At 34.1% G+C, this 72,089-nt stretch overlaps 1 protein-coding gene across 1 annotated transcript; it reads left to right on the top strand.

Annotated features, from left to right (window-relative positions):
• The first annotated feature begins 17,681 nt into the window (after nucleotides 1-17,681).
• On the top strand, nucleotides 17,682-21,203 carry LOC107863469 (xylan O-acetyltransferase 1). The gene is made up of 5 exons (XM_016709401.2): nucleotides 17,682-18,445; nucleotides 18,530-18,701; nucleotides 19,588-19,787; nucleotides 19,879-20,037; nucleotides 20,392-21,203. Exons 1-5 carry the CDS (start codon nucleotides 17,889-17,891, stop codon nucleotides 20,738-20,740), a joined length of 1,437 nt encoding a protein of 478 aa, XP_016564887.1. The 5' UTR covers nucleotides 17,682-17,888; the 3' UTR covers nucleotides 20,741-21,203.
• The last annotated feature ends 50,886 nt before the right edge of the window (nucleotides 21,204-72,089 follow it).

Raw genomic sequence — 72,089 nt, 5'->3', positions numbered from 1 at the left:
TATTGCACCAATGTGGTAAGCGATCCTCCATAAATAAGTAATATCAATATCCATATTCGTACTGGCATGATATCCGATCCTCCATAAATAAGTAATATCAATATTCATATTTGTACTGGTGTGGTAGCCGATCCCCCATAATCATATTATATATATTTTTTCAAATTCACACTATCTTTCATGATACAACACGACATACTAAATTTACAAGTGTACTTAAAATCATAAGGCAATTCGATCAAGTTCTTTAATTTATCAATATTTTGACCCTCTCACAAACATTATTTCAATAATTTATCATGATTATCAATAAGTCATTCATGGCATTACTTCAAATAGTTATCATTATCAAAGAAGCCTCTCAAAGGCGCAATTCAATAAATCATCATTATCACTAATTTATCTTCTCATGGACATACAATATATAAAGTATTTTTATCAATACCAAAGTAAGAATATCATAAAATAAATCACAATCTAACACTTAAGTATACAAGTCACTATTGGAGCCTTAATTACTCATTAATTATTAAAATGTCACTACCTTTTTAAATACCGCAACTTGAGTTCTAACATCACCACCTATAACTAGCACATTCAAGCATATCATTATCTTCTATCTCTTTCCACATAATACAATTCTAATAATGATTCAAGTCATTTATCTCTTAGATATTACCATGCTCATCAATCTTTGACCCTAACATAATTCTCCTCATCACATTATTGCATGATATGCACCTTAATATCTTTGTGACTCAACTAGATCATCACTAGACTAACTTAATGGCATCACGCTTGTACATTTCATCTACAAATAATTTTCTTTCGGATATAAAACACATAGTATCATAAAAGTAATATATAATTAATCAATAACATAATTTTCGGGATTAAAGTAAAGTTCTTATGTCTTTATCTACCTCAACTCGATGCCTGCAGGCCTAGACATGTTTTCTCTCATTAATTCTAAATTATGAAAACATAAAGTAATACAATATTCTTCTCATTAACCTAGTCTACCTAGACACCAAGCTTTTGAAAGAAGCAAGCTTCAACAAGGATGCTCTTTCATGTCCTTCGTGCCTTAGAATAATCAATCATTTAAAAATCAAGCAATAATAAGAGTAATTAAATAATTATTCTTCAAACAAACATCTTTGGGATTTAAACCCACTAATTCTACCTTTAATTCAAGGTTTATATCATTTTTCAAGATCAATTAGTCGTTAACTAGTTCTTTCAAGCTTTACCTATCTCCATTGGTGGATTTTTTGCGTTAAAGGCCTCATCTTTATGAAATTCAGTGTTCCTAACTCTAAAAATTAATAATCTAGTTTACCAAGTTCATGTTAGGAATCATTAATTTTTAATTTAGAATTTATTATAGGTGATATTAAGGCACCCATAAGTTTTTTCTAAAAACCTACCATTAAAGGTTGTAACCCAAAATTCCACCATTGAAGGTCTTTCAAATGATTCTAGAATGTTAAAGGATCAAAATACGAAGAAGATGATGGAAAAAATAAGCCTCAACGAAGGACTTTCATCCTAAACTTTAAAAAATTACCTCTCTAGTGTAGGGGTTTTTAGACCTAAAAAATGTTGAAAATGAGTTAAATACCACAAGAATTCTCACTACAATGAAATTTCCATTTCAGTTTGGATAGTTCTAGGTAAAATGGTCATAACATTTTACTCCGAACTCGAATTGACGAATGATTTATTTTGTTGTAAGAATACTCAGAGATAATTAATTTGGTGTGTATTGGACCCCTTAACTACTTATATTCTAGGAGATATGGTCATTTGAAGTTGGTCATAATAAAAAATACATATCAAAACTCTATTGCTAAGAAAGTTTTCAACTTAACTTTGTGTTAGAGATATTGTACGAGCTTAATTCATACTTAAAGAACTTACAAATTAAATGATTGATTATATTATCTTGAATAATTAAATTCATCTATCTAGACACATCGGAAGGCTAAAATCTTCACCGAAAAGCTTGAGGTGACATAATAAATAATATTGACTATTTTGGACTCAAGTTAATATTGAGGAATGAAAATTAAAAATTTTCATGAATTTATTATGGATAATTTAGTAATGGTGAAATGGGTCATTACATTATTAAAAAATTAAAAGTAAAATAATTTTTTTGTTCAAATAGAGGTGTCACTTTACTTTTCTAATGCCTAGCTTCATATATGTATTGATGGTGAGAATTGAAAGTTTGAATTTTTTGGAAATTCAGAGAATGTGAGTCCTAAAAAGATTTTTAAAAGCGTTAGACTGCATTTCTTCTTTGAAGAGATGAAGATAAATTTTATTTCATTTGATAAAGAGTTAATTCTTTTACAATTGATAAAGAGTTGCTATAAGTAGGGGTGTTCATGGGTTTAGTTAAAACCAAACCGAACCATGAATCGAACCAACCCGATTAAAAAAACTGACGTTTGGTTTGGTTTAGTTAGGTTTGGTTTAAATTTTTGAAAACTGATGCTATTTGGTTTGGTTATGGTTTTACTTAAAAACCCATGAAAATAACCAAACTGAACCGATAAATTTTATATATATATATATATATATATATTATAATTATTTATATATAATTTATAAATAAAATATTAATATTTTATTAAATTTAATTTTAAACTAAATTTTAATCTATGTCTAGCCCAACCAATACTTTAGCCCAATTGTCCAAAGCCCCAGACCCAAGCCCAACTCTACCTACTATTACTAATAAGTTAATCCTACGGTCCCTACCTTATTTTTTCTAATTCATCTTTCACAATATGTAGTACATCAACTAGTGCTTCTTTTATTCTTCATTAAAAGGCAGCACCACACCACATTGAAAGAAGTCTCGGCTAGCTATGATATTGCAATATTTTCTTGTTTAGTTTTTTAACCCCCTATATCTCATTTACGCTCGCTTTCATAGTGTAGTCTTATCTTCATTTTTTGTGGGATATTTTCGGCAATTAAATCTGATTCTATTCTATAGTAAAATTCCAAAGTTTTATGGAATGTAACTTTAGCCAGGTAATGATGCAGAGAGGTTTTATTAAATGTTACTGAATTTTTATTGATGTATGGTTTGTGAATAACCCAAGAGAGATGGCATGAATGATGACTAAACCTGTAATCCATATGCTGTTTCATCTTCGGTTACATAAACAAAGAATTTTTCAAATGAGTTACCATGGTCCCTTGTTCAAATGGTAGTTTTATGTGTCCTTGTTTATTCAATCTTTTCTCTATATGATTAGCTCACCTAGCTAGTCTATAAAGTAAACAGATTACTCAAATTTTTTCAACTCTGTCTCTTCTTGCAGTACACTACAACAGAATACAAAGCTCTATTTTACAATATAAATGTATGTGTTTTTATGTTGTTGGATAATCTTAGTGTCTACAATACAAAGCTAGTGCTTTTCATCTCAATACTGATTTTATTTAATGTGTTTGTTCTGATATTTAGGAGTTTATAGTGTCATTTGTCCATCACTGTATAAATATTTCATGAGAAATTGTTCAATGTAATACTTTTTTCTATGGGTTAAAAGGAGGAGTTTATTCTAGAGATGGTTGGAGTAGGCTAGTCAATAATCGAAAAAATCGAACCAAATCGACGGTTATTTTATTTTTGTGGTTTGGTTTGATTTTAGAAATTAAAAAACCAACTAAATTGGTTTGGTTATGGTTTTAACCATTAACCGATCCAAACTGACCTATCAACCCCCCAACCTATAAGTGTGAAAATTCTATCTAACCCATTAAAAATAACATTTATGAATCCTGATAATTTATTTTGTAGTGTCTTTTAAAATTAGATTTTAGATTTTATTACTCTAGCATAATATTTTTAATTTATGAACTTTTAATTATAATTCTTATATTTATTGTGTTTTGACATATTATTTATACACGTTGAATAAAATTTTTAGTAAAAACAATAAATTTATATCATTTACATAGATATGGATAAAATCCAGTATCCCTAAAAGATCATAATTTCTCTAAGAGTAAAAACGTTGAATAAACTACACAACTAATTATAAATAATGTTATTAATTTAAAGTATTAATTTTATTTTTTTGAATTTGAAAACTAAAAGAAATCTTAAAGCATTATTTACACTTGGATATTAGAAAAAATTACATACTTATTCAATAAAATATTTTATCACCGCGCAAAGCGTAGCTCATTTCACTAGTTCATAATAAAGGGGAAGGAGGCTTAGGAGGATGGTGTTATATATATATATATATATATATATATATATATATGATTGATTTTTTGATTCAATCCCAAATGTCACCGTTTAATTCGTCATTTTACCACGTCATTGCGAGTGTGTTGCACACATTTTATGTTTTTAGCTGATTGATAAAAAATGTTCAAATGGTTCAAATGTCAGGTAGATTAGGTATCCAATAGGTACAAAGGTCAGTTTAGCTATCCAAATGAAATCTCAAAATAAGTTTAAGGACCTATCAACAATTTAAGTCGATAATTAATTACACAATCTTTTACACATTCCACATGAATAACAACATTCAAAATTATTTCACGATAATACATGAAGCATTTATAATAACTACTTCCTTCATTTTTATTTTAGTTGGTCTTTGTTGACTTGACATACCTTTTAAGAAAATTTTAATTAGGGATAAATATTACTAATTTAACCTTTTTAATGAAGATTTGGACTGTAAATTCAACTACTATTATTTTATGTGGTTATTTAATATTAACGATAGAAAAGGAAAAAACACAATAAAATTCTCTTGATTTCATAAATTAGATAAATAAATTAAAATAACTATTTTTAGTGTGGAAATTAAGCTAAATGAGATAGAACGAAGTAAATTTATGGTTAAAAATAAAAACATTGCAGAAAGTTACTTAGGTATCTTGCCTTAGCTTGGAAATAAAGATAAAGGGATACACAAGGGTCATCTGTCAGACAAGTGAAATGAGGAGCAAACTGCAAGGATAGACAGACGTTGGACATTCGATTTGATTCTTGGTATACAAGAACAAAAGCTTCCGTAGCCTTTACTTTTCTCTAACATAAAGCTAACCATTATTCATTTCCTATTAACTTATTAATTCTTTGATCCTTACCTTAATTATTCATTAAGAAAATTAATGATTTATGATGGATCAACTCCTTCTCATTTTGGATTTGTTGGTGACAAGGAGAGCTCATTTAATCATCCATTTATCAAAACTACTTGCAGAGGATTACTAGGAATATAATAATTATGAGCATCTACCTGCTCCAACCTCATGGGAAATCAGGATTTACCTACAGGAGAGATAAAAAAGGCTAGATACTTTTCCTCCGTTCCTATTAGTTGTTCTTACTAAAGATAGATACTCTAATACTTGTCATTTCACAAAATCAAGACATAATTAGTTGTTTTTTTTCATTTTTACCCTTGATAATAAATTTGGAGAGATGATAATAAAGTGCAAAAAAGAAAAATATTAAATAAATATGAATAATAAATAAGGGTGATTTAGTAAAATTACCTTCTAGTTAATATTTTTCTTAAGTAATGTACAATTTAAAAAGGTGAAAAGTAAAAATAGGAACGTGTAATTAAGCTAGACAGTTGTAATCTGTTTTTTCGAAGAAGAAGAAGAACGAAGGAAGAAGCAGATAAGAGGAAGAGATCAGTAGAGATAGAGTAGTTGACTTGTATTCATTCTACTTGTTCAAATGTACACCTGATGCATATATATACACTTGATGCCTATATATAGACCTGCTTATAGGCTAACTAACTAATCAGTCGTTAAATAGTACATATAACTAACTACTCAAAAATAGTTATAACAGAAAAATGGAACTTAGTCTACTATGTTTCTTCTAAAATCTATAGAAGTTGTTTCAGTTGCATTCTTTCTATATTCAACACTCCCCCCCTCCCCGCCCCCCCAAGCTAGGAAGGTGACAAGATGTCACAAATTTCTAGCTTGGCATTGAGATGAACTTGTTATGATCTTTTCATCCTCTTAGTTCGCATATTTAGAGGATGGTCTTGAGTTGCAATATAGTGAGTTTTGATTATCCTTTGAATAATTTTTTTTCCTGATAAAGTAGCAATCAATATTAATGTGTTTTGTTCTCTCATGATATATTGAATTTGTTATTATTTCTAAGGCAGACTTGCTATCACTAACATATCTACAGGCACTACTTCACTTCCAACTTCTTTCATCAGACCTAAAGTCCACACCAACTCTGTTGTTACTGTTGCAAGACTTCTAAATTCTACCTCATCTAAGAACTTGGAAATAGTAGTTTGTTTCTTTGATTTCTAAGACACTATTGATTCTCCAATCTTCACAGAATATCCAGTTACAAACCTTCTAGTTTAAGGACAAAATGCCCAGTCTACATCATAATACGCACTCACTTTATAATTTGGATAAGTAGACAACAACACACCATGACCTAGTTGGTTTTTAACATACTTCACAACTCTAAGTGCTGCTTTCATATATAACTTCTTAGGATCTTGAAGAAATTGACTTAATGTCTAAACACAAAAGGCTATATTTGGTTTTTTCATAGTTAGATACAATAATTTACCAATCATTTTAAAATAAGCAACTTCATATATATAGACCTTCTTATAGGCTAACTAACTAACTAATCAGTCATTAAATAGTACTATAACTAACTACTCAAAAATAGTTATAACAGAAAAATGGAATGTAGTCTACTCTGTTTCTTCTAAAATCTATATAAGTTATTTCAGTTGCATTCTTTCTATATTCAACATCCCCCCTCCAAGCTAGGAAGGTGAGAAAATGTCACAAATTTCTATCTTGGCATTGAGATGAACTTGTTATGATCTTGTCATCCCCTTAGTTCGCATATTTAGAGGATGGTCTTGATTTACAATATAGTGAGTTTTGATTATCCTTTGAACAATTTTTTTTCCTGATAAAGAAGCAATCAATATTAATGTTTTTTCTTCTCTCATGATATATTGGATTTGTTATTATTTCTAAGACAGACTTGCTATTACTTAACATATCTACCGGCACTACTTCACTTCCAACTTCTTTCATCAGACCTAAAGTCCACACCAACTCTGCTGTTACTGTTGCAAGACTTCTAAATTCTACCTCAGCTGAGAACTTGGAAATAACAGTTTGTTTCTTTGATTTCCAAGACACTATTGATTCTCCAATCTTCACAGAATATCCGGTTACAGACCTTTTAGTTTAAGGACAAAATGCCCTGTCTGCATCATAATACGCACTCACTTTATAATTTGGATAACTAGACAATAACACACCTTGACCTGGTTGGTTTTTAACATACGTCACAAATCTAAGTGCTGCTTTCATATGTGACTTCTTAGGAACTTGAAGAAATTGACTTAATGTCTAAACACAAAAGGCTATATTTGGTTTTTTCATAGTTAGATACAATAATTTACCAATCATTTTACAATAAGCAACTTCATTTGCTAGTGGATCATCGTTATATTGACCTTGCTTGACACGCTCATCAAACTATTTAGATGTTACTTTGATATTGTAGTCCATAGGAGTAGTTACCGGCTTGGCTACTATTAAGCCTAATTCAGATAGAAATTCCAATACATATTTTCTTTGATGCATTAGTATCCCTTTGTCAGGTATTGCAAATTTTATACCAAGGAACAATCTTAGCTCACCTACATTTTTCGTCTTGAAGTTTTGATGTAGAATTGTCTTAGTTTCCTTTATCAATTTTAGACTATCTCCAGTAATCAGCATGTTATCCACATATACTAACACAAGAGTAACTCCTTCTGATGTATTTCTAATGTATAAGGATGGATCATATTGACTCTAAGTGAATTGAGATCTTAGCAAAATTTTGACAACTTGGTATTCCACTTCCTTGGTTTTTGTTTTAATCTATATAGGGATTTGAATAGTGTACATACTACATTCTCTCCCTGATTGGAAAATCCCTGAGGCAACTCCATGTACACTTCATCATTCAAATCACTATTTAAAAATACATTATAGACATCTATTTGATGAACAAACCATTCTTCCTAGATGCAACAACAAGTATAGTTCTAACTGTTTTCATTTTCACAATAAGAGAAAAAGTTTTACTGTAATCAATTCCTTCTCTTTATCCATATCCTTTTTTGACAAGTCTAGATTTAAACCTCTCAACATCATATGAAGCCTTATACTTCACTTTATATATTCACTTACAACCAATAGGCTTCTTTCCTTTAGGTAGAGTAACAATCTTCCAAGTATTATTGGAATTCATTCATTGTTTCTACCCATCTAGGATCTTTACATGCCTCAGAGTAGCTTATAGGTTTAGTAACAAGTAAAGTTTGCAATATATAACTCTTATAGGAGAAAGATAATTTATCATATGACACATGATTAGCAAGAGCATGAGGTACTTTCTTTGTACTTTTAGAATCAAAATGATTTATCTACACTGGAGTCTTTCTTTCTCTAATTGATCTTCTTTGATCCTGAGGTTCAGAACATTGAGTTATAGATTGTGCAGGGGTAGACACAACCTGCACTTGTTGCTCTGGCCGATTAACTGAATTAGGAACCCCTTGAGGTAAAATATTTACTAGAATCTGTAGAGGTGTCATAGAATCATCTATTACTGGATATTAATCTTCCCGAGCAAATATATGATAAGGTGATTGAGTTTGATTCTTGAGTTTCTTAAAAGGAAATATATCTTCCCTAAATGATACATTTCTATATATAGAAAGATGTTAGGAGACATATTATAGACCATATATCACTTTTGAGTGCAAGAGTATCCCATTAAGACACTTGCCCTTACTCTAGTCATAAGCTTGTCATGTTCATTTAACACTTTGACATAACACAAATACCCTATTACTCTTAGATGATCACAAGTTAGTTTCTTACTATACAACCTCTCATAAGGAGTTAGAAACTGAATAACTGAACTAGAAAATCTATTAATGATATACACTGTAGTTAGGACACAATAGCCCCAAAACCTAATTAGAATTTCAACCTAAAATCTGATAGCTTTTGTCACCTCTAGGATATGGCTATGCTTTCTTGTAGCAATACCATTTTGCTAAGGAGAATATACACATATGGTTTGATGAATTATACCATTATCTTGAAATAATTTTTTAGATAAATAGATGACAAATTTAGTGTCATTATCAAACCTGATTACTTTGATAGTCTTCTCAAATTGAGTCTTGACATACATAAGAAACTATTATATTTGAACAAAAATATCTGATTTAAGTTTTAATAAATACCCAAGTAAATCTTAAAAAATCATCAACAATTGTTAGAAAATATTTGTTGCCATTTATAGTTGGTACTTTGTAATGTCCCTACAAATCCATGTCCACAAGATCAAAATAATATGCACTTTGAATGTTACTTGACATAAATGGTAACCCAATCTATTTGGAACTAGGAAAAATACTAGATTGCTTTATTCTATCTTCTATTACTTGAGATCCTTGAGCTAAAACCCTTTTCATCATACCATTTGAAGCATGTCCAAATCTTTGACACCACAGATCCACTTCATCTTGACTTTTTTCCGTAGTAACTTCAGAAGAAGGTTTAGTTGCTACTGTAACTTCCTTATTTGACTGATCTACCAGCAAATTTAGGCCTCTATCAAACTTACCAATTCTCCCTACCTTTCTAATACAAAGATTCTGGAAAATAAAGAAATTAGTAAAGAAATTCACTAAACAATGCCATTCCGTAGTCACTTGAGACACTGATAGAAGACTACATATAAGCTACGGAATATGATAGATATTTGTAATGTTATTTCCTTATGATAAGAAATTAGTTACCACATGAGTGACCATTGTAGTATCACAATTTGGTAGATATACTTTCCTTGGCTTTTGTAACTTTGTAAAAACCTTGTTAAGTAATAATTCTAAGTCACCAACTATATGATTTATAGCACCAGTATCAATAATCTATTTCTGTCACTCAAAAAATCTAAAAAGTAGAAATACCTGCACTTGCTACATTTGTAGATGTACTAGATGTGTTGACAGAGTTGTTGTAATACGTCATATTTCTATCTAACTTTGATTCGTCTTTAGCATATCAAATATATTTCTTCATAGATGAACACCTTTTATTCCCTATGGTATTTCTAAGATTTTGAATTTTTATCATGTGGAAAATTGAATAAGCTTTCCATCGATACTAAATTCGCCCAAATTCGACACTCGGGCGAAGAGTTATAGCCAATTTAGTAAGACAGTGTAACACCTGGTACTTTAGCGCATCGCAGAGCCAGCCAAAATGGAAATTGTCAAATTCCAGTGAGCCTCCATGATTCCACCGCATCGCGGTGTATTTCCAGTTCACAATCAAGGTGGCAACGCGATTTCCACTGCATCGCGCCAAGGCTCAATTTCACAATTGTCTAATTTCTAGTAAGCTGGCGCGATTATGTCACGTCGGACCAGCGTGTAAAATCGGGATTTTTTCATTTCCGGATTTTAATTCTAAGGGCAAAACGGTTATTTTGCTACCCCTATATATACTCCTTAATACGAGATTCAGCCACATTAAACCCAAATATTGTTATTTTCTCTCAATTTTACTCAAGGACAAGAGCTAGGGTTCCAAAATCAAGACCCCAATCATCAAGGTTTCACCATTAATCTTTCGAGGATCAAGTAGTAAGGTATGCAGATGTTGATTCTTGTATTTCTTCCACCTAAGAAGTTCAAGAATCCCTTTTTAAATTTAAAGATTGTGATTTTATGAATTTTTCATGATTCATGTGAATTGAAGTTCATCTTTATGTTATTATTGAGTATAATCCATGCTTTAGAATACAAGTTGCAAGCTTTGATCTTGTTATGAGTTAAATTTCATTAAGTCCATGTTAAATCCCTAAATCTGCAAGTTGGTTGATGTAGTGCTTGTTGTATAACCAAAGCATGCTCCCTATATGTTTGATAAAACACTTATGTGAAAGAATTAGTGTCATTATAGCATGTTGACAAGAAATCCCCAATTATGTGTAAGTTTATGCATGCCAAGTGTTTGTTGAAAAGCCTTAGTGACTGAATTGTGACATGTTAGCATGAAATCCCCCAATTATGTGCTCTTCAATGTATGTTAAGTGTTTGTTGTAAGACCTTGTTGAATGGAGTATGAGCCAATAGTATGTCTCCCTATACTATCACATGTTTATGAGTTCCAAGTGCTTGAAGAGATGCTTTAATGATTGTAATAGTGAATGAAAGTCCATGGTCATGATTATTTAAGATGGTTATGTTTTACTTTTATGTTATCGAGTCCTGGGGGTATTTATACTCGACAAATTAGTTACAAGTCTAGAGCCAATGTCAGTTTTAAGATACTCTAAATCAAGCTACAATTAGTTAAACTCAGTCAGTTACAGAACTCAGTACTCTCAGACAGTTACAGAATTTAATAAATCTCAGTAATCTAGTATTATTAGCATTCCAGCTTCGGTTCAATACTCAGCTCAGATCTTAGTAGTATTCAAGAATTCAGTTCAAATCTCAGTAACATTCCAGTAAATAATTCAAAACTCAGTATCATTCAGTCAGATAACGAGATTCAGTTGAATTCTGTCAGTCTTCAGAATCAAGTAAACTCAGCTTAACTCAGTTACTCAGTATGATCAATAACAGATTCAGCTCAGTCTAATATAGTTTAAGGAAAAAAAAATCATTTTAGAGTCTTTCAGTTGGGAGTAGGACTTAGCACCGAGCAAACCTAGGGATGGGGACTCATCTGTTAGAGAGGACTGAGATCCCTAGGAGAAATCCCTAAGTTCCAAAACTACGTAACTAGCGTAGGTACGAGATGTCACCCATTAGATAGGAATGACATACTCAGGAATCACCCATTAGTATATTATATATATATATAGGACTGATCCCAAGGGTCACCCGTTAGATAGGACTAACTCCATAGCAGAAGTGTCTTTACCCGTGGCACGATACTGAAACCCTTCCAGCTGGGGTTACAGGTTAGACCCCATAAGTTAAGATTCGAGGTATGTCGGTTAGATGACTTCTTCCCACAGTCTCAGTTTTAGAATCAGTTTCAGTAAAGGAACTCAGCTCAGTAGTACAGAGTAAGGACTGTCAGATACAGTCAATCATTATGATTATCAACAGACTCAGAGATCACCTGCTAAATAGGACTGGTCTCAGCTTTAATTAATCAGCTTCAGTATCATCAGATTTAGAGATCACCAGCTAGATAGGACTGATCTCAGATTAAGTTAAATCATATTCATTATCAGTATATATAGAGATCACCCGCTAGATAGGATTGATCTCATATTTCATTGAGCATTGTCGTTATCATTAAGTTTAAGAGGTCACCCGATAGAGAGAACTGATCTCAACTACAGTGCTTAGTTATCAATATCAGAAGATTCAGTTATTCAGTATCTCAGTATTAGTAGTGAGTTCAGACGTCAGTAAAGAAGTATTCGAGTCTCAGTATTCAGTGTCACGATGATTTCATTATGGTTTGTGCATTCATGTATATGTCCTCATTCAGTACTCTCATGTTATTTAGTTAAGTAATTATTCATTCATAAGCCCTTGCATTTAGCCTTACCTCATCTTGCATACTCAATACATTCCCACATACTAATGTATTTGTGCTATGTTTTTTACTTTACACTATAGGTTCAGAAGCACGAGATCCAGAGCACCCTTAGCAACTCAATTCCAATCAGCAAGAGTAGGCCTAGCAGTGAGTCCTCATCATTTGAGGATGGTTCTTATTTTATTTTATTTCTAGTTTCAATATGTCAGTAGTTGGAGTTAGTTAGGGACATGTCCTATCAACTCCTTATTCAGATAGTTTAGAGGCTTTCAAACTACAGAGTTTTCAGACTAGTTATTCAGACAGATGTTTAGTTTTGATATTCATAGACTTTACTCAGTTGTATTTTCAGAATTTGAACCTTATGGCAAGTTTTTGCCAATTTTTTGCATTTATTTCAGTATATTATGCAGTGCTTAGATACAGATATCAGAAAGGGTTAGTTATGGTTCCTCGGGGTCATGAGCACTGTGTGGCATTTCGATTCCAGAAAATTGAGGCGTTACAGTTGTTTTTGTTGATCATTTGCAGAATTCACTCATATTGTTCTTTGGTAAATATTGCATTTCCTATTTGACTCAATTGATCCATCTAATTATTTGAATCTACTAGTTGTTTTGCATTATTAGAGCAACACTTTGTAAAGATTTAGTAAAAGAGCACTGCTTTTCATATGGATTATAACCACCTTGATCTACCGAATATTTATGAGAAGCCAAGGAAACATTATAAGTTGTGTTAGTTCCTTCATGCCTGAACTTCTTCTTAGCCTTATAATCCTGAGGATAGCCAACTAACTTCTAGCTTTTCTCCTTACTATGCCTTTCGAGTTTAAAAAATCACACTGCAGAGTATAATTTTTTCTGAACGTCTCATTCTGACTTCCGCCTATTCCATTCCTTGTATACATGGCCATCTTAAGATTCTTTCCACCAGTAACAGGATTCATTCCCAGAATCCCTACATGAGTTGTAACAGATTTATGACTTTCATAGTTGATTATCGTTGCATAAGCCTGGTTGACATTTGGTAGAGCGGTCATAAGCAAGATTTGACTCTTTTCTTGTATATCGGACTCATTCAGATCCATGAGGAACTGAAATAGTTTCAGATTTTGTAGATGAAACACATATTTCTTTGATTTTTCACATTCACACGTAGGTGCAGACACAAAAGCCTCAAATTCTTCCCATAAATCAATATGTTTTGAGAAATAGATAGACACAAAAGTAGTTCCTTGAGACAGTGTAGCAATCTCTTTATGTAGATTAAATGTTTTGGCCCAATCAATCTTATTACACCCCTCATACAGCTCATTCCAAGAGATTCCACTAAGTAATTCCTTAGAAATAGAGTTCATGATATAAGATAATACCATCGCATTTACCCTCTCCTGGTGATTACCCAATTCAATAGAGGATTTATCTTTAGAGCATGTTCCATTGACAATACCCAACTTATTTCTCCCTAACAAGGTTATACGCATAGACTTAAATCATATTGAGAAATTCTTAACCACTGTCAACTGAAAAGAGAATCTGAATATCACTTACATCGGATGGACTGAGAAAAAGGGGATAGGTATAATCCAATGCACTAGGAGTAGCCCTAGACAATACAGCAGACTCAACTCTACCAATCTCGTTCACCATTATTACAAACTTGCAACTATGATTCAAGAAATTTTTGAACTTCGAATCAACTCAAATATGAACTGAGTTGCTCTTCACAGACCAAAATCACATAATCAATTTACTTAACTAGATTTTCTAGCGAGTACGCTCTGATACCATGTAATTAAGCTAGATATCATTAATCTACAAGAAAGACACAAATAAGAGGAAGAGATCAATAGAGATAGAGTAGTTGACTTGTATTCATTCTACTTGTTCAATGTACACCTGATGTCTATATATAGACCTGCTTATAGGCTAACTAACTAGTCGTTAAACAGTACATGTAACTAACTACTCAAAAATAGTTATAACAGAAAAATGAAACTTAGTCTTCTCTATTTCTTCTAGAATCTATATCAGTTGTTTTAGCTACATTCATCCAATATTCAACAGAATGGAGAGAGTAAATTCTTTTCATTTGTCATTTGCCACGAGTAAGCAGATAGAGTTATTGAGGACATATGTTGGTGCAAAAGTAGGTATCTCATTAAATAGTATGCGAGTTGATCCAAATACAATTGTTATTGATCAAAAAAATATTTCAAAACTAATTTTCTAATTAATTTTGAGTATCGAAATAACCTAGCCGAAATAGTTAATTAAATGATCGATTGAGTTACTATACATAGACTATTAACGTATTACTATGATAATCTAATATGATTATATGAACATATAGTATGTAGACTAATTAATTGGGGCACATAATCACAGATGCTAAGAGCAACATGTTTTAGCTAATATCTAATTTTGACTTGGATCCGTATGGTGATTATTCGGGTATTTGTTGTTCACTTGCTTCATATTAAAGGAAAAAAGTGGTCAAGCTAAGACAACTTGCGTCTACCCCAGAATTTTATCTTCTTTTTTTTTTTTCCTTTTAGTTTCCATCGGTTCAATCATTTTTTATAGGAAAAAATGTGCTAAAAATAGTTGTACTTAGACGAAATTTGCAGTTACGCACCCTGAATTTTGCGGGGGTCTTATGAACCCCCTAAACTATTTTTTATCGTATTTAACAGACATATATTTTCCCTTTATCAAACATTTTTTTCTTACGCGCTCAATGTGAGTGAAATACACGCAGTGATTCAAGTGCTAAATATATGTCAGTTAAATACGATAAAAACTAGTCATAGAAGCCCCATAAAATTCAGGATGTGTAACTGTAAATTTTACCAAAGTATAAGTATTTTTCTCACATTTCTCCCTTTTTATATATTTTAATTTCAAAGGGAGTGTGAGATAAATAACATCTTTGAGTTTAAGTTTTTTTTCCAGTGTACAAAATATTCTATTGTCAAGTCAACTTGATTTACTAAGGCAGGTTATCCAACTTTTTACATAATAATTCAAAAAAAAAAAAATTGGATAATGTGTAATAGCATATTTTATTGCTGGTTAAGTTTACATGATAATGTAGAATATTTGCACACTAACAAAAATTTAAATTCTTTCTTTAATTAGTCTTACTCTACAGAAAATTACATTTATTATGTCATTACAAATAGGTGAAACCCATCGACATGCACTTAAAGTTACATTAATCTTTCACTTTGGCACCTAAAGTAAATATTATTCATTTTTGACATCTCAACTAGCATTTCGATGTGTCATTTTAATACTTTTTGCACAATCAGCAAACATATATGTTATGTGTGTATTACAGGCGCTATGACATGTAAAAGGACCAACTATAAGAGGACATTTCAAAATAATTTTTATATAATTAATTTAAATAAAAAATATTAATAACCCCACTCCTACCCTATATCATCTTCCTCAGCCACCCACCCCACCCCCCATATCATCTTCCTCCCCCTCCCCCTCCCCCCTCCCCCCTCCCCCGCCCCTCCCCTTACTCACCAACCCGCGCCCCCAAATCCCCGCTGCAACAACCCCCAACATTCCCCTCCCCCAGCCTCACCCACCTGAATCCAAAAACTTCCCCAGCTAACCTTAGTTTGGTGATTAATTGGTCCTATGACTTTTGCATAAGCTAAGCTGCAACAGGCCCCAAATTCTATGAATATCTCTCTTGATTTTATTTTTCTCTTTAACGTTCAATTAGTAAGATCTGTACATAAAATTAATATTTATTATACAAGCAGATCTATTTGATATATATAAAAAAAGTTATACTGAATTAAACTAAACCCAACAAGATCTTCTACAGATTGAATAGAAAAAATATTTGTCGATAAAATACGGTGGATTAAAATCAAATCCAACCAAATCAGTTCTTTTGTTTCTTATTTTCACTTTCATTGCTTTAAAATTATCTACTGAAATTTGGAGAGCACCATGTGAGGAATTTTCATTTGATTGTCAATCATACTAAATAAGTTATCTTGAAGAAGAGGTGGTACGACAATGGGCATTTGAAAAGATGACTTAGGTTGAGAAGCGGGTGGGGGTGGGGTGGGGTGGGGTGGGTGGGCTGGAGAAGATAGATTTTTGGGGGTGGGGGGGTGGGGGGAAGAAGATAGATTTGTGGGGTGGGGTAATTATAATCCTTTTTTTTTTTTATAATCATTTGGGTAAAAAAATTTAGATGTCAATTTTATTTATATGAGCGAATTTTTATAAATGATATGACTAGTTATTATTCAATTTTAGATTTAGTTTTATAAATTATATTACTAGTTAAATCTTTATTTTTAGATTCAATTTAGTTTTTATTCAACCAACTAAACTAATTAAATTAAATATTATTTGTAAATCTGATTCGTATGAGAGAGGTTGAATCCCTAAATTTATATCTAATTTTTAAATCTATTTCAATAATTTTCACTATTAAATAAGTTTAAGATTGGTAAAAATGGTGGATGAAAATAAAGAAAAATGTATAAATTAATGAGGGTGAGTTAATATATTGCTTGTCGGGTAACTTGGACGCCACATCAGTCGAAAAATACCTTCCACGCGCCTTTAGACAAGTGTAAATTTTTGTTTCAATATTGTTATTAACGATACTCCTTATAGAAATGACATGACATTGATTTATAAAGAATATTTTTGATATATCTATATTTTTAATTTAAAATTTTAATATTCAAAAATATTATTTATATTCTTGAAATTCGTGACCCGTCAAGCTAAAATACATAAAATAATGAATTGTAGAATAAATTATAAACTCAAAACGCCACTCACTCTTATCTAATTGTATGAATGAACTCAATCTTTAATATGGACACAATATTGCAACACTTAAGTCTTAATAAACAGTAAAATCAAAATAAAGCAAGCTTTAAGATGTCTTTCGCTCTCATCTGACAATAGTAGTTAGTTTTCTGGAGGAGTAGGAGGAACAAAGTAGTTCAAAACAGATCAGAAGGAAATTTCTAAAGTGGAGAAGGACAACTCTCCAGCAACTGATACTTGAATTTCTTACAGAAAACTCCATTTCACCAAATCTATATTAAACAACTCAATTAAACTCCTAACAGAAAAATAAAAAATTATTCAATATGTTAGTCTATATTTCACTCTTCTCTTCCTTTATATTTCCTATTGTTATCACTAATCTTTCCCTCATCACATATTCCTCTATTCCATCTCATGTATTCACTTCGTAGCCGGAAATCCCCAGTCCTCTTTTCCCCCAACTTTCTCAAGATGAAGCACAGTGGCAGGAAGAACAACAATTTTTCCATATTTGTAGTTGTATTCTCCATATTCCTATTTGGATGTTTCATGTACAATGAAGACGTCAAGACAATTGCTGAATTCCCATTTTCCATGGCCAGAAATCAAGATATTAGCAATGAATCGTTGAATCAAGAAAATGGAGTTAAAGAAATTATTCCAAACATTGGTGATCATGAGAGCAAAGTCTCATCCGTCGTGATGAATTCAAGAACGGAGAAAGAAACAGAGCAGGCGAAGGAGGAAAAGATTGAAATGCCTACTGAAGAAGAAGAGGAGAATATTGAGTTGCCACCGGAAGATTGTGATCTTTTTACAGGGGAATGGGTTTATGACAATGTCACACACCCAATTTATAAAGAACCAGAATGTGAGTTTCTCACAGCACAAGTCACTTGCATGAGGAATGGAAGACAAGACTCCATGTATCAGAACTGGAGATGGCAACCCAGAGACTGTTCTTTACCCAAGTATGAACGAATTCTTGATTCTTTAATCCTTCTTTATTTCTTTGTCCAATTTTCTTACTTAACATTTTGATATTGAAATTTCAGATTTAAACCAAAATTGCTGCTTGAGAAACTGAGGAACAAGAGACTTATGTTTGTGGGAGATTCGCTGAACAGAAATCAATGGGAATCCATGATTTGTTTGGTTCAATGCGCGGTTCCTCCCGGCAGAAAAAGCTTAAACAAGAATGGTTCTTTGTCTGTTTTCAGGATTGAGGTATATATCTATCTTCACTTTTCGATTGTTTATCTAAGTAGCATTAATTTTTCAATTATCTCGTACTTCCCTCAATTACAATGATAATGAATTATTAATTGCTTCCTGTATTTAAGTGACCTGCATTAATAACACCTTATTAATTGTTCCTTTATAAGTTCATGATAGTGCAAACAATTTCCTAACACCTTATTAATTGCTCCTTTATAAGTTCATGATAGTGCAAACAATTTCCTTACTAGACAATCAATCTTATTAAGTTTACTGATTTACTATCATCATTTAAAAAAAAATGACCTACTTTGACTTAACACAAAGTTTAAGAAAATAAAGAAATTTTTGAATCTTTTAACCTCTAGTTAAAGTTGTGCCAAATATGCCAAAATGTCCTTTAAATCTTGTGATCCTAAACATATCATGTGAAAAATTAAAATTAAAGTATTGCCAAAAAAGAAATATGGTCATTCTTTTTTAAACAAACTAAAAAGGAAAGTAGGTCATTATTTTTTAAACAGAGGACTATTATTTTTCAACTGACTAGTTTCACTTATAATGGATTGTTATTTTTTTAGAGACCTTATAGTTTAAAATCATTAGTTATAAATCACGATCCTGTAGTTTTGCTTACATTTGAAGTCAATAACTAATGTTGCTTAATGTTTAATCTTTGATTGGTTGGATTAGATTATGTATTATAAGTTCAGTAAGAAGATAGACTGATTCTCTATATAACTCCACCTAATACGGGTAAAGCGGTTAGTCCATCTGCGAATAGTTGTGGTGCTGCTCTCAGCATACGTATCCCTTGAAAGAAGCTTTTGAAATAATTTTATCTCTGTATATGTAAATTATAATAATAATAGATGTGATATGAACATGCATGAAGGATTATAACGCCACAGTGGAATTTTACTGGGCTCCATTTCTGGTGGAGTCAAATTCAGATGACCCAAACATGCATAGTATATTGAACCGAATTATCATGCCCGAATCAATCGAAAAACATGGGAAGAACTGGAAGAATGTGGATTATCTCGTCTTCAACACATACATTTGGTGGATGAATACTTTCGCCATGAAAGTTCTGTAAGTAATTAATACTCAAAAAATCCAACTTGATATTTTTTTCCTCTACAGAATTCCACATTTATGTTTTGATATTTTTCCTATAAAACAGACGAGGGTCATTCGATGAAGGAGCCACAGAATATGATGAGATCGAGAGACCAGTTGCATATCGGAGAGTTTTGACAACATGGTCGCAGTGGGTAGAAAACAATGTGGATGTCAATAACACCAAAGTCTTCTTCATGAGCATGTCTCCCCTTCATATAAAGTATAATCCCCTTTTCCTTTCATGTTCTATATTAATTAACTTAGAAGCTACATTTTCCTTCATATTTTAGTATTTGATACATATCATATCAACATTTTAACTCTCAAACGTTATGAGATGATAAGTAGTAACATGTAGTGTCCACTGTCCATACAAGTGAGATGGTAATCTGATAAATAATGCTGGTTACCCAGCTAGTACATACAACATAGTGTAAAATTATTCACATTGTCTTTTTCACATTGTCGGTCTACATAAGTTAAGTCCCTCGTATCAAACAAGCCTTAGAGTTAGCGGACATTACGGACCAAACTGTGACAATTTTCTGAGTTTTTCTTGGTTAACCCTTTGCAGGAGTTTGGATTGGAACAATCCTGATGGGATAAAATGTGCAAAAGAGACAACCCCAGTGTTAAATACATCAATGCCGCTTAGTGTTGGTACAGACAAAAGACTATTTGTGGTAGCAGCAAATGTTACTCAATCCATCAATGTCCCTGTTTATTTCCTCAATATCACCACCCTATCTGAGTACAGGAAAGATGCACACACCTCTGTCCACACCATTCGACAAGGAAAAATGCTGATGCCGGAGCAGCAAGCTGATCCAGCTACCTATGCTGATTGTATTCATTGGTGCCTCCCAGGATTGCCTGATACTTGGAATGAGTTCCTCTATTCGCGTATTATATCCCATTCTTGACACTAGGCATATTTTTCCTATAACAGTGATGTCGATCATTTTATGCGCATTTCAATTATGATCCTTCATTGTGCAGCTTCACTCCAATTTCTATATTTTTTTTAGGGGGTTTAAGAACCACAATTCTAATTTTGGTGCTTTCTTGTTAAGTCCTTGTTATCTTTTCCTAAAGAAAAGGAAAAAAATCTTGTAGCTGTGATTGCCCATTTGCCCTGAGTTTTATGGTGGTCCCAAAGATCTTGTTGATGTGCCTGCTCTTGGGCTTTGGAGTGGTTCCCATATCTTTGTATAACGTTGGGCTTTTGCTTATCTTTTCCATTTCATAGGGCCTCTGATGAAGAAGCAGGTCACACACAAGAAAGAGTCTGGCGGTTGGGTAAACATCAATCTAATTACAACCATTGTACAATGAAATTCTATTTTGAAGAAAATAAATGAATAATATATACCGAACTTAACAGTGCATTTACGTATCTCTGCAGAAACTTGTGGCGTTCTTTCTTTTCTGTTTTTTTTTTCGGGCGGGGGGGGGGGGGGGGGGGGGGGGGGGGGGGGAGGGTGCCAAATATCGACATCTAATTCGTTGTAGTCCTATACCATTGAGCGTCAGAGATGCAATTTTTCTTAGACTTTTGGTGATCCCCCAGAACAACAGCTTAATTTGGAAATTGGTCAATAGGGTCCCTGCTGCACACAATTTCTGAGAAAAATCATTCAAGACAGATGCATTAGAATTAGCTAGAAAAAATTGGCTTCCCCCTCCCCCAAGTATTATTCAAGACAGATGCACCGGTTGGTTTCGATTCGATTTGATGCAATTTTATGTATTATCGACCAAATTAATAAGATATTTTTTTATCGATTTTGATTTATGAATTTTTAGTTCTTAACAGTTCGAATTTTGATTTAACCGATAAGAAAATACCCATAAAATAGAAATAATAGCAACTCACGTGAAAGGAAACTAGATTGACGCGCGGCAGCTCCGAAAACAAGTTTTGGCGAACAATTTCATCATCAAATTGACGGAACCCAACAACTCGACCAACATCAGTCGCTCCGGTCAACGTCACCAACGGCGGCAACAATAACACCAGCCGTCCCTCAATTCTCCTTTCCAGCCATTGTCGTCTCCACCAGCGCTTGGCCTGAGAAACCTTTTTCGGCGTAACATCGGCACAAAATCACCGTCAGGCACCAGTTTATCACTTCTATTCCAGCGTATCTACGACGATTTAGCTCACCATCCGGTCATACTTTCGTAGTTAACGAACAACAACAAGAAGAAGATAGGCACCATCATCATCATCTCTTAAAGAAGAAGAACACAAAACATGTTGAAATTCGGTGACAGGAACACTATTCCGGCAACACTATTCTGGCGACCAATTTCTACTGTAAATTGTCGGAATCCAGCGACTCAACCAAGTATAAGGACACAACTCAAATTCGATCAGGTGAACTCGATCCATCTTTTCTAGTTGTGTATAGTTTTCTTAATTTTTAGGGGCTGCTACTGGTAGTGTTCTACACTATTCTTGTTGTGATTCTTGTTTCGTAGCGTTTCGGCTGATTATCTAGTTGTGGGTGTCGAATTTCTTGTTGATTGGTTACTTTGTAATAGTGTTGTACGTGTGAATCACTTTATTATTCTTAGTAGTTTTGGAGTGTGTTACCTTGTCTGATTACTGTTACTTGATTTACTAGCATATCCATTAAGTGCGGTAGTATTAGTTCCTGCTATTGACTATTGTGTATCAAAATTTGCGTTATATTATTGGTTTTGTTACTCCCTATCTATTATAGATTGTTGTCTTTGTCCCTAGCTCCTTTATTGACTTTATTTTAACTAGTGTGCCTTTTACCTTATCTTGATCCCCTTTTGTTATCTTTCTTTCCTTTTTCCTTTCTTTCTTTTGTTGCATAGTGGCTGTGATTGGCGAGAGTAGACTAGGGGCATGGCATAGGTCGTGGTTGGGGTCAGGAGATTTTGGGTCTGGCCCGGGGTTTAGGGGGGTTTGGTTTGGGCCGGGTCTAGAATCGAGTTTGGGGTTAGGGGTTAGGGGTAGTAAGGTTAGGCGGGATAAGAGAGCTTCTAGGTTACGACTTGGGTATTGAAACATTGGTACTTTGCAGGGTAAGTCTATAGAGCTGGTAAAGATTCTTAGAAAGAGGAGAATTAGTGTAGCGTGTGTCCAGGAAACTAAATGGGTAGGCACTAAAGCGAGAGATGTGGATGGATATAAGTTGTGGTACTCGGGTAGCATGAGATATAGAAATGGGGTAGGTATCTTAGTAGATGAAGATCTTAGGGAGCAGGTGGTAGAGGTAAAGAGAGTTAGTGATAGACTAATGTCTATTAAGTTGTTCATGGGAGGGTCTACGGTGAATGTTATTAGTGCCTATGCCCCGCAAGTAGGTTTGGACGAAGAGGAGAAGAAGGAATTCTAGGAGGTTTTAGATGAGGTGGTGAGGAGCATCCTGAGCACTGAGAAACTTTTCATAGGAGGGGATTTCAATGGGCATATTGGGTCTTTGTCGAGAGGGTATGATGATGTGTATGTCGGATTTACTTTTGGTGAGTGAAATGAAGGAGGAACTTCTCTGTTGGATTTTCCTAGGACTTTTGGGTTGTTGATAACAAATTTGATCTTTTCGAAGAAGGAGGATCACCTTATTACGTTTCGTAGTTTAGTGGCCAAGACTCAGATAGACTCTTTGCTTCTTAGAAAAGGGGATAGAGCACTATGTAAAGACTGTAAATTCATACCTAGCGAGAATCTCTCGACTCAACATAGGTTGTTGGTGATGGACTTGGTGATCAATAAGGGCAAAAAGAAGAGAAGTAGGAAGGCGCGGCCCAGGATTAAGTGGGGGAGCCTGACTTTGGCTAGTGCTTTGGAGATGGAAGAGAAGTTGAAGAGTAGGGGGCTTGGGAGAGTAGAGGAGGGGTGGATAATATGTGTGAGACGACTGCCAATTGCATTAGGGAGACCGCTAGAGAGGTGTTGGGTGTCTCGAAAGGTCGATCTGGCAAACATCGAGGAGACTGGTGGTGGAACGAAAAGATCAAGAGAAAGGTGGAGTCTAAGAAAGTGGCTTATGTTAAGTTGGTTTGGAGCAAGGATGATGAGGAAAGGCAGAAGAATAAGGATGAGTATAAGGTAGCTAGAAGAGAGGCTAAGTTAGCGATTATGGCGGCTAAGATAGCAGCTTTTGAGAGTTTGTATGCGGCTTTAAAGGAGAAAGATGAAGATAAGAAGTTGTATAGGATGGCCAAGGCCAGGGAGCGGAGGGCTCATGACCTTGACCAAGTGAAGTGCATCAAAGGAGAGGATGGTATAGTGTTGGTTGAGGATGCCCTTATTAGGGAGAAGTGGCAGTCCTATTTTCATAAACTTTTGAATGACGAGGAGGACAAAAGTTCTGTGTTGGGAGACTTGGAGATATCTGAGGAGGGTCGTGATTATAGTTATTGTAGGCGTATCTAGGTTGAGGAGGTCAAGAGAACTATTCACAGGATGCGGCGAGGTGTGGCGACGGGGCCAGATGAGATTCCAGTAAACTTTTGGAAGAGCACTAGCGGGGTAGGTCTAGAGTGGTTGACAAGGTTGTTTAACATTATTTTTAGAGCTGCTAAGATGCCTAAAGCGTGGAGGTGAATCACGATGATTCCAGTGTATAAGAACAAGGGAGACATTCAGAGTTGTAACAACTATAGAGGTATTAAGTTATTGAGTCATACTATAAAGGTTTGAGAAAGGGTGGTAGAGTTGAGGATGAGGAGGATCGTAACGATCTCTGAGAATCAGTTCGGTTTCATGCCTGGTTGCTCGACCACTGAGGCCGTTTACCTTGTGAGGAGATTAGTGGAGCAATTTTGAAAGAGGATGAAGGACTTGCACATGGTGTTTGTTGATCTAGAGAAGACATATGAAAGAGTATCCAGGAAGATTCTGTGAAGATGCTTGGAGGCTAGAGGGGTGCTCGTGGCGTACATTAGGTTGATTCAGGATATGTATGATGGTGCGAAGACTCGTGTGAGGACGGTAGGTGGAGGTTCGGAGCACTTCACAGTTTTGATAGGGTTGCACCAAGGATCGACTCTTAGCCCGTTTCTATTTGCCTTGGTGATGGATGTTTTGATGCGACATATTCAAGGGGAGGTGCCTTGGTGTATGTTATTTACAGATGATGTGGTTCTGATCGACGAGACTCGGGGTGGAGTTAATGATAAGTTAGAGATTTGGAGACAGACGCTTGAATCTAAAGGTTTTTGGTTAAGTAGAACAAAGACGGAGTACTTGGAGTGTAAGTTCAGTAATATGTCACAAGAAGATAGAGTGGTTGTGAAGCTAGACTCTCAGGCCATCCAGAAGAGGGAGAGTTTCAAGTATCTGGGGTCTATAATTCAGGATAATGTTAAGATTGACGAGGATGTCACGCATCGCATTGGGGCAGTGTAGTTGAAGTGGAGGCTCGCTTCGGGAGTCCTTTGTGATAAGAAGGTTCCTACGAAGCTTAAAGGTAAGTTCTACAGAGTGGTAGTCCGAACGGCTATGCTGTATGGAACAGAGTGTTGGCCAGTTAAGAACTCCCACATCCAAAAGGAGAAGGTGGCGGAGATGCGAATATTGCAATTGATGTGTGGACATACCAGGAAAGATAGGATGAGAAATGAGATTATTCGGGAGAAGGTGGGAGTTGCCTCGGTGAAGGATAAGTTGCGAGAAGTGAGGCTACATTGGTTCGGGCATGTGATGAGGAGGGGCCCTGATGCTCCAGTGCAGAGGTGTGAGACTCTGACTATGGATGGTTTTAGGTGGGCTAGAGGTAGATCAAAGAAATATTGAAGGGAGGTGATTGGGCATGATATGGAGTAATTACAGCTTACAGAGGACATGACCCTTGATAGGAAGGTGTGGAGGACGCGGATTAGGGTAGAGGGTTAGGGGTGGGAGCACGGCGGTAGTAATAGGGGAGTGCTCCTTTGGATCTGGAGTTTCTGGTTCGTAGTGTTGGGGCTGTAGTTTTTGGGGTTAGTGGTGTTGGCTTTTTTGCATCCTGTACTAGTTTATTATGCACTTCTATTTTGTGTTTGTTATACTGTTGGTTTGTTTTATGTACCATACTCGTTTGTATCCGCTTACTTTTTGTATTTGTTATACTGTTATTCGTCCTAAGCCGAGGGTGTATCGGAAACAGCCTCTCTACTTCTCTTAAGATAGTGGTATGGTTTGCGTACACTCTACCTTCCCCAGACCCCACTAGGTGGGAGTACACTGGGTATGTTGTTGTTGTTGTTGTATATATATATATATATATATATTGGACATTTTGATGTGTCATGCTTCTAAAGATAGGAAATGTCTCACATATAAAGTATCTGAAGTGTCATAGAGTTGTCAATGATTCGATCCAATTTTATAGCTTGTAAGGTTAAAATATAATTTTAAAAATGAGTTATTATATTAACTTTGATTAGCTAATTTATATCTATATCTATATCTATATCTATATCTATATCTATATTTATATATATATATATATATATATATATATATATATATAAATAAGAAGGTTATGAACATGCTGATATGTCCAGGGGCGGACCCACTATGGTTCAAGTAGGTTCATATGAACCCACTTCATCGAAAAATTACAACGTATATATGTGTATATATAATCAGTCTTTATAAGTATAACAGTATATATTTAATTTTGAACCCACTATGAACGAGTGAAATGGCTAGTCTTGTGGAAGTGGGTTCAACTCTTGATAGCCGCGCCGCGAGTTTGAACCCCTATAGCAGCAGTATTTTTAAACTTTGTTTTATTTCATTTGTTGCGCATTTATTTTTTTCATATTGAACCCACTTGGTAAAAAGTCTGGGTCCGCCACTGGATGTGTCTATATATATATATATATATATATATATATAAGAAGGTTATGAACATGCTGATGTGTCATGCTTTTAAAGATAGGAAATGTATTTATTTTTTCTCTTTGTTTGCTATTGTGTTCTTTTTTTTATGTTGCAAACTGCAATTTTTCTTCTATTCTGTGTATTTATTTGCCTATTAAATTAAATTCTTACTATTGAACACTTTGCATCAGTCACAACTTACAAATGATTATATACGATAATCACTATAGCTATTTATGTATCAATAAAGGATTATTAATCTGGAGGGAAGAAATACAGCTTTGATACCTTAAATATCTGTAATCGAAAACTGATGATAAGACCTAATTATCTGTACATCAAAATTATATGTGTTATTAATTAGTTAGTTACATTTGTTTAGAATTATGTGTTTATATATGACCACGTTGATATCTTTGTTACTTCCAAAAAGTTTCTTCTTTCCAATCCATGTCTCACTGACACAAAATCTTGAAAAATTATTTCAGTAGTAGATTTAGCACCCTCTCCGAGAAAATGTTCAAATATCCTCCAACCTTTACTCCAAATCTCAACTACACACTCAACTTTTAAAGGTGACCTATTACCCCCTGAACTTATCTTTACCGAATTTATTACCTCTCAGGTGCTGACGTGTCACTGGACGTGACTACACGCGCCCATAGGCGCGTCAGTTGACTTTTTTTATGCTGACATGACCAAAATTTATTTATTTTCTTTATTCATTATTAATTATTATCATTCTTTATTCTTTTTTTTTCTTTTCTTCTTCTTCTTCTTCTTCAAGAAATCAATAATGGCATCTTCAAGAACTCAACAATGGCATCCAATCCAAAATTAATTTATCAAACTTACATACTCATTAACCGAATTACCATACCAAGAATCATCGTTCTCATGAAATTACCATCAATTTTTTTCCTTCTTCTTCTTCTTCAAGAACTCAACAATGGCATCCAATCCAAAACTAATTTATCAAACTAATTCTCAGTGGTTATAACTTTGACAGATTTGAGAAGTTGAAGCCAAAGATAATAGAAGATGTTGACGATATGCTTGGTTATGACATTTTCAACTTCTCAAGAACTTGAGGAATACATATGACTGGTACCATATTCCATTTTGGTCTCTCACATTGAGAATTTTCTACAAACAATTTTGGGTTCAGCTGGTACCAATAAATTTTCTTGTGTTTCCAATGCAATAAAATCTCTTATAGTAGTAGTCTTTTTCTCATGTGTATATTACTTCTTGTGCCTTCTTATCTTTCTCTTCATTGGAGGTGCATCAGAATAAATGACCACTGCAACAGTTTGTGATTTTGATTCTGATTTTGCAAGTGTAACTGAGGTACACTGAAAAATTATGCAAGCTTGATGCATTAAGATATGTGAAATGGAAAAAAATGAAAATGGAGAAAGAATTAAGGAGGAGGGAAAAAGAACTTGAAAAAAATTAAGAACTTGAATTCTTGAATGAGGAGATGAGGAAGATGACAAATTAATCTTGAATGTCATTGATGAGTTCTTGGATGCTATTGAAGAATAAATGCCATTGATGGGTTCTTGAATGCCATTGAAGAAGAATAAGAAGAAGAATTGAAGAAGAAGAATTGAAAAAAAAGAAATAAAAAATAATAATTGTCATTGATGGGTTCTTGGGTGCCATTGAAGAAGAAGAAGAATTAGAGAAAAAGAAATAAAGAAGAAGAAGAAGAAGAAGAAGAAGAAAGAAAAAGAAGAATTAAAATTGAAAATTAGGAAGAAAAAAGGAAATAATAAAGTTAAATTAATAATTTTTTTAGAGTAAAAAAATAAAGAATGACATGGTAATGACGTGGCGGCGCGTGCATCACACCAGATTTGCAATGACTGGTTGTCAGTTTTTTGGGGTGTAATAATTTCACTTTAAAATAGTTCAGGAGATAATAATTCCACTTTAAAACAGTTCAGGGGGGTAATAGGTCACCTTTAAAGGTTGAGTGTGTAGTTGGGATTTAGGGTAAAGGTTGGGGGAGTATTTGACCATTTTCTCCACCCTCTCCACTTGGTCTCTCTCTCTCTCTCTTTTCTTTCTTCCTCTTCCATTTAGTTGTGTTATCTCTCTCATTAATTTTTTCCTAGGCTAATGAATGCGAAGATTAATCTTTTGATTTTCACTCAAAAGGAAAATATCAGTTTATTAATCTATTTCTTTTTATTCTGATTTTTCTATTTATTTCTCTTTTTTTCTAAAGAACTCTTTGCTATCCAATTTAATTTAAGGAAAAGCCATCGAATAAAAGAGTGAATTCCATCTTTTCTCTATCATAGGTTGTTTCCTTATAATCGAATCATTTTTTGATAAAGAAACATTTCCTGCCCTTAAATAGAAGGCGAGGTGGTCATTGAGTGCTTTTTCTTGGGAAAAAAAGATCACGATCTGTGGGGTTTCTACCTCCACATGGTATTGCTCTATTAAGCTTTCGCCCATTGCAAAAAATTATCAATTGCTTCCTCTTGTAGAAATCTGGATCGTGTCTCAATCTCAGTGTGGTTGTTCATCCTCTCAGACCAGCTACCAATCATCGCCTTGGTAAGCTATCACCTCACTAATTAGCTAATCAGACGCGATCCCCTCCTAGGGCGGATTCCTCTTTTTTCTCCTCAGCCTCACTACGTATACTCCAATTAGGGCTAGGAAGTAAGCCCCACAACCCAAAGCGGCAGAGAACAAATAGAATTTGCTACAAAAGCCAATTGACGAGAGTCTTTCTGCTTATGAGAATGTAGTAATGGATAAGGTAATAACTAAAATAGGATTTGTTTTGGATAGAGCGCCCAAATCAGCTATATATTTGACAAAAATTTGCCGTAATGCTAAAACTACACCAAATAAAGAAAAAACATAAGGAAAAAGAAATTAATGCAACATCTAGGATTTAATCTTTGAAAATAATCAGTGCATAACTTTTTGAGCTCTTGTCGATATCCTTTTCCATAAGTCGATTACTATTCAACAATCTTCATCTTATTCTTCGAGTCAAGTTAAATTATATATAAATACAATAATTATTGAAAATATAACAAGTTAAAAAGTTTATCTGGTTATTTCTACAAAATCTTATAATGTCTCTATTTAGCGTTCATTTCTTTTACTTTTCTGAAAGTATTTTTTTGCATATTGTTAAGCTACTCTGTTCATTTCATATAATGAAAGGAATGAAATTCATTGAAAAAGCTTGTGTATTAATACTAATTTTTCCTTTTCTATACTTAAAATATAAATAAGCTTATAAGTTATTAAAAAAATTAAGTTTATATATCTATATAATGTAAGTTTTGTAAAGTAAATGAGATAGAGTTAAATTTTTTTATTTTATCCCTGATTGATCACAAATTTTACAAATATACTTTTAGAGTTATGATTCGTTTAACGCTTTCATCTATAATCTGACAGATTACATTATATACTAATTAAGAAACAAAAATAATATACAAAAGCTCTTAACAACTTTGGAAACTACTATCCTTGAACATATATATAGTTTTGTACAAATGTTGAGGATTAACCAAACGGGAACTACTTGATTTTAGAAGAGTCTCAGCTGATGTCTCAGGATTATGTCTCTATATCTGAAGCACTACTTGATTTTTCTAAATTTCTATTACCTTCAAAGAAAATTTCCAAAAATCAATCTAAATCAAACGTTATTTTGAATTAATTTTTATATCAACAATAGAAATAACATTCTGAATGAGTTTTCATACGTAAGGTCGGGGGGAGGGGGGTAGGGCGTCTCCAGATCTTACTATTTTCAAGAGACCTTGGCCCAAGCGCGATAAATTTAAGCACAAGAAGAATAAAGCACGATGAAGAAATCATAGCAGTTAATGAGAAAAGCAATGTAGTAGCATACACGAAAGAAACAATAATATAATTGATCACTAAATAAAGCAAAACGTATTAGCATCAAAATCAATTGAAATTTTTTCTTAGTACGGTAGTTACAAAAACTGTGAGAAATATCAGCTTAACTCCAATCCTCTATCTATAATTGATCCTCTACTTTCCACAAAAACTTATAAGTTCAGGTATCTTGTATACGCAGTTGAATTACTTTTTTATATATGTGAAAAAAAAGCATACCACACCAAATATTAGAATATCATTAGATGAAGAGACAAAGAGTTGAATACTCTTAAGAAAAAAATTCTTATAGAAAAATGATGATTAGTATTTTCATAAAGAAGAATTCCTTTCTTACCTCTTTTATCTCTAAAACCTCCAATCTCCAAATCAGGATCAAGCCCATAATCACTAAAAGGAAGAGTATGATACACTTGTCCGTTCTTAGAATTAGTATTACTCAAAAATTTTCATGAAAGATTGTTATAAGAGAGAGAACACTTCTAAAGAATTAATTGTTAATAATGAAGTTGTTTCTCACTTGGTTGGGGCAGAGTTTCAACCTGCCTTCCATCGAATATCAAAAACCTTAGAACTGACTGACCTACAGACATCCCAACAAAGAGAATCATTATTTGTGTTACATCTTCAAATATATATATATATATATATATATTCTCATAAGCTTATAATTTCTTTTCATTCAAAAATAGTTACCCGTGTCTTTATTGGACATGTTTCTATCACCCCCCGCCCCATTCCTTTTTTGACCTTTTATTTCCTTTAAAATGTCTGATTAATATAACTTTTCATAAATATTCAATTATAGATCCTTCATTATAATCTTTAAATAACATTAAAATCTATAAGATAATGTCTTGAGTCTCTTGAGTTCCCATCTTTAATATAATCCACCACACAAAATATAGAGAAAACTTATTTCGAAAGTGTATAAAAAGACTTGAAAAATACCTAAATCTTAGCTTGAACAACCAAAAGAAGAATAACAACAACAACAACAAAAAAACTACTGCTCAACTCCAAATTGCACTTCTTATTTTTTGACAGATTTCTCCTACTCAAGAAATATGTCATTCACTCATAATTTAATGTAAAACTCAGTGATTTTTATTTTCATTATTCTCACAAATTTTTATCGTCATTAACCTTAAGAAAATTAATAGTCATATTATTCATGACATTGTAAGACTTTGTAGAAAATGACCACATTAGTTTTTTAAGTTGTTATGCTTCTGATGCTTATTATCGTCATATTTTAATTTTACTTGAAGAATAAGATAAAGCTTATTGAATTGTGATCGACTTGTGGGAGTAGATATCGACAAGAACTCAAAAGATTGTGTATTGATTTAACATTTTTTTCTTCTATTTTTAATGAATAAGGTCGTAAGAATAATGTGCATTATCCTTTTTTCATATGTTTTCTCTATGTTTTCTCTTTATTTTATATTTCATATTATATTAATAAAATTATTGATATTTTATAATTTTGTATAACCGCGTGAAGCACGGATAATTCTATTAGTTTAAATAAAATGTCAATAAGTCTCACACAAGCTTCATCCTGATCAACTGTTTTGAGAATTATTGTTTGATTAAACGTATTTATTGTTTGTCTCAAAACAATTTCAGAAAATCCCATTTGTAAATTTCAAATATAACTTGAATAAAATTTTGTTGAGTCTTACTCATGTAAATTATTTTATATTTATAACGTACTTTTATTGCCTTAGTAACATGTTTAGTCATATGTGTATTTTATGAGGAGATGAGAATACAAATAAATCTATGAGAATTTAGAAATAATGAAAATTATGAGAATTAATTATTCCTTTTCCATATGAAATTTTGGAACTAGTACCGTATATGATTAATCATTTTCCAGGTACTGGGAATGACATTAAAGAAACTATTCAAATTTTAGATGGAAGGATAAAAGTGTCAAAAATTAACCTAGTTAATAGTGTGAAAAGTATTATTATCGCTTTTGGGTTATTGTGGCAAAAAGAATTTGTTCAATGTTATCATGACCCAAAATTCATAGGTCATGATGACACTTGTCGTGGTGAACCTTGACAAGTAAGCCTATTACAACTGACATACAAGCGGAAAAAAGATAATATAACCCCAAGGTAAGGCTTCTAGAACGAGTCGAACCCTACAAGTGCAATAAATGCGGAAAGAAACATAATAATGCAACCATAACTCCCAAAACCAGGTGTCAATAGTATAAGAACATATCTAGTACAACTCGAATCCAAATGAAATATATGAGATATCCAAATACAAGGAAAACTCTATCTCCAAAATAAAAATAAAGACATAGTTTATAGATAAAGGCAGTAGAAGACATCCGGACGCCTAAAAATTATCAACTACCATGAAAGCTTCGACAATCGTCTGAGTCATGCAACATGGGGCACACCCGAATCTAAATCTACACCAAAAGGGTGAAGTAGGAGTGAGTACGGTCCAATTATACTCAGTAGGTATCATTGGTCGACTGAGCAAAGTAGAAAATAAAGTATACAAAATACATACTAAGGACACGTCCCCCGCAATCAAAAAATATCTCACAATGGTAGCCCACACCACTTGCACTAATGGTTCTAAATATCATAAATACAAAAACAATATAGCAAGTATAACACAAGTGTACAGTAGTTACAAACAGAGAAGAATATGTATATACAAGGTGGTCAAATATAAATAACATGATATAGAGCAAGTAGACATTTAACAATTCAATATGAAAATTCAATCACTACATCAGCAAAATAAAGCAAGTGCAATGTATAAGATAATGATGCCAATGATGATGATGATGATGTTGGCACACAGCCTTGAGATTGACACACAACCTTAAAAATTGACACACAGGCTTAAAAATGGGCACACAGCTTTAAAAATTTGCATACAACCTTAAAATTGGCACATAACCTTCTAGTGTTTCCAGTATTTCCAATGTTTTTTAGTATTTCCAATGTCTCTTAGTATTTCCAATATTTTCAAAGCACATACATAACATAAGAAAATAATTAAGTACATATACATGACAATAAGTATATATAAAGTAGTAAAACAAACAAGTGAGATGATGCGTATGATGACATGAGAATGAAGATGCAATATTTATAACTATTCAAAATGAGTATTTCCACAATCAATCCACAATGTATTTCCACAACCAACCATAATGTTACAATTCCACAACCATGTCAGCCAATATCTACTTATGATTTTCACTATCCATGAATTTTCCACATGATTTATATGCCCACAAAGTATGATTATATCACAACATGAAAAATACATCACAATAGACATTTCCAATAATACAATACAATTATTCACGTGTATTCCAGGCTACCAACATCACATAAGACCCCTAATGGTCACACAAATCACATAATATCTCAGATGTAATAATTACATCACATTCAGGCCCCCACATGGGCATAACATATAGATAGCCATATTTCATAATTGGTTCTCACCCTTAACATGCATTTTGTACCATCATTTACTATCCAACTCAGTCTGAAAGAGTTAGGCCATAACCTACCTCGAATGCCGAAATTGGTACGCTACACTAAAACCCACCATCTTAATTTTCATGAACAATATCAAACTCCTCTAAAAACATCAAATACGGAATCTACGCATGAAAATAAAACCAATGACACCCATATTGACTACTTTTGATTCGGGATCAAATGGACCCCAAAAAATCATAACTTTACTTCAAAAAATGTGTTCCTCACATTTTTTAGAATCTACAACTGAAAATCTAAGTCAAATTGAGTCAAAGACAAAGTTCAAATCGAAGAAAAACTATTTTTAAGCTTTACCGAGCAAAAATCTTTAAAATTCGAATTAAAATCAAGAATCAGAATTGTTTTGAAGGTTAAATTGATGAAAAACTAGTAATTATAAGATTAAAATATTATTCAATTGAAAAAGAGTGAAATTGGGATGTAAGATTAAGTCCTAAGATTTTTGAAGTTTTGAGAAATTAATCAATAAATTAATAAGAAAAGAGGTGATTTCTTACCTTAAATCCGTAAGAGAATCAAGAAATAAATGTTAATATAGCTTCCCAAGCACCCACAAGTTTCATTTTTAAACTCTCACACTATTTTAGAGTTTAACTTTCGAGAGACAAGATGAAAAATGAACAAAATTGGCCCAAAAAGCTGTTTTATAGTGCAGATTTTTCTACACCAACTATTGAAAAAACTGTTTTTTAAGTCTAACCTGGACTTCGACGGGGTGTTCGAAATTCGTTTGGAGTCCGATTTATGCAAATGAACTATGTAACCAATCTAAATTCAACGCTCTGGACTCAATGAAAATATCATATTTTCGAAAAAAATAACATTTTCATAAAGTTGATTCTCGAAACCCAAAATCATAATTTTTCAAATCGAGGGTTAATATGAGATTTAAAGCCATAAAATCACACCAAATATGTTGTCATCCTAAAATCAACATTCCAAACATATTGGTATAGTTGAATTTTCTATCCGAGGTCGTTTCAACTAAATATGGGTCCCATATTCATATTTTTAATTTTTTAACTTTTCGACCAACCAGTCCAAATGAGCTCGGACGCATCGGGACCCGAACCAAAGGTATACCTAGCCTAAAATTGATATTCCATAGCTACTTTGTAGTCCGTTCAGCCATCCATCACATGGATCAAAAGATATGCACATAAGTTCAAATAAAACTCTCGAAGCCATAAAAAACTACAATATCGCATAAATGATACTGTCTCCGTTTAAAAAAGAATGACCTACTTTCCTTTTTAGTCCGTTTAAAAAAGAATGACCCCTTTCCTTTTTTGACAATACTTTAATTTCAAATTTCCACATTGCATGTTTAGGACCACAAGATTAAAGGATATTTTGGTATATTTAACACAACTTTAATTTAAGGCCACAAGATTCAAAAATCTTCTTTATTTTTTAAACTTTGTGCCAAGTCAAAGTAGGTCATTCTTTTTGAAATGGAGGGAGTACCAAACTGCATTCAAAAACCGTGCCAATCACCACCATACCCCAAAAATACCATAATGCAACTATGGGGAGGGGTAAAATAGCCAAATCACATAAATGCACACATCTCACATATTTTATTGAATTTTTAGGTCGTTACATCATCCACCACTAAAAATCTAGTTCGTCCTCGAACTAAAGGCAAAAGAGATACATGAATCAACAAAGAGCTGGGATAAAAACCACGCATATCAGACTTGACCTCTTAAGTAGCCTCATCTATAGGTCGATGTCACCACTAAACCTTAACCACAAGGTTTAATCTGGAGCGAAACTGCCTCACATCCCTAGCCAAAATAAAGACCGGCTCCTCAACAAAAGACAATCACTCATCTAACATAACTGACTCCCAACAAATAACATAAGACTCATTTGAAATGTAACGACGAAGCATAGAAATATGAAAAACTGGATGAATAACCGCTAGATATAGGGGCAAAGATAACTCATAGGCCACATTATCAACAGTTCAAAGAATCTCAAATGGACCAATATACTTGGGGCTAAGCTTGCCCCTCTTTCCAAACCTCATCACACCCTTTATGGGTGAAACTCAGAGGACAACATGATCCCTAACACCAAATCTCAAGGCACAAAGTCTACAATTAGCATAGCACTTTCACCTACTTTGAGCCGGTCTAAGTCTATCCTAGTGATTCAGACTCTATCCAAATACTCACAAAGCATGTACATACCTCGAGGTATAACCTCAGAAACATCAAACCAACCAACTGGAGAGAGACAACGTCTATCGTACAATGCCTCAAAAGGAGCCATGTAGATATTAGAATGGTAGCTATTATTATTTGCATACTCTGTTTATGCCAAGTGCTACTCCTACTAACCATCAAAATCCATCACACATTGATGGAGAATATCCTCCAAGACCTGGATAGTCCGTTCTAACTGGCCGTCAGTCTGGGGGGCAAAATGCTATACTGGGATCAACCTGAGTACCTAACTCATTTTGAAGAGTCTTCTAAAAGTGAGATGTGAACATAGAACCTCGATTTGAAATAATGGACACTGGCATACCATGAAGACTCATAATCTCATGGATGTAGATACGAGCCAAACTCTCAGCACTGAAGAAAACCTAAACTAGAATGAAATAAGCTGACTTGGTCAATTGATCCACAATGACCCACACACTGTCAGAACCATAAGAATTATGAGGCAACCCAGTTACGAAGTTTATAGTGATCTATTTTCACTTTCACTTGGGAATACGTAACCATTGAAGCAAACCACCAGGTCTCATATGCTTCGCCTTCACCTGCTGACAACATGGGCTTCAAGCCACAAAATCTGCTACATCTTGCCTCATACCACTCTACTAGTAATACTATCTCAAATCCCGATATATCTTAGTCACACCTGGATGGATGGAATATCTAGAACAATGGTCCTTTTCTAAGATCGACCTAATCCAGTCACCCACTCTCAGCATACAAACTCGTCCTCTAATCCATCAAACTCCATTTGAATCAAGTGAGGCTTCCTTAGCTTTCCTACATAACACTTTATCTGGAATCAACCTCAATCTAATATCATCAAACTAATAAGCTCAAATCTGCCCCATCAAAGAAGATCTAGCCTCCATAAATGCCAAAATATGCCCAGGTGTCAAAATATCAAGCCTAACCATCTGGTTAGCTAAAGACTAAATCTCTATGGCTAAAGGCCTCTCATGGGTCATAAGATACACCAAGCTACCCATGTTAGTCGACTTTCTGATCAAGGAATCCGTAACCATATTAGCCTTGCTCGAATGATAGAGAATAGTTAAGTCATAATCGTTAAGAAAATCAAGCCAATGACTCTGCCTCATATTAAGATCTCACTGGGTAAAGAAGTACTAAAGGCTATGATGATCTGAGAAGATCTCACAATGAACTCCATACAAGTAGTGCCTCCACAACTTTAAGGCAAATACAAATGTGCAGAACTCCAAATCATGGGTAGGATAATTCCTCCCACAAGGCTTCAACTGACGAGATGCATAAGCAATCACCTTGCCCTCCTTCATCAACACTACACCCAATCCAACACTTGAAGCATAACAAAACATGGTAAAGCCCACACCCTTATTGGGAAAAGACAATATAGGAGTTGAAATCAATAAATCCTTGAGCTTTTGAATGCTCACCTCACAAACACTGAACCACTGAAAGAAAATCTTTTTCTGAGTTAACTAAGTTAAAGGTGCTACAATAAAAGAGAAATCCTCAACAAAATACTGATAATAACCTACCAAGCCAACCAAACTTTAAATCTTAGTGGACGAAGTAGGCCTAGCCCAATCATGAACTGCTATAATGTTGGCTGGATCAACCATAATACCTTTCTTAGTCACCATATAACCCAAGAAAGAAATCGACTCCAACTAAAAATCGTACTTAGAGAACTTCACATACAACTTCTCATCCCTCAATATCTAAAGCACAATCGCAAATACTCCTCATTCTCAACCTCACTCTTAGAATAAACCAAGACATCATCTACAAATACAACAATGAAGGAGTTAAGATACAGTTGAAACACCCGATTTGTTAACTCCATAAATATGGCAGGGGCATTGGTCAACCCAAAAGACATGACCAAGAACTCATAATGACTATATCGAGTCTGAAAAGTTGTCTTTGGAATATCTGAAGTTCTAACCCTTAACTTGTGATAACTGGACCTCAAATGAATCTTTGAAAATATCGCAGTACTTTGAAGATGATCAAATAAATCATCAATGCAAGAAAGAGGATACTTATTCTTAATTGTCACCTTGTTCAATGTCGATAATAAATACACATACGCATAGAACCATCCTTCTTCATCACAAACAAGATAGGCGCACCCTAAGGCGATACACTAGGTTAGATAAATCCCTTATCTGATAACTTTTACAATTTATCCTTTAATTTTTTCAACTCGATTGGGGCCATCCTATAAGGAGGAATAGAGATAAGCTTGGTGCCCGGCTCAACATCAATAGCAAAGCCAATATCACGATCCAGAGGCATACTAGGCAAATTTAAAGGGAACAAATCTATAAACTCACAGACAATACAGACAGAATCCAAGAAAGGAGGCAAAATAATACTGGTGTCACGAATATGATCCAAGTAAGATAAAAATCCCCTCTCAACCAATGAAGTGCACCTTTCTAAGCTATCCTTGGCACACCTGAAGAAGTTAAAGTCACAATAATCTAAGATAGCATGATAACGAGCAAACCAATCCATTTATAAGATAATATAAAAAACAACCATATCTAACACAAGCAAGTCTACCAAAGTCTCACACCCGACAAAAGTCACAATATAAGGTCATGCACCTGATTCACCACTAAAGAATCACCTACCGTGGTAGACACATGAATAGGCATGGCAAGAGGCTCACTAACAAAATAAAAAATTAAAGAAAAATACACTGACATATAGGAGAAAGTCAACCTAGGATCAAATAACAAAGATGTAGGTCTGAAATAAATGGGGACGATACCTATAATCACAACATCAGACGCCTCTAAATCTAGCCTAGTAGGTATAGCATAACACTGACCATAACCACTAATTGGATGAATAGCCCCATGACCACCACTGCGAGATCCACTACCTCTACCCCTTGCACCTCTGGTAGAATCTTCACCTCTTACACCTATAATAGGAGTAAATCTAATCACACAATGGGGATAGTCATTGGCCAAATAGCAAATATCATGACACACAAAATAAGTCCTATGACCTACTTCATTAGGAGAAGGAATCACTGGACCAGAATGGCCACCTGGCACTGCTGAACCCAAAGATCCACCACCCAAACTCTGTAAGGCACCTGCACTGACCTGCCCGGATGTCTATGAGAACCCTTGAAATCTCAATCACGATAAACCTGACCTCTAAACTCATAATAATGGCACACCTTCTTGGAGCCTCCCTGTGATACCCTAAGAAGACCCTCTATCATCTTCGCATGATCCACAATGCTCTGAAAAGATGCTCTAAATACAACCATCTAAGATATGAGAAAGACATCCAAATCATTCATAAACTTTCAGATCTTCTCAGACTCGGTGTAAATAATGGCGTAGAAATATATGAACAAGGCATAAAAATTTACCGTATACTATGCAACGGTCATGGAACCCTGCTCCAGACAATCAAACTCATCACACATCTGATCCCTCAAATTGTAAGGCACGAATCTCCCCAGAAAGGCATTAGCAAACTGATCCCATGATAACTCAAGAGCATTAACAGGCCTACAATAAACAAAAAATCTCCACTAATCTCTCAAAGTATCTCTTAACTGATATGTAGTATAAGCTACACCATCCATACAGAAAGAGTTAAACACAACTCAGAACACAAGGTATGAAAAAACTTCACATGATAAAGAATAAAATAAGAAAGGTTTACTAAAGACGTCCTATAGCCTCTCAATAATAGATATGAGCATCTACATACCGATCTGCGAGACTCTATTAGACATCCCATTCTTACACCATCGAGACTAATAAACCTGGTTGCTCTAATAACAATTTTTCATGACCTAAAATCCATAGGCCATGATGGTAATTGTCGCAATGAACCTTGACAAGTAAGCCTATCATATAAAATGATACATAAGAAGGGGGGAAAACAATAATAACCCTAAGGTAAGGCTTCTAAAATGAGCCAAACTTTACAAGTACAATAAATGTCTAAAGAAACATAATAATGCAACCATAAATCCTAAATCTAGGTGTCAACAGTAAAGAACGTATCTAGTACAACTTGAATCGAAATGAAATACATAAGAGATCCAAATACTAGGGAAACTCTATCTCTGAAATAAAAATTAAGTCATAGTCTACATAGAAAGATAGTAAAAGACATTTGAACGCCTGAAAATCATCAACTACATTGAAAGCTACAACAATCGCCCGAGTTACATAACTTAGGGCGCACTCAAACTTTAATCTGCACCAAAAGGGTGAAGTAAGAGTGAGTACGATCCACTTGTACTCAGTAGGTATCATACGCCAATCGAGAAAAGTAAAAAATAAATTATACAAGATACATACTAAGGACACTTCACCTGTAATAAAAAAATATCCTATAATAGTAGCCCACACCGCTTGCACTAATAATTCTAATATATATATCACAAATAAAAAACCATATAACAAGTATAACACAAATATACAATATGTCACATACGAGTACAGATAGAGAAGAACACTCTCTTTTGGCAAGACTAGGAAACTTCTTAAAAATTGCCTTTAACAACTCGTACACTCTCTTTTCTCCCTTTTCAAGATCAAACAAGCACTTTTGAATATTCTTCTTTAATAAGACATGAAGATGAGGAAGAACAATATGAATATTCAAGAGTTGACCAAGTTTGACCACTAGGCAAATAAACTCCAAATTCAATCTTTCTTTTAGATCTAGGGTCCTTTTGCCAAGCCAGGAACAAATAATACAAAATCAAGTCCAAAACGTCCAAACCACAATATACTACACGAAATCCACCCTTCAAAAGCTTCAAACTCAAAACTAACAATGGCAGAATGCTCAAAAGAACCTGGATCTTGCTCAAAACTTAGATCTAGACTCTAATAGTGCTAGTGAGCAAGGATCTAGCACTAGAAACTATCAAAACAAACAAAAACTATGTAGATCTAATCTAAGTAGATCTAAAATGGATCAACAAGACAACACATGGTTTTTTTTAATTTTTTTGGATTTTTTGACTCTTTATGTGAAAATTTTCTTAAGGTAACAACAATCCAAGATTTAGAGTTGTAGGAACAACCCTAAAATATGGCTCTTGATACCAAATGATATAAGGGAAAACAAGCTAAAATTGAAACTATATCTAAACAAAGGAGATGGAGAAGTAACAATCATTAAAGAGGCAAGACACAATTTGAATTCAAGACAACAGCACAAAATAAGAACATGAAAATAAAGATAGATAGTGAGATATAACAACTACAATACCAAAGGAACTAAGGTATGTATCAAACACCAAGACCCACCTAAGCTGGTAATTGAAACATCACACTCTTACTTTGACACAAAAGGGACTCAAAGCACCCCAAAGCACCAACGTTTCTAAGCTGGATTGTCAACTCAAGTGAATCCACACTTAAGCTAACCCTAGTTACAATGACTTTTCCAAGTCCTACACTACAATGACTTTTCCAAACCCTACACTAAAGCACTCTCTCTTTAGAGAAAAAAGTGTTCTTCAATATCATTCAACAATTAGTGAAAAATAGAAGCCTAATTGTCTATTTATAGTTATTACATTCAAAAACCAAAATACCTTTAATGAAGGGTGCTCCTATGGAGTGTAAAAGAGAGGCATCAAAATACCACAATGACCTTAATGAAGCTTAAGTTGAGGCACCCCTTGAGTGTAATGTTTGAAGTGTAAAAGTCCTTCTTGCCCTTAATGAAAGTCAAGAACTAGGCGCCCTTGGAGTGTAGGTTTTGGGGTGTCCAACGTCCTTTTTCACACTTCATTTGTACACTCTAAGTCTCGGGTCAACACACTCTTTCACTCATCCATCTACGTGGTCGTGCCCGTATCACTTAATATGCATTTTGTACCATCATTTATTACCCAACTTAGTCTGAAAGAGTTAAGTCATAACTTACCTCAAATGTCGATATCGGTCTGCTACACTTCAAACCCATGATCTTACTTTCCATGAACAATCCCAAACTCCACTAAGAACATCAAATATGGAATCTATGCATCAAAATAAAATCAACGATATCCATATTGACTACTTTTGATCCGGGGTCAAAATGGACCCTTAGAATGAGTTTTTGAAAAAGAATAGAAAAATTGTAAATTTAATTCAAAAATGTGTTCCTCATATTTTTAGGAACCTACATCTGAAAACTCAAGTCAAATCGAGTAAAAAACGAGGTACAAATTGAAGAAAAATTATTTTTAAGTTTTACCACGTAAAATATTTAAAATTCGGGTTGAAATAAAAAATAAAAATTGTTTTGAAGGTTAAATTGAATAAAAACTAGTAATTATGAAAAGGAGTAAAATTGGGGTTTAAAATCAAGCCCTAAAATTTTTGGAATTTTGAGAAATTAATTAAGAAAGTATTAAAGAGAAAGGGTGATTCTTACCTTAAATCGGAAGAGAATCAAGCAATAGATGTTAATCTAGCTTCCCCAGCACCCACAAGCTTCACTTTTAAGTTCTCATACTTTTTTAGGGTTTAAATTCCAAGAGGCAAGATGAAAATGAGCAAAATGGGCCCAAAAAGCTGCTTAATAGTGAAGATTTTTTTTGCACCAACTATTGAAAAAGTTGATTTTTTAAAGTCCAATTCGGACTTCGACGGGGTGCCCGCGATTCATTTGCATCTGATATATGCAAACAAACTATGTAACCATACTAAATTCAATGCTCCAAACTCAATGGAGATATCAGAATTTTGAAGAAACGTCATTTTCACAAAGTTGACCCCTAAAATCCAAAATCATAATTTTCTAAATCGAGGATCGAAATGAGATTTAAAAGCCGTAAAATTACACTGAACATGACACCACCCTAAAATTGACGTTCTGGACGTGTTCGAAAAGTCAGATTTTCCATTCAAGGTTGTTTCGACCAAATGTGTGTCCTACACCCATATTTCTAATTTTTCAACTTTTCGACCAATAGGTCAAAATGAGCTCGGGTGCATCAAGACCCAAACCAAAGATCTACCTAGCCTAAAATTGATATTTCGAAGCTATTGGCAGTCCGTTTAGCCATATGTTGCACGGATCAAGAGATATCCGTATAAGTCCAAAATAAGGCTCTTGAAGCTATTAAAAATTATAATATCACATAAATGGTACCAAAATGCATTCGAGAACTATACCAATCAATCCCACACCACATAAATATCAAAATGCAAGTATGGAGAGGGGGTAAAATACTCAAATTAAATAGAAATATACATTTCACATATTTCATCAAATTTTCAGGTCGTTATAAATGTCCTCCGTAGTTAAAATACTACAGTCGGTTATCACTATAACAATTATGGGAAAACCAAAACTTCTAAGCGGCTATGTCCAAAAAGGGTCTAAAAAGTGTATAATGACATTGTTAAACCTTAACTCACTAAGTATAATTAGGTGCAAATTTTTCCCCAGCCTTAATTTTCCTTACAAATCTGACTTTAGCATTTCTTAATTAATTTAATCATTCATTCTAAGGAGATTCTTTAGGTATTCGTGATCAAGCTTGCCAATAACTAACATATTCAATATTTTATTAATTTATTTTTTTTAACTTACAAGTTAACATGCATTTGAAATCCATTTTTGTTCTTCAATTTTATCCTTCACTAAACATCAAGAACATCAATTAATCACTAACTCTGTCTATAATTATTTTTTGACAAAATCAGAACGGAAAACAACTATGTAAGTTCTAATTCTTCAAGGGAAACCCGTGAGTCAAGTGACACAAAAGATTTAAGAAACACAATGGGGGATTTGTTTGAACTTTTTGAACATGATAGTATTCTCAATGAAGAAGAAAATGCATCTATTGAAAATTTTTTTGTGGATCATCCTGAATTCATGTATGATTCTAAACTTGGCCTCGTTACAGGTATGCATTTTTCTAGTTTGGTAGTAGCTTATGCTTTTTACCAAGAACATGCTAAACATGCTGGTTTTAGCATAATAAGAAAATCAATTATGAAATTGAAAGATTCAAATTCTCTCAAGTATATTCTATATATTTGTGATAAGGTAGTAGAAAAATCAAAAAGTAAAAGTCGTCTAAGTGGTGATTATGCCCTGCCAAAATTAATTGCTTAGTAAAACCCAATGGAACCTGGTAAGTAGAGTGATAGTAGATCACTCGCACAAGTTGGATCCCACTATGTTCAAACTCATGGCTAGTCATATCAGTTTGAAGAGTTCACTGGAAGCCTATGATAAAGTTGGTGTTAGAATATCAAAGAATATTAGAATTCACCAAGCTCTAGCTGGTGGGCCCGAGAATTTGGGTTGTTTTCTGGATCATTATAGGAATTATATCCACAAAGCAAGGAGATTGAGAATGGATCAGGGTGATGCTGAGTGTCTAAGAAAATTCTTTGTTGAAATGCAACTTAAGGACAAAGATTTATTTTATGACTTTGACCTAGATGGTCTTGGTCGATTGAATAATATTTTGTGGATTCACCTTCAATCAATAATGGCTTACCAAGAATTCATGACATTAGTAGCTTTGATACTACGTATAATTTTAATAGACATGGAATACTATTTGATTTATTCATTGGTGTCAATCACCACTATGAATTTATTATTCTTGGTTGTGCAATTATTTCACATGAAACAGCAGAGACATTCTGTTGTATTTTCACCACATTTATAGATTCTATGTGAGGTGTTTCCCCTAGATGCATTTTGACCGATCAGTGTGAAAGTATAAGGGCAAGTTAAGTGAAGTGATGCCTGATACTGTGCATTGCTTAAGCATATGGAATATCTTTGCAAAAATTCTAAAGAAACTAAAGGGCCTTGACAACCATTACGATGAAGCTAAGAATGTGTTTGTGTCCACTGTACTGGATAGTTTAACAAAGGACAGATTTGAAGCTAGATAGGAAAATTTCATAACAAGGTATAGAATGGAGATTGTTGGTTGGTTGGTTACAATGTATCGTGAGAGGCAGAATTGGATTCCTGTCTACTTATGTTCGTATTTTAGACTGCATGAAATCAACTCAAAGGTGTGAGGCAGTGCATTCCTATTTTGATGGTTTTCTCAATGCTAAGAGTACTTTAAAAATCTTTATAGAGCAATACGATGTTGCTCTTCGGGATAAATATGAGAAAGAGTTGAGGGAAGAGAACAAGTACACCAAAACTATATGTTAAACCCATTTTCACTGGGAACAACAAATGAATGATGTGCAGACCAAAACATTTTAAAGATTTTTCAAAGTGAAATTTGTCGAATGGTGTATTGTAATTTAGCTTTTGTAGTTGATAGTGATTCGGGGCTTGCAATGAAAAAAAAATACAATGTTGTCAATGGAACTATTTGGAGCGACTTTTACGAGAATGAATTTGTAGTCACTGTTGAATATCGTCCCCAGGGTGAATATCTAAGCTGCAATTGCATGTCTTTTGAGTCACGTGGCATCTTTTTTATAATATAATCAAGGTAATGGCCCACATAAATATGTCATTTATTTCTGATTGATACATTTCAAGGAGATGGTGGAAGGATGTTTTTCGTCCTCATTTGAAGAAGTTCTTTCTGAGGGTTACCCATAAATGTCCTAGGAGTAAAACCTATTTAAGGAGGTTTTGGGTAATATTGAGAACATAACTGATATTGTTATTGACTCAAAAGATAGAATGGATTACATAAAATTGAAGTTGGTTGAACTGGAGAATAACTTATTGAATTGGGATGATGCTACGGCCGAAAAAGTGCATACCACTTTTCCTAATGCCCCGAAAGATGGTACTGCTTCTATTCCTGATCCTCTGCTAGCTCGACGACTAGGAAAGCCAAGAACTAACTGTTATAAGGCCAAACCTTAAAGCAGAAAGGGATTTGGTAACAAGGTCAACAACATGTGCCATGGTGATCTTAATAATAATAAGGATACACCGATAATTGATGTTAATTCATGCAAGGGCTTAGTAACAAAAGGGACTATGGAACGGGACAAGGTCGATGTCGTGGAAGAGGATGAGGTCACACATAAATGAAGAAGTTGCCGAAAACTCCATCATTGAAAAAAGTGCTGACTATATAGGAGAAAAGAGGGAGGTATATCAAGATATGTAATTTATTGTTAAGTGTTTGCTTTTTTTGACAAGATGCTAATAATTTTTCTAGTTGTAATTTTTTTTTACAATTTTCTTGATCAAAATAATCATTTTGTCGTCAATAAGTCATGATGTTTTGTTTCAAAAATAAAAATATTAACAGTTAGGAGTGACATTTTTGAAGGGTTTGAAATGTCCATAAAAACAACAAGTCTCACAAATACCAAAAATAATAGAAGTAAAGAAATTGAATTCTAGACCGAGCCAAAAAAGTTTCTTTTAAACACAAGGCTGCATGGAATCGAAATCGGAACCTAAGGACTATGAAGTTGACGCATGACCAAATTGCTACTAGAAATTTCCATCATACTTTTAATTTTTTCATTATTCTACATCTTTAAGATATAATTAGTGTTATAAACTAAATATTAAATATTTAATTTAAAAAATCACAAATTATTTTGTCCACACTCAATCTATTTATGATTTTTTTTAGAAATTCAACTTTTAAATTATTTAAAGAAAAACAGATTGAACCATCCATAAACATAAATAAACAAGAAAAATTAAAATGAAAATGTTAAGAAAATGCTAAGGAATACTAATAATTTATTCATATATTATTCAATTAAAAACAACATCAGGGGCAGATCACTTATCAACATAAAAATTATAAAGATCGATCTTAAGGTGAGTAAGAATGGTCCTTATAATAACATCTAGCTTACGAACATGATCTGTATTCTTTCTCTACTTCTTCAAGTTTCTCCACAAAAGTTTCAATATGATCGAGGTGAACGCATATGTCCTCATTATTCGCCTATATATCTTGTTGGATCTTGGTCATTGTTTTCATTATTTAAATTTTTTTTTGGAGAAATTGAAGGTATTAGTATTTGTCAATGCAAGACAATAGATATTAAAAAATAAAAAAAATAAAGCATATAATATATTATTTCATACCTTTGTTATGGTGAAAGACTCTCAATTTGATGTTGATCACTAACACAAGAAAAAAACCTTTAAATAGCAATTTGTTTGGTGGTAAATAGGTAACTTTCACACTTTTAATGTAATAACTTTGACTGAAAATTAAATTTAAATTTAAGATATTATTTTCTTGAGAAATATATTGAATCAATATATATAGAACGACTAAAGGTTTTTCAAATTAGAAGTCAATTATATGTGTTGACTATATAACTATATCAATTAAATTGAATTCATATGTATAGAACAAATAAATAATTTTTCAAATTAGAAGTCAATTACATGCGTTGACTATATAACTATATCAATTATATCGAATCCATATATTTAAATATAGATAGAATAACGATTTTTCAAAATAGAAGTCAATTACATGTGTTGACTATATAACTATTTGTATTATATTGAATCAATATATTTATATATATGACAAATAAAGATTTTTCAAATTAGACTTCAATTATATATGTGTCTATATAACGATACCAATTAGATCGAATCAATATATATAGAACAAATAACGAGTTTCAAAATTAGAAGTCAATTATATGTGTTGACGATATAACTATATTAGTTAGATCGAAGACATATATATGTAGAATGAATAAAGGTTTCCCAAATTAGAAGTCAATTATATGTGTTGGCTATGTAACTATTTCAATAATATTGAATCAATAAATATTGCATGAATAAAGATTTTTCAAATTAGCCGTCAATTATATGTGTTACTATAAAACGATATCAATTGGATCAGATCAATATAGTAGAACGAATAAAGTTTTTTCAAACTAGAAGTCAATTATATGTGTTGACGTTATGCTGTGTTAGTGGTATGGATTGCCTACACTTACCCTCCCTAGATCCCACCTTGTTGGAATACACCGGGTATGTTGTTGTTGTACTATATAACTATATCAATAAGATCGAATCCATATATATAGAATGAATAAAGGTATTTCAAATTAAAAGTCCATTATAGATGTTGACTATATAACTATATCAATTATATCGAATCCATATATTTATATATAGATAGATTAAATATTTTTCAAATTAGAAGTCAATTATATCTGTTGACTATATAACTCTATCAATTATATCGAATCCATATATTTATATATAGATTGATTAAATATTTTTCAATTTAGAAGTCAATTATATGTGTTGACTATATAACTATATCTATTATAGCAAATTAATATATATATATATATATATATATATATATATGACTATATAACGATTTGAATTGAATCAAATCAAATCAATATATGTAGAATGAATAAAGGTTTTTCAAACTAGAAGTCAATTATATGTGCTGATTATATAACTATTTTAATTAGATCAACTCTATAAATATAGAACGAATAAAAGTTTTTCAAATTAGAAGTCAATTATATGTGTTGACTATAAAACTATAAAAATTAGATAGAATCTATATATATAGAACAAATAAAGGTCTTTCAAATTAGAAGTCAATGATATCTGTTGACTATATAACTATATTAATTATATAGAATCCATATATTTGAAGTCAATTATATGTGTTGACAATATAACTATATCTATTATATCGAAATAATATATATAGAATGAATAAAGATTTTTCAAATTAGACGTCAGTTTAATGTGTGACTATACAACGATATCAATTAGATTGAATCGATATAAATAGAGAAAATAAAGAGCTATTAGAAGTCAATTATATTTGTTGACTATATAATTATATCATTTAGATCCAATTACAATATGTATTGACTGTATCAACATTACACTGAAACTCAATTCATTCAATATATAGATCAAAACATATAAAATTTACCAAATTAAAAGTTACTTATTCGTGATCCATAAAAATTTATTTTGTTTAATATTCGACAAGAATTTGTTAACTAAAATATTGATCCATTTTTTGGTGTGTGAAAAATAGTTGACTTGGAGTCGAGATAAAGGAATTAAAATTATAGAGATGGGTAGATGAGTCTATTCCAACCAATTGATCACTTCTTAAGTTATGGAGTTGTAAGTTGTGTGTTCTGAGTTTAAGCAACCTCCTTATAGATGCACACCTTATTTTTTGCTTAAATTTTACTTTTTTCTTTGCAATATTTTTAGTCTTTTTTGTATTCTTTCACAGCTTTTTAAGATAAATGTTGAAGTCAATTTTTTCTTGCATAATCATTCTCTTTTGCATTTTTCATAGACAATTCGATGTGTGTGTGTGTGTGTGGGGGGGGGGGGATATGAAAATGAATCTTTTTTAAAGTTTTATTTTGAAGAGCCAAATACAAAATGATACCAGGAACATTTTGTGCGGTATCATTTTGTGCCTTTTAGAGGGAAATTTGAATTATTCGGTGTCTTAGAGCGACAATTGAATTATTTGATGCCTTAAAGTCACGATCCAAAAACCAAGGGCCATGATGGCACTTGTTGCGGCAAGCCTTGACAAGTAAGTCCATTACCCAACTGATATGTAATGAGAAAGCAATACCAAAACCTAAGGAGAGACTCCAAAAATGGAGTGGAGCCACACATTTCCAATAAATAGTAGGAAATAGATAACAAAAGATACCATGAAAATATCCCAAAACCTGGTGTCACAGTGTAAGAACCAACTAAATACATCACGAATGTAAAAAATATACATTTGATAGTCCAAAAGGATCACAATCTGGCTCTCAATATGAAAACAAGACATAATATAAACAGGATGTTACGACCCGATTTCTTAAGTCATGATGGATCCTACCTTATTCCACCAGCAGGCAAGCCAAACCATAGCTTGGAACGATAGGTAACGAGCCCCAAAAATGTTTGGGGCAGTTATAAAAATACTCTAAACTCCAAAAATGTATAAAAACATGAAAAATAATTTTGAGGGTCATTACAGAAGAGAGGTAGTAGATCAACTCTGGAAGTATAAATCGTTCGCTACCTCGAAAGTACTCCAAATATTTTCTGAATCAGCTACCGTGCGACACACTCATACCTGGATCTGCACAAAAAGGGTGCAGTAGGGGTGAGTACGGTCCATTTGATGTTAGTAAGTATCATAGACTGACCGAGAAATGTAGAAAATAAAGCATATAAAATACACACTATGGGCATATCCCCTGCCATTAGAAATGTCCCACATAGTAGTGCACACTGTCTTCACTAACAATCCTACCATATAAACAAATACCAAAATACAAGTACAAGTAAAAGTCACAAATATATAGATATCACATCATAAAATGGAAATACAGCACATAATGTACACAATATATGAAATGCAATGATGATGATGATGATATGATGCAAGAGGTTGTCAACCTCTGCATACACCTACCGAGCTGTGCTTCTGAGGTAGGACCCATGGGGGCTTTATTAATCCATACACAATCAAATATACAATACAAATATCTAATAAAAATTCAATATCTATAGCTCCCCTCTGACACATACGTAGGTAGAGGGTTTTTAAAGATGTTACATTTCTGTCAGAAAAAGCCAGTTTTTCTAGTATTTCTATAGTGGTACCAATGTTTCATAAATGTATATGATATGAGGATGTAATACTCACAACCAACCAAAATGAGAATTTCCAAATCCAACTAATATACCAATACATGTGAGCCAAAATTCACTCAATATGCCAACCTCCTATGATTCAATTAACTCATATGCTAATAGAACAAAATACACAATAATATTCCATTAAAACAACATAATTTCCAATTTAGGATTTTTCATCAAAAAATATACAATCAAATATACATAAACAAGTCCAACAATATTATAAAAGATCCCACACGATCATACATAGCAAATAATGTGTCAAAACCACCTAACAACGACAACACAAGCCCCTACACAGGCACAATAAATAAATCTATTTCCATGATTAGTTCCCATACCTATAATATGATTTTATACCAATATTAACTACTCAACCCTGTCTGAAGAAAGTTAAGCCATAGCCTACCTCGAATGCTAAGAATTTATCCAAAAAGCTTTCAACATGGAGTTTTCTCCTTATGAACAAACTTGAAATTAACTAGAATATACAAATATAGAATGTACGGATCAAAAGAAAGCAAATGACACCATATTGCTAACTTTTAGATTGGGGTCAAAACGTATCCTCGAAATGGGTTTATGAAAAAGAAGGGTAAAACTAGAATTTTAGACCAAATATATATTATCCATAATTAAAGAAACCCATAGAAGAAAACTCAAGTGAAAACAAGTTGAAATTATGGTTTAGATAGAAGAATTACTAATTTAGGCCTTTCAGGCCAAAGTCTCCATCTTTCACTTTTAAACCTAAGTTTTAATAAGATTTAAATGACAAGAACTGAAGAAAATAATAGAAATAGGTACTTGGAGCTTATCCAAGCTTAAAAATAGAGAAATTGCCCAAAATCTCAAAACCCCAAGCTCCAAGTCTCAAAAATAGTAAAAATCATGAAAAAGGGGTATTTATATCACCCAGGCATCGCTTACGCGATACCCGCCTGGCACGCGAGTGCCACATAAGCCACTAGGTTGTTGCTTAGGCTACAATATCTTAAGTGAGCCTATATTTGCTTAGGAGACACTTTGTCTGTCAAGATAAGTTGCTTAAACGAATAAAATATCGCTTAAGCAATGCACCAGCTGGAGACTTGGAGAATTTCAAGTCTCTAGGGACCCCTTGAGATTCATCCAGAATCTCGAGAATGCAAATGAAATATGATACTAGACTAAATTTGATGCTCCAGACTCAATGACGATTATTAGATTTTTGAAAAAAATGTTTTCTTTTAAAAAGTTGACTACCGAATCCCAATTTTACAACTTTTTAAATCGAGGGTCGAAATAAGATATACAAACCAAAAAACCACACCAACCATGTTACCAACTTAAAATTAACCTACGGGATCTATCGACGAAGTCCATTTTGCTATCCATCGTGCCAATCATTCCAGACCCTAAAAATACTATAAAGCAACCATGGGGAGGAGTAAAATGGTCAAATCATAAAAATGAATAATTAAGAAAAGTCTCCAAAAATCAAGTTGTTACATCATCCACCACTATAATTCTAGTTTGTTCTTGAACTAAAGGCAAGATAAATACCTATATCTACAAAATCTAGGATAACTACCATACACATTAGACTCAACCTCCCAAGTAGCCTCATCTATAGGTTAATGTCTCTAATGGACCTTAAATGCCAAAATATCTTTAGAGCGCAACTGTCAAACATCCCTCTCTATGGATAAGCTTTTAACAAAATAGAACCTCTTATCTAACTGGACTAAATCCCAACAGAGGACATGAGACTCATCCATAATGTAACATCAAATCATAAAAACCTAAAAAACTGGATAAATAGTTGATAAATCTGGGTGCATTGCTAACTTATAAGCCACATCCCCAATAGTTGGAAGGATCTCAAAAGGTCCAATATACCTGGGAATAAGCTTTATCATCTTACCAAACCTCATCATGCCCTTTATGGGCGATACACGAAGAAAGACTTGATCACTGTAATACCCTATATTTCCCTAGCCTAAATTAACTCTTAGTCTATGACTTATCTAATATAAAATTTTTAAAATATCCAGTATTTTTTAGTTTAGAGCCTTCCATTGTGTAGGAAATTCAATTATCTTTCCAACGATATAAAATTTACCTAAATCCAATAATCGAGTAAGAAGTAATGGCTATTTTAAGTTTCAGTCGTTAAACACCATCATTTAGGCCAGTAACGCATTGCAGAGTATGTCAAAATAGCAATTGTCAGTTTCCAGTGAGGTACCGTGATACCATTGCATCGCGCCAAATCTTATTTTTATATTTTTCAATTTCTAGTGTACCAACGCGATCCTACCACGTCGCGATGAGTCTATATTTCAGAATTAAAGGGTCACCGCAATTCCACTGAGTCATGAAAAGCCCTCAGTTCCCAATTTTCTATTTCTAGTAGCCCAACGCGATCATGGCGCATCGTGCTAGGGGCCCAGTTCGAAAAAAATTTAACAAAAATTAATTGTTTCGTCTAGGGTTAAAACAGTCTTTTCCCATGATTTTATTCTGCCCAGGTGTGAGATTAAAGCACTAAAAACATTTTAAATCATTTATTTATTAACTTTTCCCCTAAAATAAAAGCATTCTCTCTCAAGGAATCAAACCCTAGCTTCAAGAATCAAGGTCAAAACTCAAGAATTTCTTCAAGCACCTTCAAGAAATAACTTTCCAAGGTATGTTAGGTGTTCATTAATGGGTTCCTTTTACCCATGAAGTCCAAGAACCCTTTTCAAACTTACAAGATCTAAGATTTAAGATTTCTACGTGTGAATTAAATTGAATTTATGTTCATGTCATTGTTGGGTCTTAGTCCATGATTAAATTACAAGATTTCATAAAATTAATCATTATATGTGTTGAATTACATGATCTTCATGATAAACCCTTCAATTTACAAGTTGATTGATGTAGCCATGATAACTATGTGTGTTGTTAGTTTTATAACCTAAGCATGCTCCCCATGTGTTTGATAAAATGCCTATGTGGATGAATTAGTGTCATTATTACATGATAACTTGTATTCCCCATTCATAAATAAGTAGATGCCTTATAAGTTTTTGATAAAATGTCTCTATGGATGAATTATGAACAATTGAAACATGTTATCTTATTTAAAAGATCATGCTATGCTTTACTTTTCATTCTATTGAGTCCTAGGGGTATTTAATACCCGACAATTTAGCTGTTTACCTAGAGCCAGTGTCAGTTACAGAATAGTGTCAGCCATGTCACGATCAGTAGTACTCTCAGTCAGTTATAGAACTTAGTAGAACTCAGTCAGTTATAGAACTCAGGAAAACTCAGTAAAATAAGTTTCGGTCCAGTCCAGTTTAGAATACTCAGTTCAGTGTCTTTCAGTTGAGAGTAGGATTCAGCGTCGAGTGAACCTAAGGATGGGGGCTCACCTACCAGTTGAGGGTTATTGAGGTGTCTTAACCTGCCAGATGAGGGTTCCACCATTCTCGTTAGAGTACTTGCCAGATGAGGGTAACTCTCAGCTTGTCTTTACCCATAGCACAGTACTGACACCTTTCCAATTGGGATTACAGATTGGACCCCACTCAGTTATCTTATCTTATTTGGGACATGTTAGTTAGATGATTACCTCCCACAGTTTCAGTTCTGTCTTCAAAATAAAACTCAGTTAAGTTTTACAGAATTAGGACTATCAGATACAGGCAATCAGTATCAGTAGATCAGTTATCAAAAATCTGAGATTATCAGTTACTCTGTATTAGAACTCAGTACTTAGCTTCAGAAAAGCTCAGTTACAGTATATATATGCACAGTATTGCATGCTCAGTATTTACAGTAGTTTAGATTATCCACGTACTCTCATGTTCAATTTTTCTATATCATTAATCAGTTATTGTTCATGCATATGAACCCTTGCAGTCAGCCTTACCTCATCTAGCGTACCAGTATATTCCACGTACTGACACATACTCTTTATTTGTGGTATGATATTCCTGACCATGAATAGACATATTCAGATTTAGCCAATATATCAGGTTTAACAGTGAGTCCTTATCATTCAAAGATATTCTTTTATTGATTTATTTCAGTATACTCAATATTTTAGTAGATGGAGTTAGTTGGGGGATTATCCCATCAACTTCACTTTTAGGTATTTTTAGATTAGAGGTTTTTCAGACTAGAGTTCAGACAATATTCAATTTTACAGATTGTTATTTCAGTTGATACACTTTATCAGTATTTATAGATTTGAACCTTATGGCATTTCAGCCTATTATTTCACAATCATTACAGTATCATGTTTTGATGCTCACAGCAGATATCAGTCATGGGTTAGCTTGTGGTCCTTCAGGGTCGTAAGCACCGTGTAGCGTTTGAGGTACAAACTCGGGGTGTTACAACCACCAATACTGAATCTCAAGGCACAAAGTCTACGATCCACATAACACTTCTGCCTATTCTAAGCTGTCCAAGTCCATCCTAAATGAACTGAACTATGTCCAAAAACTCAAGAAGCAAGTCTTTATATTAAGATCTAATGTAAAAATCTCAAACCAATCAAGTAGAGAGTGACAATGCCTACCATACAAAGCCTTGGAGAAAGCCATCGCAATAGTAGAGTGGTAGCTATTATTATATGCAAACTCTGCCAAATATAGTTGATGCTCTGACTAACCTTTAAAGTTCATGACACAACCATGGAACATATCCTCCAAATCCTGAATAATTTACTTTGACTGATCATCGGTCTGGGAGTGAAAATCTATACTAAGATCAACTCGAATACCCAACTCCTAAAAAGTCTTCCAAAAGTGAGATGTGAACACTGAACCTCGATCTAAGATGATAAACACCAACACACCATAAATATCAACTATGTCACAAATATAAATATAGGCCAACATCTCAACACTAAAATAAACCTGAATTAAAATAAAATAAGCAGATTTGATCAATTAATCCACAATGATCCAAACACAATCAGAACCATAAGAATTATAAGGTAACCTAGTAACAAAGTACATAGTGATCTATTCCTATTTCCACTTGAGAATGGGTAACCTCTGAATCAAACCACAAAGCCTCAAATGCTCGGCCTTCACCTACTTGTAATATTGGTAATGAGCTATAAGATTTGCTACATAACTTTTCATACCACCCCACCAATAATTTTATCCGAAATCATGTTATATCATAGTCATTCTTGAAAGAATAGAGTACCTAGAACAATGAGCCTCCTCCAAAATCAATTTAATCTAATCACCCACTCTTGGTACATAAACTCAGCCTCCAATCCTCAAAATACCATCTGGATTAGGAGAGGATTCCTTATCCTCTCCACTTAACACCTTATCCCAAATCACTCTTAATCCAACATCATCAAACTGATGAGCTCAAATCTACTCCATCAAAGAAGACGTAGCCTCCATAAATGCCAAAACATATCTAGGTGTTGAAATATCAAGCCTAACCATCTAGTTAGCCAATTACTAAACTTCTAAGGCCAAAGTCCTCTCCTAGGCCAAAAGATATGCCAAGCTACCCATGCTAGATAATTTTTCGCTCAAGGAAGCTGCAACCACATTAGCCTTTCCCGTTTGATAGATAATAATAAGATCATAATCCTTAACCAACTCAAGCGTAAGATGATGACTCATATTAAGATCTCGCTGGGTGAAGAGATACTAAAGGCTACGATGATTTGAGAAAATCTCACAATATACTCTATACAAGTAGTGCCTCTATAACTTCAAAGAAAATACAACCGCTCATAACTCTAAATTATAGGTAGGGTAATTCCTCTCATGGGGATTTAACTGATGAAAAAGATACACAATTACCTTACTCTCCTACATCAACAAAATTCCTAACCAAATACCTGAAGCATCACAAAAGATAGTAAAAACCATACCCTACTTGGGTAAAGTCAAGATAAGAGCTAATGTCAATAAATACTTGAGCATTTGGAAGCTCGCCTAATAAGCATCAGACAACTGAAATGAAATCTTTTTTTGAGTCAACATGGTTGTAATGACTTAATTTTGGTGATTTATGTGAAATATTTATTTCTATATGATTTGATCATTTTACCACTCCCTGTGGGTCTTTTAGTATTTCTGAGATGTGGGTATGATTGGCACAATTCCTGGTGCATTTTAATATGATTTATGTGATATTATTATTTTTGGTAGCATGAGAAGACTTATAGCTAACTACAATCAACATTTATTGATTTTTGAATTAGATGACAAAAGGAATTGTGACAACAGACCTAAAATGTGGATTTTAGGGTGATAACATAATTGGTGTGATTTTATGGCTTGTATATCTCATTTCAACCCTTGATTAAAAACATTGTGAAATTAGGTTTTGGGGGTCAACTTTGTGAAACTAATATTGTAACAAAAATCTGATATCACTATGAGTTTGGCTCATTGAATTTGAAAGAGTAGCATAGTTCTTTTATATTTACGTAATTCTGAGTGAGTCCCGAGGGGTCCATAGAGACTTTGAACTCCAAGTCTCCACAGCTGGTGCAGCTGCTAAAGAACCATTTTGGCTACTTTAGCAGCTAGCGCTAAAGCGCTATGAGGTTTCTTTTGCGGATAGCTGCCCTGGGAACAAGGGCACTTTAGCTACATTTGTCTGCTGAAGAGCGCTAAAACGACCCTTTTCCTCTTTAGTAGACTGGACCTCTTGGAGAATACCATTAAAGCAGTAATAGACCACTAAACAAGTAACTATTAAAGTGGCCAGTTAACCATTTTAGCAGCACCTTTGGCCCTGAGTATAAATATTTTTTTTCTCATCTTTTTAACCATTTTTAGGACTTGAAGCTTAGGGCTTCACAATTTTGAGCAACTCTTTCCATTTTTAAGCTTGAGTAAGCTCTAAAATACCTATTTTAGTTACTTTTCTTCAAATTTTATAATCAAATTCTTGTTTAAATGTGTATTTAAAAGTAGGAAATTGAGGATTTTGGCCCGAAGGACCTAAAAGTTATATTTCTTTTATCTAAACCTCAATTTCAATTTGTTTTCACTTGATGAGTTTTTAATATTACAATTATCACTTTTCTCTCAATTTTACCTTTAAAAAAATTTCAATTCTCGATTGTCAAAATGGGTTTTGGGGGTTTTACCGGTAAAGCTTGAAAATAGTTTTTCATGGATTTGAACCTCATTTAAACTCATTTTCAATTGGGTTTTCATATGTAGACTCCTATGAGTATGGAGAACATGTTTCAAAGATAAAAATTATAGTTTTATCCTTCTTTATTGAGAACCTATTTTGCGGGTCTATTTTAATTCTGACTTAAAATTTGGCAATATGGGTGTCACTGGCTTTCTTTTGATGTGTAGATTCTATATTTATATATTTAGTTGGTTTTAGATTTGTTCATAAAGGGAGAGATTTTACCCAAGGCCTTTTTGGATTAGTTTTTGGAAGTCAAAGTAGGTTATGGCTTAACTTTCTTCAAACTGGGTTGGGTAGTTACTATTGATACAAATCATGGTAAGGGTGTAGGAACTTATCATGAAAGTTGTTCTAATTTTTTGTTATGCCTATGTGGAGGCCTAAATAATAAGGTAATTTATTTTTAAGATATTATGTGCTATGTGTGACCGTGTGGGGTCCTATATGATATTGTTGGACTTGTATACATGAAATTTATGGTATCCTGTTTAATGAAAAATCCTAATGTAGTATCAATGGTGTATTATATTGTATCTTACTCTATTGGCATATGGTTTATGTTGGATTTCCAAGATGGAAATATTGGATGGATTATTGTCTCACTTGGTTTCTATATTAGTTGGATATGGAAATTCTCATTCTGGTTTGTTGTGAGCATTACATACTCATTTAATATACATTTATAAAACATTGGTACCACCGTGGAGATACTGGAACACTGGATTTATTTGATAGAAAATGTGACATATTTAAAACCCTCTATCGATGGATGTATTAGAGAGAAGTTATGGATTTTAGTCTTAGATATTAGTTCTATACGGGTTGACGACCCCTCATGGGTCTTACATTGAGAAGCTTTATCTTTGTAGGTTTATACAAAGGTTGTATGACAACCTTGAGCATCCTCATCTTCATTGAATTTGTATTTACTTGTATATTTTTTTGATATATTATTTTTCTTTATGTGCTACCTATATATGTGTATTTCTTTTTTCATATTCATGTGTGATATCTGTATACTTTTATTTCTCTTTCATATTGCTATGGTGTGTGTGAAAATTATAGAAGTACTAGTGGAGATAGTGTGGTCTACTATTTGGAATATTTTCTAGTTATAAGTGATGTGGACTTAGTGAGTATTTTGTATGCTTTATTTTCTACTTTTCTCCATCGGCCTATGATACCTAATGAGTCCAAGTGGACTATCTCACCCTTGCTACGTCCTTTTAGTGCAGATCTAGTTCGAGTGCACCCTACGGTGGTTGATTTAGGAGATATTTAGAGCTTTTTAAGGTAGTGGTTCATTTTATGCGTCTGGAGTTAACTACCGCCTTTCCTTATTTAGACTATATATTTATTTGTATTCAGAGACAAAGTTGTTCTTATTTGGATACCTTATTTATTTTGATCTCGAGTTGTACTAGTTAGGTTCTTACACTATGACACCAGATTTTGGAATTTGGTTTGGTATCATCGACTATGTATTTCTACTTTTACTATGTAATTGTTTGGTCCGAATCTGCTCTAGGAGTCTTGCCTTGAGTTTTGATATCATTTTTCTCAATTCATATTAGTTTGGATAATAAGCTTACTTTTCAAGTCTTGCTTCGATAAGTGCCTTCATGACTAGTTTTATTAATCTCAATGGAGTAAGAATTATATCTAGTAGAGTCTCATGGATTGGTAAGTAGATATCTATACTTATCTTTAAGAGGCTATAAGATATCTTTAGGAAATTTTACTTATTTTATTCCTTATCATGCGTATTCCCTTTATACCTTATATTCTAAATATTACTTCACTCTTTTCTACTCTGATGGTGATAACTAGATCTCATGAGGTTATATATATAGAGCCTTCATCTGAGGAGAAAGTCTAGTCTAGTGAATGGGCATAAGGATCAACCACATCTAGGATGAGTTCTAGGGGACTCTTTCCTGAGCCCTGGGTTAAGTGTATTAAGGATATGGGTCCTACTTTAGTTCCTCTGAGTTCTTCTACCTAAGTGTTAGAGTTGCTGTTGGTTTGCTTATTAACCTTGCTCCTTTAATTACGCCTTGTATTTCTTTAGTTCCGAGTATGATACCTTAGGCTATGTCAGAGTCTGCTTATGGTGTTGTTCTATCCCAGAGTGTAGATCCTTCTACATTACTTACTTCAGCTTTTGGTACTCCATAAACTTTGAGGGTTATTCCTCATTCAGCTCCTAGATTTTCGTATGGTATGTTAAGATTAGGAGTTCAACCTTCATCAAAGTTACCTTCTTAAATGGGATCTCTACCTACCAAATTCACTATGCCTTCTCTTATTATGAGTGCATTTATGTCTTTTGAGGATTAGAAAAACTTTAAGATGTTCACTCATTTGGGTCCTTTAGGTTTAGCGGTGCAGTGGGCAAGGATACCTATGAGCTTCTAATTAACTGTCATGAGAGGTTGCATAACCTGGGTTTGCTTGAGTTGCATGGTGTTGGATATTCTACTTATTAGTTTAAGGATACCACTAGATATTCATGAAGGTTACTTTCTGGTTGCAAACCTCTTAATTCTCCTGAGATGACCCATGATCAGTTTGCCAATGCCTTTTTAGAGATATTTGTGCCTTACATATGAGAGATTAGATGAGAGATGAGTTTTATTATTGGAGTAGGGCTCAATGGCTATTGTAGAGTATAAAGCACACTTCCATGCCTTGTCCAGATATTTCTATGCCAACATTTTCACCAAATCTGAGAAGAATCAAAAGTTTGCGAAGGTGTTAAATATTTCTCTTCAGCTAGCTATCTCTCAGATGGTAGTATTTGGAGAGACAAATTGTTTGAGAGTATAGTGGATCATGCTAAGATGATTGAGGGTATTCTTTAAGTATCTTAGGAGGGCACCAAGAAGGTGCATCCAAATAAATTTAGAGGTCACACTTCTCGAGGTAGGAATTCTAGAGGTTTCAATGGTTATTACAGTAGACCCGTATATGCAGCCTTACAAAGTTTAGGTAGTGGGTCTTCTGGTTCAGTAGTTCTTTGTGTCTATTTTGGTACAATCTCACCTTCTTCTTTAGACTCAAGCCATATAGGTTTTTATACGTGTCTTGAGATGTCTATTTGGCCAAGGACTATCCCCATAACGTATTTAGGGCTAATCTTATTTCTTTTGTGAGAGGTAGGGGTTCCATTAGAGGTGCACGAGACAAAGGTAGTGTAGGTTATAGTGGTGTTCACGAGGCTATTCAGCTAGTTGGTGGTCATGGACAGTGCTATGCTATACCTGCTAGACCAAAGGCAGAGATTTCCAACATTTTATCACAGGTATCATCCCTATTTGTTTCAGGTCTATATCTGTGTTATTTGATTCAGGATCAATTTTCTCCTATGTGTGGCATATTTTACTTCAGGTTTGTTTCTGTTTGTGATTCTCTTATCATTTCTATTCATGTATCTACCCCTGTAGGCAATTCTTTAATGGTGGTTTTGTGTATCAATCATGTATTATGACTTTTTTTGGGCGAAAGACTTGGGTAGATTTTCTTGTCTTAGATATGGTTGACTTTGACATTATTTTGGGTATTGATTGGTTGGCTCTTTATTATGCTATCCTAGATTTATATACTAAGGCTGTGACTTTAGTTTCTCCGGGTGTGCCAAGGATAGATTGGAAGGGTGCACTTTATTCAGGCTCCATGAAAGTTATATCTTATGTTCAAGCTCATTGCTGGATTGAGAGGGGATGTGTTTCTTATATTGTATTAAAGTTACTTCATCTCCCTTCATGAATTATATTTGGGTTATCTGTGAGTTCATGGATGTATTTCCTATGGATTTTCATTGTATGCCTCTAGATCGTGATATTGACTTTGCAATTGATATGGAGTCGAGCACCAAGTCCATTTCTATTCCTCCGAATGTCCCCAACCAAGTTAAATAAATTGAAGGATCAGTTTCATGAGTTGTTTTGTAATGGATTTATCTGACCTAGTGTATAACCTTAGAGTGTGCCTGTCTTTTTTGTGAAAAAAGGATGGGTCTATATATATATGTATTGATTATCAGTAGTTGAACAAGGTGATGATTAAGAATAAGTTTTTTTTTTGTATTGATAATTTTTTTGATCAGCTTCTGTGTGCTTTAGTATTTTCAAAGATTGATTTGAGGTCAAGGTATCACTAGTTGAGGATTAGAGCTTCAGATATTCCAAAGATAGTTTTTCAGAATTGATTCAATCATTATGATTTCTTGGTCATGTACTTTGGGTTTAGCAATGCCCCATCCGCATTATTAAAATTGATGAATTGGGTATTTCGACCATATCTTAACTCCTTTGTTATTGTATTTATCCATGATATCTTGGTTTATTCCAAGAGTGAGGCTAATTATGAGGAGAGTTTGCATATTGCACTTCAGAGATTAAGGGATGAGAAGTTATTTCTTAAGTTCTCTAAGTGGGAGTTTTGGTTGGACTCTGTCTCATTCTTGGGTCATGTGGTGACCAAGGATGGTATTATGGTTGATTCGACCAAGATTTCAGCAATTCATAATTAGGATAGACTTACTTCTCCTATCGAGATTTAGACCTTTGTTGGTTTTATAGGTTATTATCTTTATGTTGTAGAGGGTTTTTTTATCTATCGTAGATCCATTGACCAAGTTGACTCAGAAGAAGATTTCCTTTCAGTGGTTTGAGGCTTGTGAGGCAAGCTTACAAAAGCCCAAGGATTTGTTAACATCAGCTCCTATCTTGACTTCAACTAAGGTGGGCGTGAGTGTTACCATCTTTTGTAATGCTTCAAGTATTGGGTTATATTTTTTGTTGATGCAGGCGGGTAGGGTAATTACTTATGCTTCTCATCAGTTATAGCCTCACAAGAGTAATTATCCTTCTTATGATTTGTATTTGTGCACAGTTGTTTTTGCTTTGAAGTTTTAGAGGTATTACTTGTATGGAGTTTGTTATGAGATTTTCTCGGATCATCATAGCCTTCAGTATTTGTTCACCTAGCGAGATCTTAATATGAGGCAACATTGTTGGCTTAAGTTGCTTAAGGATTATGACTTGTCTATTCTCTATCATCCCTACAAGGCAAATATGGTTGCGGATGCCTTGAGCTAAAAGTCAACTAGCATGGGCAGCTTGGTGTATCTTTGACCCAAGAGAAGGCCTTTGGCCTTAGAGGTCCAATTTTTAGCTAACAGATAGTTAGGCTTGATATTTCAACACCTGGGTATGTTTTGGCATTCATGGAGGCCAAGTCTTCTTTAATGGAGCAGTTTTAGGCTATTCAATTTGATAATGCAGGATTAAGATTTACTTGGGATAAGGCATTGAGTGGTGAGGCTAATAAAGCCTCACTTGCTTTAAATGGTATTTTGAGGATTGGAGGCTGAGTTTGTTTATTGAAAGTGGGTGATTTGATTAAATTGATTTTAGATAAGGCCCATTATTCCTGGTATTCCATCTATCCGAGAGTGACTAAGATATATCATAATTTGAGGCAGCATTACTGGTGGGGTGGCATAAGGAAGGATATAGAAGACTTTGTAGCTCGTTGTCTTTATTGTTAGTAGGTGAAAGTTGAGCATTTGAGGCCTGGTAGTCCTTAAAGGATACCCATTCTCGAGTGGAAATAAGAATGGATCACTATAGACTTCTTAACTATGTTGCCTAGTACTTTTCATTTTTATGATAGTGTTTGGGTCATCTTTGATTGATTAACCAAATCTGCTCACTTCATTCTAATTTAGGTCTCTGTCATTGCTGAAAGGCTAGCCCGAATCTATAATCATGAGATTGTACATCTTTACAGTGTGCCAGTGTCTATTATCTCAAATTGAGGTTCAATATTCATATCTTACTTTTTGAAGACCTTTCAGGACGAGTTAGGTACTCGAGTTAATCTTAGTATAATATTTCACCCCCAAACTGATAGACAGTCAGAGTGGATTATTTAGGTTTTAGAGGAGATGTTTCATGCTTATGTGATAAACTTTGGTGGTTAGTGGGCGAGACATATAGCTTTGGCGGAGTTTGCATATAATAACAACTACTATTCCAGTATTAAATGGTTCTTTTTGAGGCCTTATATAGTAGGCATTGTAGCTCTCGAGTTGGTTGGTTTGATGTTTCTGAGATTATACCTTAAGGTACAGACTTGCTTCGTGAGTTACTGAATATAGTTTAGATCATTAGGGATAGATTTTGAGTAGCTCAGAGTAGGAAGAAGTTTTATGCAGATCGTAGACTTCATGCCTTGAGATTTAGAGTTGGTGATCATGTTTTCCTTCGAGTTTCACCCATGAAGGGTGGTGAGGTTTATGAAGAGGGGTAAGCTTTTTCCTATGTATATTGGGCTATTTGAGATTTGTCAAATTATTGGTCATGTGGCTTATGAGTTGGCCTTTCCCCAAGATCTATTAGCTGTTCATCCATATTTTTATGTTTCCTGCTTTGCTATTCAATTTTGGATGAGGCTCATGTCATTCGTTATGATTCAGTTCAGTTAGATAAGAAGTTGTCTTTCATTAAGGAGCCTGTCTCCATCTTGGCTAGGGATGTTAAATGGTTGTATTCTAGATATATTTCGAAGGCTAAGGTCCAGTGGAGGCATCGACCTATAGATGAGGCTACTTGGGAGGTCGAATCTGATATGTGTAGTTCCTATCACTGACTTTTTGCTGATTTAGGTATTTTCCCTTGCTTTGAGTTTGAGGATAAACTAAATTTTTAGTGGTGGATGATACAGTGACTTGATTTTGGTGATTTATGTAAAATATTTATTTTTATGTGATTTGACTATTTTACCTCTTTCTATGATCGGTTTGTGTTATTTCTGGGGTATAGGAAAAATTGGCATGATTCTCGATGCATTTTAGTGTGATTTATGTGATATTGCAGTTTTTGGTGTCATAAGAAGCCTTATAGTTTACTTCAGTCAACATTTATTGATCTGTGCATTGAATATTAAAATGGACTATGCCAGCAGATCTGTAACGTCAATTTTAGGGTGGTACTATGATTGGTGTGGTTTTATGGCTTGTATATATTATTTTGATGCTCGGTTTAAGAAATCGTGAAGTTGGGTTTTGGGGGTCAACTTGGTGAAAACAACATTGTATCAAAAATTTGATATCGCTATTAAGTCTAGAGCATCAAATTTGATAGAATAGCATTGTTTGTTTGCGTTCACGGGATTCTGAGTGAGTCCCTATTGGTCCATAGACACTTGGAATTCTAAGTCTCCACAGCTGGTGCACCTCACCTGGTGCAGCCGCTAGAGCGCCACTTTGTCTAATTTAGTGGCTATCGATAAAGCGCCATAAGGTCCCTTTAGCGGCCAGCTGCCCTAGTAGCAAGGGCTCTTTAGCAGACCTTTTCCACTTTAGTTGACTGACCCTTTTGGAAAATACCGCTAAAGGGGTAATAGACCTCTAAAGTGGTAAGCGCTAAAGCATTCAGTTGATAGCTTTAGTGTTACCTATGGCCCTGAGTACAAATATTCCTTTTCTTACCTTTTCACCATTTTTGGGACTTGGAGCTTTGGGTTTTGCGATTTTGAGCAGCTTCTTCCATTTCTAAGATTGGGTAAGATCTAAACACCTATTTCAAATACTTTTATCCGAATTTTATCTCTTAATTCTTATTTAAATGCAGATTTAAAAGTGGGAAATCGGGGATTTTGGCTCGAAGGGACTAAAAGTATTTATTCGATTTAAACCTCGATTTCAATCCATTTTCACTTGAATGAGTTTCAAACTTACAATTATCACTTTTCTCTTAATTTCACCTTCAAAACAACTTCAATTCTCGATTTTCTAAATAGGTTTTGGGGTTTTTGCTGGTACTGCTTGAAAATAGTTTTTTTTTATAGATTTGAACCTCATTTTTAACTTGTTTTCGCTTGGATTTTCAGCTGAGACTCTATGAGTATGGGGAACGTGTTCCAAAGATAAAAATTATAGTTTTACCCTTCCTTCTCAAAAACTCATTTTGGGGGTCCGTTTTGACCCCAACACAAAATTTGGCAATATAGGTATCACTGCCTTTCTTTTGATGCATTGATTCTATATTTGTATATTTTAGTTGGTTTCAAGTTTATTCTTAAAGAGAAAGCTTCAGATCAAAGGCCCTTTTGGATCATTTTTTAGCATTCGAGGTAGGTTATGGCTTAACTTTCTTCAGATGGGGTCGAGCATTTAATGTTGATACAAAATTATGTTAAAAGTATGGAAACTAATCATGAAAATGACTATAATTTTGTGTTGTGCCCATATGGGGGCCTAAATATTAAGGTATTCTATGGTTTTGGGATATTATTTGCTATGTATGAAAGTGTGGGGTCTTATTTGATATTATTGGCCTTGCATACATGAAATGTGTTGTATCTTGTTTAATTAAAAAGCCTAATATGGTATCAATGGTGTATTCTAATGTATTTTACTCTATTGGCATATGTTTTATGTTGGATTTCACAGATGGTTTGAAATATTGGATGGATTATTGACTTATTTGGTTGCTACATTAGTTGGATATGAAAATTCTCATTTTGGTTGGTTATGAGCATTACATCATCGTATCATACACATTCATGAAACTTTGGTACTATCTGGAAATACTAGAAACATTGAATTTTTCTGATAGAAAATGTGACATCTTTAAAACCCTTTGACGATAAATGTGTTGGAGAGGAGTTATGGATATTTGTGTTGGATATTTGTTGTATATAGGTTGACGAACCCCCCATGGGTTATACGCTGAGAAGCTTTAGCTCCATAGGTGTATATGGAGCTTGTGCGGCAACCTCAGGCATCATCATTATCATCATCATCATCATCATTTCAATTGCATTTGTATTTCTTTTGTATATTTTTGTGATGTATTATTTTTCTTTATGTGATACCTGTGTATGTGTATTTCTTCCTTTGTATTCGTATGTGTGATATCTATATACTTGTATTTCTCTTTTGTATTGCTAAGGTGTATGTTAATATTGTAGAGCTGTTAGTAGAGACAGTGTGGGCTACCGTTTAGGATATTTTCTAGTTATAGATGACCTGCCCTTAGTGTGTATTTTGTATGCTTTATTTTCTAATTTGCTTAGTCGGCCTATGTTACCTACTGAGTACATGTGGACCGTACTCACCCCTACTATGCCCTTTAGGTAAATATCCAGGTTCTAGTGTGACATGACCCAAACCAAGGCCTAGTCGTGGTGGGGATCTCAAGTACAACCAGGACCGGAGACCACCACCAATACCCAACCATAACCGCCCTACAACCTATGTAAGATGAATTTTGAACATATAACAAGATAAAAAAAAAATATTTCAAAGACATTAATCAAAGTCTATAAACATAATCCAACAACCTCAACCAAATATACAATTGATGCCAACCCTAATGCCAATAGCAATACCAAGGCTGGCACCAATATCGACACTGCCGATGCTCATAGTAGTCTAACAAAGACTCTAACCAGAATCAAAGAATATTCGGTCGAAATATGCCCCGACCATAGCCAAAACCAAAACCAATGAAATAATTATACTGAAAAGAAGTCCATAGCATGAAATGGATCCTTCTAGAGTATGAAAGATCATCACTTCAATCTGACGCAAAGCTGTCCCTGAATCTAAGTCACTAAGTAGGAGGAATAGTAGTATTGCCAGTTCCTGCATCGCGTGGGGATATATTACCTAAATACAATTAATGGAGTGAATGCTAGCATATACTCAGGGATAAAAATAAAATAATGCCATTATTCAAAACCAAATCAAATAATCATATGTAATCACACATATACATATATATAATACCGGGACAAGGAACTAGGTTTAACATGCATTTAAAATATTAACCTTGGTTGTGTAGCTATGCTATTCAAAATGTCCACCCACGATCTATTGGGTTCAGCTCCCCCTGCTGAAAGGACCCCGGTGCATGTTAGCAGCACAAATCAGAGAAAAACCTGAGATGACTAGTACATCTCCCAAAATATAAGTGTGACATCATGTACCCTGTCACTATGACTAACCTTCACATCGGCAAATGTGAGTTTCCAATATTGGTTCCCCAGGACCTCCAACTTCCACGACCTTATTAACACAACCCTCTTTAAGCCCACATTAAAATCAATTACACATTCTAACTATTTACCAAGGAATCTTTTATTTAGGCATTAACTGTTCGTATTATCATACCAAAATTAGAGCTTGCAGGGCTTTCATTTTATTCCATATCAAAACCATTAAACCAAGTTGACTCCAAAGTTTCAAATTAGACCAAAACCATGGCCAACAAGGCCTTTCCAAACCATTTAAAATCAACCAGACTAATTCAGGTTCCATTACCATTTATGTGATGCAAAAATATCAAGAGTAGTCAAACTATGTAAGAAAATTATTCTCATTGGCATTTTAACAAACAGATTGAGAGCACATAAGTTTCAAAACCATAACCAAGTAATTTGGGGAATACATAATACCCCAAAATACATTTACCATTAACATGCATCCCATAATGCCAAAATTATACTACAAGCATGAGAGAAAGCATAATTAAAACATGAGAAACATTATTCGACCATGAACATCTAAAACCTCCAACCATTATTTCAAACCATAACAATATTATAAAAATCATACATTAAAACCCATGATCTTTGTAAAATAACAATGAGGTATGACTAACATGCCTTAGAGACCAAGGAAGACAGAGAGAAACCGCCCTTAAAAGCCTTAATTAATTATTTTGATGAAACCTTAGCCTTTTTCTTGAAAAAGAGTTTGCAAGGGATTTTAAGAGTTTTTGATTGGTAATAATAGGTTAATGAAGTCCCAAAATGTTGTTTATGTTGTGGTATCAAAGGATGTTAAAAGGAGAAATGTCCAAAATGCCCTAAACTTAAAACTGTAAAAATACCATAGGTGGTTACGAGTCGACCCCGTGACTCGTGACCATATTATATGACTTGTATGATGGAGTCATAACTAAGACAGTGAGTTGGACACCTATACACTGTCCATTTTACAATTCCCTAGTCCCCACCCGTGACCAGACCATACGACTCGTATGGTCCAATCGTACCCAAGATAGAAACCAAATGGAATGACACTGGATAACATATGACTTCTCACAATGACTCATAACCTAACCTCGTGACTCTTGGTGAGACACTCGTACTTAGATCCAAGTCAAGCCACTAAGTTTCTAATTAAATAAAGGACTGACCTAACGACTCTTCACCAAAATAAATGACTCATACCACCAAGTCGTAACCACAATAGAAACCTAACCACCATTTAATGGACACCTTATAAGTTGGGCCACCTGAACCATACCCACACCATATGACTCAAATAATGAGTCATTATAAAGACAGTGAGCTCAAAGCTTAGGAATTTCCCAAGAGCCAAAACCCAAGGTGTTTCAGAGTGGGCCTTATGGTGGTTAATTTAGGAGAAATTTGGAGAATTTTAAGGTAGCTATTGATTTCATGCATTCCGAGTTGACTACAACCTCTCCTTATTTTGACTATGTCTTTATTTGTATTCAGAGACTATATTGTTCTTATTTGGATACCTTATGTATTTTGATCTCGAGTTGTACTAGTTATGTTCTTACACTATGACACTAGGTTTTGGGATTTATTTTGGTATTATTGACTATGCATTTTTGCTTTTAATACATATGTGTGTGGTTCAACTCTACTTTAGAAGTCTTGTCATGGGTTTTGATATCATTTTTCTCAATTCATATCAGTTTTGATGATAGACTTACTTGTCAAGGCTTTTCGCGACAAGTGCCTTCATGACCCATGGTTTTTGGGTCGTGAAAAATTAATATTAGAGCTACGTTCATTGGTATCAATGGTGTAAAGATGGGATATCTAGTAGAGTCTCTTAGATTGATACATAGACATCCATATATTTCTTTCAGAGTCTATAGGATGTATTTCAGAAATTTCCCTTAGTTTATTCCTTATCATGAGTCTTTTCTTCATGCCTTATGGTTTAGGTCTTACTTTACTCTTTTATACTCAAATGGTATTGACTAGATCTCGTTAGTTTAGACATTTGGAGCCTTCATCCAAGGAGAGAGTCTAGTCTAAAGGGTGAGTTTCTAGTCATGGATGGACTTGAGGTAGTGGATGAGCACGAGGATCTTTTCTATCTAAGAGTAATTCTAGGGGACTCTTCCTTGAGCCACAAGTTGAGTGTGTTGGGGATATGGGTCGTACTTTAGTTCCACTGAGTTCTTATATCTAAGTCTTGGAGGGGCTGTTGGTTCACTTGTTGACCCATTTGGAGGATGCTCTTTTGAGTGCAGATGGCGTTACCCCAACTTTGAGTATTATACCTCTATCTATTCCAGAGTTTGCTTATTAGTTACTCCATCCCTGAGTATAGATCCTCTTGTAGTACCTACCTCATCTTTGGGTTCTCCACAAACTTTGAGTGTTTTTTTTCTCTAGTGCCTAAATTAGAGTATGGTATTTTGAGATCAAGTGTTCAGCTTTCATCGACGTTACCTTCTCTGGTGGAATATTTGCCTATCAGATTCACTATGCCTTATATTATTGTGAGTACAGTTATGTCTTTTGAGGATCAGGAGAGGTTTAGAAGTTTCAGTCATTTGGATCTTTTTAGGTTTAGTGATATTGTTGGTAAGGATGCCTCTGAGTTCTTAATTGACTTTCATAAGAAGTTGTATAATCGAGGTTTACTTGAGTTGGATGGTGTTACGTATACTACTTATCAGTAAAGGGGTACCGCTAGAGATTAGTAGAGGTCACTTGTTGGTTGTAGACCTCTTAATTCTCCTAAGATAACTTGGGATTAGTTTGCTGAGGCCTTTTTAGAGAGGTTCATGGCTCACAGTCTGAGGGATCAGATGAGGGATAAGTTTGATCACCTGGAGTAGCACTCCATAGCTACTGTAATTTGATCAACAGTATTGCCACCAAATGTGAGAAGAGTCAAAAGTTCATAAAGGGGTTGGATATTTCTCTTCAGCTAGCTATGTCTCAGATAGTAGTGTTTGGAGCATTGTTCCCAAGTATAGTGGATTATGGTAAGATTACTAAGGGTATTCTTTGAGCATCTTAGGCAGGCTTTAATAAGGTGATACATCTGGGTGAGTTCAATGGCTACACTTATCAAGGTAGGGATTCTAGAGGTTTCTGTGTTTATCATGGTAGACCAGTGAAAGAATCCTTGTAGAGTTTAGGTTATGGGTCTTCTGGTTTAGCAGTTTGGGTAGCCATTTTGGTCTATTCGTACCTCCTCCTATTGAGTCATGCCATAGAAGTTGCTATATGTGTAATAAGACTGGCCATTTGTCCAAGGACTATTCTCACTGTGTTTTTAGGGATACTCTTATTTTGGTTGTGAGAGGTAGGTGCTTTACCATGAGGCTATTCAGTTATTTAGTGGTCTTAGACAGTGCTATGCTATACCTTCCAGACCAGAGGTAGAGGCTTTCGATGCTGTTATCATAAGTATTATCTCTATTTATTTTATATTTGCATCTGTGTTATTTAAGTTAGGACCAACTTTCTCCTATATGTCTGTATATTTTACTTTAGGTTTTGTTTCTGCTAGTGAGCCTCTTGCTATGTCTATTCGTGTATCTACCTCTGTAGGAGATTCTTTAATGTTAGATCAGGTGTATCGATAATGTATTGAGACTTTTGCTTGGCATTAGACTTAGGTAGATTTTCTTGTCTTAAATATGGTTAACTTCGATGTCATCATGGGGATGGATTGGTTGGATCCCTACTATGCTTTCCTAGATTATTATACTAAGACCGTGACCCTAGCTTCGCTGGGTGTACCAAGGATAGCTTTCAAGGGTGCACTTTATTTGGGTCCCAGGAAAGTTATATCTTATGTTCAGGCTTGTCCCTGGGTTGAGAGGGGATATTTATACTA

The sequence above is a fragment of the Capsicum annuum genome, chromosome 3 (assembly GCF_002878395.1).
Source record: "Capsicum annuum cultivar UCD-10X-F1 chromosome 3, UCD10Xv1.1, whole genome shotgun sequence".
Classification (NCBI taxonomy): Eukaryota; Viridiplantae; Streptophyta; class Magnoliopsida; order Solanales; family Solanaceae; genus Capsicum; species Capsicum annuum.
Note: the sequence above shows the minus strand (reverse complement) of the source record. Positions and strands in the feature narration are given on the sequence as shown.

Coding starts and splice junctions, on each gene's coding strand:
- LOC107863469 (XM_016709401.2), top strand. CDS start 17,889: ATGTATTCACTTCGTAGCCGGAAATCCCCAGTCCTCTTTTCCCCCAAC. Junction 19,788..19,878: donor ACTTTCGCCATGAAAGTTCT/GTAAGTAATTAA, acceptor CCTATAAAACAG/ACGAGGGTCATTCGATGAAG. Junction 20,038..20,391: donor ATGTCTCCCCTTCATATAAA/GTATAATCCCCT, acceptor AACCCTTTGCAG/GAGTTTGGATTGGAACAATC.